General features: G+C 34.1%; 8 protein-coding genes and 1 non-coding gene across 12 annotated transcripts in view; 1 reads left to right on the top strand and 8 right to left on the bottom strand.

Annotated features, from left to right (window-relative positions):
* LOC109171388 (nudix hydrolase 15, mitochondrial-like) overlaps positions 1 to 770 on the bottom strand; it is a 2,683-nt gene extending 1,913 nt beyond the window's left edge. Inside the window, exon 1 of the mRNA XM_019320472.1 lies at positions 324 to 770. Coding sequence (XP_019176017.1) covers positions 324 to 747 — 424 coding nt within the window. The 5' untranslated portion in view covers positions 748 to 770. The remainder of the gene's footprint in view (positions 1 to 323) is intronic.
* A 6,600-nt stretch (positions 771 to 7,370) lies between these two features.
* LOC109166656 lies at positions 7,371 to 7,799 on the bottom strand. Its single transcript, XM_019315549.1, has one exon. The coding sequence runs from the start codon at positions 7,797 to 7,799 to the stop codon at positions 7,371 to 7,373; it is 429 nt and encodes a 142-aa protein (XP_019171094.1).
* A 41-nt stretch (positions 7,800 to 7,840) lies between these two features.
* LOC109166647 lies at positions 7,841 to 8,344 on the bottom strand. Its single transcript, XM_019315541.1, has one exon. The coding sequence runs from the start codon at positions 8,342 to 8,344 to the stop codon at positions 7,841 to 7,843; it is 504 nt and encodes a 167-aa protein (XP_019171086.1).
* A 12,936-nt stretch (positions 8,345 to 21,280) lies between these two features.
* Positions 21,281 to 22,126, top strand: LOC109166640 (transcription factor TCP10-like). The gene has a single exon (XM_019315534.1). It carries the CDS (start codon positions 21,281 to 21,283, stop codon positions 22,124 to 22,126), a length of 846 nt encoding a protein of 281 aa, XP_019171079.1.
* Positions 22,127 to 31,559: 9,433 nt separating this feature from the next.
* TRNAI-UAU lies at positions 31,560 to 31,633 on the bottom strand. Its single transcript has one exon. It is a non-coding gene; the product is annotated as a tRNA-Ile (tRNA).
* A 13,299-nt stretch (positions 31,634 to 44,932) lies between these two features.
* Positions 44,933 to 49,255, bottom strand: LOC109171183. Its single transcript, XM_019320311.1, has 9 exons — positions 48,815 to 49,255; positions 48,521 to 48,730; positions 48,239 to 48,420; positions 47,962 to 48,107; positions 47,135 to 47,393; positions 46,447 to 46,598; positions 46,042 to 46,306; positions 45,541 to 45,846; positions 44,933 to 45,380 (listed from the first exon to the last, which is right to left on the bottom strand). Exons 1-9 carry the CDS (start codon positions 49,194 to 49,196, stop codon positions 45,132 to 45,134), a joined length of 2,151 nt encoding a protein of 716 aa, XP_019175856.1. The 5' UTR covers positions 49,197 to 49,255; the 3' UTR covers positions 44,933 to 45,131.
* Positions 49,256 to 50,567: 1,312 nt separating this feature from the next.
* On the bottom strand, positions 50,568 to 61,753 carry LOC109171195 (probable pre-mRNA-splicing factor ATP-dependent RNA helicase DEAH9). 3 transcript variants are annotated; one of them, XM_019320316.1, is made up of 24 exons: positions 61,573 to 61,753; positions 61,315 to 61,459; positions 61,047 to 61,121; positions 60,463 to 60,552; positions 60,154 to 60,233; positions 59,897 to 59,966; positions 59,690 to 59,775; positions 58,870 to 58,936; positions 58,629 to 58,724; positions 57,985 to 58,084; positions 56,164 to 56,210; positions 55,959 to 56,042; positions 55,817 to 55,870; positions 54,991 to 55,091; positions 54,573 to 54,663; positions 54,028 to 54,192; positions 53,783 to 53,872; positions 53,572 to 53,643; positions 53,089 to 53,187; positions 52,800 to 52,886; positions 52,312 to 52,365; positions 52,120 to 52,199; positions 51,144 to 51,351; positions 50,568 to 51,023 (listed from the first exon to the last, which is right to left on the bottom strand). In XM_019320316.1, the coding sequence occupies exons 1-23, from the start codon at positions 61,671 to 61,673 to the stop codon at positions 51,204 to 51,206; spliced, it is 2,082 nt and encodes a 693-aa protein (XP_019175861.1). In that variant the 5' UTR covers positions 61,674 to 61,753; the 3' UTR covers positions 50,568 to 51,023; positions 51,144 to 51,203. The 3 variants fall into 3 exon arrangements, with proteins under 3 accessions (XP_019175861.1, XP_019175862.1, XP_019175863.1); XM_019320317.1 differs by having other exon boundaries at positions 50,568 to 50,995; positions 61,573 to 61,673; XM_019320318.1 differs by having other exon boundaries at positions 50,568 to 50,968; positions 61,573 to 61,673.
* A 2,013-nt stretch (positions 61,754 to 63,766) lies between these two features.
* LOC109171268 lies at positions 63,767 to 64,820 on the bottom strand. The gene is made up of 2 exons (XM_019320336.1): positions 63,941 to 64,820; positions 63,767 to 63,902 (listed from the first exon to the last, which is right to left on the bottom strand). Exons 1-2 carry the CDS (start codon positions 64,786 to 64,788, stop codon positions 63,899 to 63,901), a joined length of 852 nt encoding a protein of 283 aa, XP_019175881.1. The 5' UTR covers positions 64,789 to 64,820; the 3' UTR covers positions 63,767 to 63,898.
* Positions 64,821 to 72,062: 7,242 nt separating this feature from the next.
* Positions 72,063 to 72,089, bottom strand: part of LOC109171232 (apoptosis inhibitor 5-like protein API5) — a 7,414-nt gene continuing 7,387 nt past the window's right edge. The window contains exon 16 of one of the 2 annotated variants that reach the window (XM_019320320.1): positions 72,063 to 72,089. This exon is cut by the window's right edge and continues 669 nt beyond it. The gene's annotated coding sequence lies outside the window, so the exon portion shown is untranslated. The other variant, XM_019320319.1, reaches the window with a different exon arrangement.

The following is a 72,089-nucleotide window of genomic DNA, read 5'->3' as shown; positions in this document are numbered from 1 at the left end:
ATCTGCTTGGCTAATAAAGGCAATGTCAAAGGCTATAATCATCACTCACAATATTCGAACCCATGACCATGGGTCTGGCTCTTATACCAAATTGAAGCATGTGCTTCCATCTCAACTAAGGTTATATGTTCAACAACCACAAATCACCAAACTAACTAGCAACAATTACACATTACCCATCACTGTAACTTGTACAAATCAGACAAAGCCTCCAAGAATTCTTGCAATTATCATCAAAGTTTTCAAATTTCTTAAATTGATCAAACCCCTTCAAGGAAAAACATAATCCCACACTGTTATCCAACCAAGATTGACTGACTGACCAGAGTGGGAGGAGAGATTGGAAGCCCTCTTGGTGAGAATTACACGGAACTCCCCAGCATCCCCTTCAAAGAGGCAGATCAAGACCGCAGCTCTCTTGGGTTTGAACCTCTCTGGCTGGGTGCTAATTGGGGTCACAGATTCTTGAAAGCCCAATAGGGAAACCACCTTCCCTGAGCTCTCCTCCGCATCGCTATCTTCCCCCGCCGGCGGAGCTTTGTACAGCCGCAACTGCCGGGCCAAGGCCAGAAGCCTCTGTGAAGTCCCAAGGATGTTCTTGGAAGCGGATGATGAGGAATCCATGAGGGGCTTCGGGAGTGGAACCGACATAGAAAATGAGGTTGAAACCCTTCGCAGGACTGAAAGCATCTCACGATTAGGATCGGAATCAAGTACTGGTTGGGAAGGGATTTTGCATAATTGCATTGGGCATTGATCGTACACCGTACTATGCTCTTTTCACACCAAGAACTAAACAATTTCTTTTCTTCTTTCCAATCCATTGGATGTATACGTGTATATTGCTGGGTCATTTTTATTATTTTTATTTGGCTAAAGTGTCATCCCGCACCATGAACCATAAGCGATTATTCATACCGCACCCTGAACTTTGATAAGTGCTAATTCAAATCATGAACCATTAAATTTTGTTCGCCTAGACTATTTTACAGGTTTTCCGATTTCCTTGATGACATGGCACCGATAATGCGTTGATGTGGACTTATTTTTAAAATTCAACACCCATTTCAAGGACCATGTGCTGATGTGGACTGAAGGCCATCGGCACACTGATCTTCAACGCCATCTATTTCATCCTGCGACCGTCGCCGGGAAGTTTCGCGACCATCTTCATATCAACGTCCGTTGTTTCCTTTGGGTTTACAGCCAAGGGATATTTCCCCTTTCCAATGACACGATTCTTTAAAAACAGCTACGATTTACCTCCGTCTCCGAACGAAACATTCATTCTTTAGTGGATCTTCATTATCCGATTCACACCATTGGTCATCCAAAAGTGTATGCTTCTTCACTATACTCCTCATTTCTCATTTCCTCATTCTGTGTTTCTCTGCAATTGCATACGCAATTCGTTAATTATACTGCCTGCCTAACTCTATCTCTCTCTCTCTCTCTCTCTCTCTATATATATATATATATATATATATATATATATATATAGAGAGAGAGAGAGAGAGAGAGAAAGAAAGAGTGCATGAGAGAGATGAAGAACAATAGCTGTGCTAGAAAAGGAGGCAAAATGAAGGATTTTCAAGCTATTCACAAGCCTCCTGGGTGGTGCACGACAGCAAATTATCATCTACGGTGGAGGGATGACCGGAAATAATGTCGACTGAAGAACACTGTACACAACGGTGCACCTTCTGGGCCAGAACCGCCATCACGTCGCCGCCGCAATGGGTGCACAGAGACAAAAAGATGGAGACCTGGAGCCAATGTCATCAACGTAGTTCTTGTTCCCGGTGATCTTGGTCTTGGTAGGGCCATCGCCAATGAAGACAATGTGGTTCATTTTCTTTGGAACAACCACGTAATCATTGTACACTCCAACTAAAGCTATGCTGACCAACTAAACAGTCACAACTCAGAAATAATATTCATATACATACATATATACTTATGTATATAAGAATATCAAAGAGTTGCGGACAGAACATCAGATGCATGCATGTGTAAAACTCTTATTTTATTTGCATGAATTTAATTCAGCAAGAATTCCGTTGGAGTATATAAGAATATCAAAGAGTATTTTATTCTCTGTGTAAAACCATGAGCGTCGGCGTCCATTCAATTTTGCCGGAGCTGATCGAAACCTTGCAAGAATTCCTCAAGGATCAAGAATTCCACCGCTTTCGGAAGGAAAAAAAATAGGTTGGACGAAGCTTAGCGGTAGGGGTGGTTTCTTCTCCCATGTCTACCGGTGAGTTGTCCTTTCCTCCAACACTCCAGCCTAGCAGGCGTAGAAGAAGTAACAGGTAGGCAATTTGGGTGGACGTCAGCAGCGGCCTTCCTCTTCTTCTAGCAGCGACGGGCAGCAACGTAGCTTGATTGCCGGCGAGGCAGGTGGAGTCGAGCGGCGGCGGGTCGTCATAGTCGGAGCTGACGGCGAAGACGGTGCAAGTCAAAAATGTTGAGAACGTAAAAAAGAAGAAGCTGCCATGTCATATTTTAATATAAAAAAAAAAAAAAAAAAAAAAAAGTCTCCACATCATCATATTTTAACCTGTAACTTGATGTCAACCTGTAAAAAAGTTTAGGTGAACAAAATTTAATGATTCGTGGCTCGAAATAGCACTTATCAAAGATCAGGGTGCGGCATGAACAATCGCTTATGGTTCATGGTGCGGGATGACACTTTAGCCTTTTTATTTTTACTTTGGGGTACTTTTATCTTCTCACAACATGTTGAATCCCTAAAGGCTCTTACATCGGACATAACATTTGGAATGATATAAATCATAGTGACTTAATGACTCAACTGACAATGACAAATATTACCTACGAAAGTTTGAACCAGTGAGTTAAGTTCGTGTGAACTTGATATTTTTATCGAGTATATTGATAGTCAAATTTAGGGGTGTGTAAGTGAATCGTGTTTTCGTTAAACTTCTTCGTGTTTTTATTTGACAAACATTCATTTTTGTTTGTTTATTAAAGTAAACGAATATATAAACAAATTTTAGAGCTCGTTTAATAAACGAATAGAGTTTGAACATTTGTATGCTCATTTGTTAAGAGCTAGTGAACAAGCTTGTTTATTATTCGTTTAATAATATTTATGAACAAACTCGTTTAATTTAGTGTTTGTTTAGTAATGTTTACGAACAATTTCATTTTTTTTATATTGGATGTTACATTTTTTGACTTATTTGTATTATTTTTATAATTGTTATGTTGTTTGTTTGGTTATTATGTGTGAACAAAAAATATTTCTTGTTTACAAATAAATTATAATCATGAACATGGACATGTGTTTGTTTGTTTAGCGTTCGTGAACAAAGTTGCTTGGTTGTTCACGAACATAGTTAATTGACCAAACAAACGAACATAGTTAATTGACCAAATAAATGAACATGTTTTCAAACGTTAACAAACATTAACAAACGATTAACAAATCAACACAAACAAAATTTTTTAAAATATTAACATTGAACACAAACACTTTAAAAATTAAGAAATTTATGGATAATAATAATAACAACAACAACAACAATAATAATAATAATAATAATAATAATAATAATAATAATAATAATAATAATAATAACAACAACAACAACAACAACAACAACAACAACAATAATAATAATAATAATAATAACAATAATAACAATAATAACAATAATAACAATAATAATAATAATAATAATAATAATAATAATAATAATAATAATAATAATAATAATAATAATAATGGCCACTGAACGTAACCTGAAAATGCAATTAGGCCATTGAACGAAAAAAAAAAAAGTACAATTAGACCATTGAACACTACACAATCGTGCAATTTCACGCATCAATTTTAGCAGACTACCTGCTTACGTGGTAGTTGAGTTGGCATTTTTAATAATTTTTAATAATAATTTTAATAACAATAACAATAATAATGGCAAAGGAAAATTTGCTGACAAAAGACAAATAACAATAACAATAATGATGTATTTGTTACAAATATATTATTAATGGACATTATTAGTATTTATTTTTGTAACAGTTGAAACGGTTTTTGGAATTTATTGTATTGATTATCTTGTACCCTATATATAATGTACCATTGTACAGAATGAAAAGTGAATGAAGATGAGATCCCCCTATTCTTTCCTATTCTATTTTTCCTTTTAACACGTTATCAGCCCTTGCTCTAACCAACTAAGGTTTCGGCCGAGACAGGTCAATGCCTTTTCCGGTGGGTTGTAGAGGCCTTTTCCGGTGGGCTGTAGAGGCGTCCGTTTATCTCCATCGACGATCCGTCGGCTACAGGCTGGTGATGAGGGTTCGGGATGCTCCAGTGACGTCTCCAACACCGACCATCTTCACACGGATCAGTTCTCCGATCGCCAATAGTTTGTGATTCCGCCAATCGTGACCCAGGTTTCGTCTCTTGACCCTTTGCCGGCGTTACAGGTGGCCGATGGTCGATGAGATACCGGTGATGGTCTCGGGAAAGGTTCACCGTCGTTCGTCTCTACTCGGATTCGAGATCGGCCCCCGTTGAGCTTTTTCGATATTTTGAGCTGTCAAAGTCGGAGATGATACCTTCAGCTTCGCTCAGCGGTGTCGAGCGATGGTGGTGATGGCCAAGGCTTGATTGCTGCTCCTCGTGTATCTTCTGGCTTGGCTGGTGTACTCCCAAGTCAACAGCCGCCTCACGCCAACCCTTTGCCGGTCGTTTCTGTGATTTTTGGTGTCTCCACGTGAAGTCGGCTTCCCCTTGCGCGCTTCAGGCCACCGGCGTGGTATGGGATTGGATTTGGGAATCCAGATTGGGCAAGAGCTCATTCTGCTGCAACATCTACTGCACCTGGAAGCTGCCTGATCCAGAATCCATGAGGGCATTGAAAGATATCTTGAATAGATTGGGTCAAACAACGTCCTGTGTGAAGAAATTAAAGATGATTCCTAGAGAAGGAGAGAGCCGTGATGATCATGGATGCAATCAGAAATCCTCTCCAATGTTTGCTCTCCGTGTTTTCCAAAGATAGCGAGTTTTCTGGTACACGAAGCATTGCCTTCAATTAAGAAAATTAATCTTGGGGATTGTTTCCTTTAATCTTGTGGTGCCAGTTGGCTTGTTAGCTCCTAACCGGTGTATTGTAAGCAATTTAGTATATGAACTAAAGCAGGAAATGTAAAAGAGTAGAGAGAATGTGATAGTAAGAATGATTAGAAAGAGAAGGAATCAGTGTGTCTTTTCATTCAAGCATTGTACAGTATATATACACAAGAATGGATAGCTGTTACAAATCTACTCATTAAGATTGGCTGTTACAAATTAGGCCATTAAGCACTATAATAATGTCCATTAATCATATTTTATAACACTCCCCCTTGGACATTATTTTGTCATAATCATGCCTCGTTAAAAACTTCACTAGGAAAACCACGTGGGAAAAACCTAGTTGAAGAAAAGAGTACATGATATATAAAAAGCATATATTGTTTGGTTGCCTCATTAAAAACCTTAACTTAAGAAAACCCTGTGGGAAAAAAACTTAGTTAAGGGAAAAAGAATACAACTATAAGCCTTCAAGACATAATCTTCCGGATTTTGGGGTTTGTCTACTTAAACATTTATTTTATAACTTTTATCATTGGCATCATACCCATGCCTCGTTAAAAACAACACTAGAAAACTTAATGAGAAAAACCTAGTGAGGAAAGGAGTACATGGTATGTATATGTTGCAAAAAGTACAATTGTTAGTCTTTTAAGACCCAATCTATGGAATTAATTTGAGTTGAATGTACTTTCAGTCTCCCCCAGAAGATAATAATCTTCAAAGTTTATATATTCTAAATAAAACATTTGTTTTGATAGGGGATATGGTACAACCTTCGAGATTATTACTAGAACTAACATTATGTATAATGATCTAGTGACTCTTCTGGAGCTCACGTGGATTGAATATTGATGCTATATATTTTGTTTAATATTCTTAAATATACCCATTCAGTATTTATATAACACAAGCTTTAGGTAATTAATGTGGGTAAAACAAAACATAACCAGTTTAGGATTTGTCATCAAGAATATCAAATAAAATAACCAATATCCAAGTAGTCAAAAAAACATACTTGGTTACTCATATATAAACAAACTTTGTATCTCAAAGATATATGTTGCGGTTTTCATTTTTCTCATTTTTGAGAACTTTTAATTCTGCATATCCTATTTTATCATTCTGTCAGTTATGTAGCGGAACTTTTAATGACGTTCATTTCGGGAGAATATATTCATTTAGCTACGAACTCGCTTTTATATTTACACCACCTCATTATCCTTGTTTCTCTTTTATACACATACCCATTTTGTAACCTACAGGGTTAATGGTGTATATGTTATAAAGAGCATTTATCAGCGAGTTGAGCTATATATACGCCTTTAATTGCTCCTTTTATACATTAGTCAATTAGGGCACTTCTAGTGCCTAACTCTGGATCCAGATATAATATGAGCAATTAAAGGTAATAGTGTTGTCGACAACTTTAATATTTTCATAAGTTTCTCCCACATATAAAAGCTTTTATAGTATTTCTAAGTCAACTAGATTATAGCCATTTCCCAAATATATTTGCATCTAGTTGTTCCGAATCTCAGTATTGTGATTATTTTGGTGCACCTATAAACTTACTGAGTTTTCTCGTCTTTTGGACATACATAACTTCTTAAGATTTTTCGAGAATGACAAAAATTCTTTACTAGATCTAGTTCTTTTGGATTCTTATTTTTTTCACTCTTTGGCAGATAGTTGCAATTATTTTATGAACTTCTAGTTCAATCTTAACTAGTACGTGATTTTGAAAGATGAAGATCATTCCATTCTGTGAAATTTCTCGGCATTCTGACTCATATCTCCCCCTAATGCCGCGAACCGATCTTCATAAAGTATGAAGTCAGTATATTCATCGATCCTGTTTTAAAGGCTCTAGATTTTTAGACAATTGACAGAGGCATACAACCAATGTGTATTTGATAGCCTCTAGAGATACGCCATGGTGGTGTCACGGTAAAATAAACTGCATACTGCAGAGTTTGGGAAATGTACGATTTTGAAACCACGTATATCAAGTATAAGGGAGAATAAGGATATGCAGTGTGCCGGAGGTTTAGAATTAAAGTAGTAGCATGAAATATTTTTATTTCCCCAACAAGTATCCGGCAAACTGGAATTTTGAAAATAATGGACTAGCATGCATTTTCGAAATGCATAGATAAAGAATTATTCAAAAACAATAGAGTATCTTATTTTTGAAAGATATATGCTCGCATGCATAAAAGAACGAAAATGATGTATGAAAAGAATGAGACACTCATTCTTGGTCTCCATAATCCTTAAGCTCCTCACCCAATAAGTCATCACTCAAATTGAGTAAGGCGTTTGCTTCAGGCAATGCAGCTTGAGAGGATTCATTTGTCTTCCGCTCATTATTTTGTTGTATCATCATCTGGTAGGCTTCGACCAAATGTTTTGAAGTGCGACACGTGCGGGACCAGTGTCCTTTGCATCCACACTTATAGCACGTATTTTGATGTCCTTGACGAGTTTGATCTTCGGGTTGCTTATTCTGGGTCCGAGAATCACCGTTATTAGCTCCGCTCCTGCCACCTCGTTTCTGGCCCCTACCGCGGCCTCTTCCTCGCCCTCGACCCCATCCCCTCTGATTGTTGCTTGATTGGGCAACATGGTGCACTTCAGGTGCAGGTGTAGCGCCGGTTGGGCGTGCATTGTGGTTACGCATCAACAATTGGTTGTGTTTTTCAGCGACCAGTAACGCAGAAATCAGCTCTGAATACTTAGAAAGTTTTTGGCCCTATACTGCTGCTGGAGTACAAGATCATTAGCTTGAAATGTGGACAAGGTTTTTTCTATCAAGTCTGTATCTGAGAGTTCCTGCTCACAGAGCTTGAGCTTAGATATGACCTTGTGTAAAGCTGAGTTATATTCGGTTACTGATTTAAAATCCTGGAATCGGAGGTTTAACCAATCGAATTGTGCTTGTGGCAAGATCAGTGATGTCTGCTGGTCAAAACGATCTTTAAGGGATTTCCAAAGGGCATGTGGGTCTTTTTCAGTGAGGTACTCATTCTTGAGATCATGGTTGAGGTGGTGGCGGAGGAAAATTAGGGCCTTAGCTTTCTGAGCGTCATCGCTCGGGGAATTTTCAATGATTGTGTCTTGTAGTTCTGTTGATGTGAGATAAATCTCAACATGAAGGGCCCATGTCAAATAATTGCTTCCATCCAGGAAAAGCTCGGTGAATTCACGTTTTGCGATGGCAGCCATAATCTATAATTTTTAAGAAAAATATTTACTAAAGTGTATGAGCATGCATAGATTTAAGGCTAGTCCAAAAACCTTAAATAAATAAATGTAGGACCAAATAACAGATGATGGAAGATGATTTTAAGAAATTGGGTTAATTCAAAATTGAGAAACTTAAGCCCAAAATTTAAATTAAATGGGTCCAGAATTTAAGCAAGGCCAAGAACTTAACGTTAAACAAACCAAAGAATTTTTAAAGAATTATCTCGACTTGAAGATCGAGTTTTTATTTAAAGAATTTTTATACGCCAGTAAGTCAATATATAATGGGCTATTTGGGTATTGGCTATTATTTTTGTATCCCCATAATGCCAAGTTTCAAAACTGGTTGTACTATATTTACCATATTGTCCTATAAAGGAACAATAAAGATTGTATTGCACAAATGATAACAGGATATATAATGAGATCCCTTTGACTAGAAATTACGATGTCAATATTATACCTACGTGAGCTCCAGAAGAGTCACAAGATTATTATAGAGTATATTCATTATATTCTATTGACAGTTGTACATATTTATTTACTAAATTTCTCTATATATTTTGGAAATTTAGTGTATGGACTTAAAGATTGTTATCTTGAGGGGAAGTATCATTTTACATGAATCAATCCTGAAGATTAGGTCTTGACGACTAATGATTGTACTTTTTTCCTTAGCTAAGCTTTTTCCTTACTGGGTTTCCTTAGCTTAAGGTTTTTAATGAGGCAATCAGTACAATATATTTTCTTACGTATATCATGTACTCGTTTCTTCAACTAGGTTTTTCCCACGTGGTTTTCCTTAGTGAAGTTTTTAATGAGGCATGAATGTATTTAAATATACTATCGATATACCTTGTACTCTTTTCTTGTTTAGATTTTTCCCACAGGGTTTTCCTGGCAAGTTTTTAACGAGGCAAGGTTGTGGACAAATAATGTCCAAGGGGGAGTGTTACAAATATATTATTAATGGACATTATTAGTATTTATTCTTGTAACAGTTGAAACGATTTTTGGAATTTATTGTATTGATTATCTTGTACCCTATATATAATGTACCATTGTACAGAATGAAAAGTGAATGAAGATGAGATCCCCCTATTCTTTCCTATTCTATATTCTATTATAATAACAATAATTATTTATTCTGAAGAACCTTAGTATTAGGCTAATCTCTATTTGCTAAATCTAAAGAATAATTATGTGTTTCAAATATTTATTACTGTATATTTCTATTCTTCAACCTAACCAAACGATGCTAACATATTTTCAAATTTCAAATTAACCAAATAACAATTCTAAATTTTAAAAAGTTAATAATAAAATAAATATTAAACATGATTTGGATAGGGGCTGCGCGAACGCAAGCCCCCACTACCACAAATTATGACGTAGGCTCCACCTATTAGGTAGACCTTAGCCTAATGCCCCTCCAAAGTGCAATGGAGGTCACTAGCCTAAGCCGTGAGCCTTGATGATCGCCCATTGACTCCGTCCAGGTAAGTATGTTCTTTGTTGTTCCTGGGCCACTTTTTATTAGGCGCTGCTGAACTCTTGCTTCCATTCAGTTTCAATGTGGGATATAGGGAACGAGAATAGCTTCTTCTTTGCTCTCCTTTCTTCTCATTTTTGGTCCCTTTTTCTATAGTTCTTTTTCGTTTTCTTGCTTAGGCTTACAACGGGAAAATGAATTAGCACATTGCTATACATATGAAAATCTCAAAAGCTTAGTTTAATCTTCCTTAAGTGCTTGTTGAACTATAGAAAAAGTAAAATAATTTTCTGGGAATGTCAACTAAATATCAGAAACTGAGCTATTATAAGGTAGAGACATGCATTCATCTTAGCTATTTCTTCAACCAAGTATTTGGATTCAGCTGCAAACTCGACAGGTGATCATAGACAAGTATTTGATTTTGCAGCAGGTTGGAATTGAAGCAAACCATCTGCAATGGGGTCGATCTTCCAATCCCTTAATTACTTGTTTGACTAACAAAAACCTGATCCAACAAATCCCATGGCATATTTGAAATAAAAGAGTTTGTCAAACCCAAGTGCAGTTCGAAAAAGTGATCATCGCCATCTTGTTTGAAGTTCTTTAGTATCCAAAGTAAGATAAAGAATTGCAAATGCAATGAACTTTAAGTGGCACCATATCATCATAACATACAAATGCAACTATGAAATCAGAAATAGCCCCCAGAATGTTGCCCACTAAGTATTGCACATATGGATATTGAATAGCAAAGTCAATAAAGTTAGGTCCTAAGAGAATAAGAGCATGTACATCAGTACATATTAGTTGGTTTAGGGAACAATGCATAGTGAGGAGAGAGAATGAAGGCAAAAGAGAAAAAAAAAATGGGCTGGGGTTGCCCTGCAAGGGAGGGGTTTTTGGCAGAAATATGAGATCCACTGAAGAAATTCTTCAGCCACGCCACGCCGCGTGGCTGTCACAAGTGTGCTCAGCGGGCACGTGCCCTGCACGTATGGATGTCAATTTAGCCCAATAATTCATAGTTCAGGATTAGGCCAATCCAACCCAAAAACTAAACAAAACAAGACCATTTAGCCCAAACCTTTAAGCTCAACAACCCTACAGGGTTAGCCTAAAACCTAGTGGGCTAGCCCAAATGACATCCCTAACTGCAAGTACTCGTTGGGCGCGTCAGGCGCTGACAGTTACTTTTTTTTTTTTTTTGTTAAAATTAGTTTTGTTTTATTTTTATTTTTCTCTTTTTTTCTCTTCCCTCTCATATTCTCTTTCCTAATCACACTTAAACTCATCAAAAACCACAAAAAAACTTCACTATTATGGATGCTCTAACGGAAACTAAAAAAATGTTGGTGTAATTGTTTGTTGAAATGAATGGTTCATATTATTTTGATTTTAGTATTTTTATTAATTTTTCTACTTTTACCCTCTATTATATCATTTACTTTTCTTAGATAACTTTGCATTCCGTCAATGTAAACTTTAGTAACGAAATATTCAATTAACTATTTATTATTCTTAACTTACCCATTGATTTTAATAATGAATGTCTTAGGTTCGGACCTCATCCCAATCAAAATTGACATATATAATTGTTAAACATATACTATGAATATGTTAGAGCGTATCAAAAAAAAATACAATATAAATTTTAACATGAATTTTTGTCAATTAATTAGAATCACGCATTGACATTGATGAAACGGTAAACCTAATTTACAATATATATTTAAGTATTTAACACATATGAGAAATTATGTCTATTATCATTGCCTTTTTTAGGGAGGAGGGTTTGATTATGTTTTTGAAGGTGCACTGTGCCAAAGCATTAAAATTGCAGTGAAGCACACGATGTGACTAGATTAAATCAAGAATTCATTTCTGACCGAAATGGCAACAAGAGGAAGCATCGATCACACCAATTAATAGAGTTTTGGATATGTTGCAAAAATTATGCTTGGGTACTATCCAGTGAGAGTGTTTCCCTCTAAAATTATTATTTCACCAGTTAATTTTATGAAAAATTATGACATAAGTCATAGTTATGCATTCTTGAAATATTTGCTTTTATGCATGACAAATTTGATAATCTTGCATTGATATATGTCAGGATACCAAATTATACTTTGATAAATTCTGAAACACTAGTTTTTTAAAATACAAATTAAACATTTAACTATTCGTGCGATGCGCGTGATAACTATTAATAATAATACATTTGAAAATAAAGTTCATTAGCATATTGGATGTTTGGATACGGCGCAAAATCATTTTGGGCTAAAAAAAAACATACTATGGCATTCGAGGTCCATTGGCTAAGAAAGTCCAAATTATTATAAGTGGTAAGATATATAAACGACAATTATGCCATAGACTCAGATTGAAATACACAATTTATATACGGATTGTTTACAATGATTTTAGATACCTTTACTACTTGAACACTTATGCACACAAGAGGTATTCATCACCACTTATTGGTTAGAGTGTCCCAATCATTTTTTCAAAAGGCTGAACCCCAACGCTAAGGGCCTCTCACATCCCGACCCGACAGCGTATTTTGAAGGATATAAATCATGGTAATTCAACTAAACATGAATCACAGAGTAAAGTGTCCCAATCATGACTCAAGTTGATTGAATGATTCGAATCCTCACTCGATTACTGAAGTAAGACTAAACGTGAATTAATCGAGCATATGAAATACATTGCAGACCTAAATTTTAGTTATTTTTTTAGCACGGGAGATGCGTAACAATAATCTGCAGAAGCTAGTGTCAAATTCACACAGGAAGATGGAGAATAAAACCAAGAAAAAGGAACAGTAGAAGGTGAAGTAGCTCATCAATGCAAGCCAAGCCAAGAGAGTAATTTATTCAATGGATTTGCAGTTTTGCACACGCACAAACACATTCATTATATTCTGAAACTTGACGTGATTTGACTGCAGAAAACATCAAGACATGACTTGTGACAACCTTCTCGGTTTACTGGGCCACCAATTTCCGTGAAAGATTCGTTTGGACTAAATCCATTACAGAGTTAATCAGAAAGAATAACAGTATGTTTGGTTGGGAGGAATGACTTAAGAATAAAAGGAATTATAATTTGGTAGGAAAGGAATAAGGTGAAATAATGTAAGAATTCAAATTATATTATTTAGTAGATAAAAATATAATTATTGAGAATGAGAAGGAAATTTGTAAAGACTAAAATATCATGTAATAATAACTAAAGGTATTGTTGTAATTTTTTTACTTTCTTACCAGCATCCTCCAACCAAACAACGTAATTTAGGGTTTCAACGGATTTCAATTCTTTTTTTTGTTTTTTTTTTTTTTGAAAGTTACTGGCTCTATTACATTGTAGTATCTGTTCATATACTTTCTCAACCTACTGAAACACAAAGTACCAATAACGCCTCCACTGAGGCTTGAACTCATAATCTTCCAAATGGAAGTCCAACCCGGATACCATTAGACCACATAGTCCTGGTCAACGGATTTCAATTCAATTGCAAGGAAATTACATTCAACCAAACAGCTTGTAAATTTTGTATAACCGCATCTTACGGATAAACTCTGCCTTGTAATCTTAGTTGATATAGATTGGCTCAAATCTAGAAAGCCAATAGAGCACACGTTCCCATTGAGAATCACTTGTAATCTTGTGGTTACCAACTCAATAATCTGACCAACTTGATTGATGTTACTCTCAACATAAAATATTTTTAATATTATATTTATATAGAAGTCTAATAATATATACATGATGATGGTCTATCATCTTGTATGGTTGACTACAATATATATATATCACGAGAAATCAAATTTGAAACCTTGTGGTTACCAAACTAATTTACTTAGAATTACCCATTCAATTTATATTATTAACATAAATGTAGGATGCAAAATTGGAGAACAAACTTAAGATTAACATAAAAGAATCATAACTAATCCCTAAGACCCTCTATTTATACTTAAAAGTTAAGGGGTTTCGACCGATACAAATGATAGTAATAAATAATATATATGAATTTTACTATTGAGACTTCTCTATTCTATTCCCAAGATTCTACTCTCTGATGTGGCTATCATTGATGAGTAATTTTCATCAAGTGGATTCTAGATCAGAAAACTAATGTATATATATAATTTGGGTGATGAAGTAAAGAGTTAGGAGTAGTAAGCTTGGGAGTTTGTATAATATTTTCCATAATATACAAGTATACAACATTAATTTCTAGTTAAATTAAGTCAACTTTTGTTACTAGATAGGATTAGTGAGGGTGGAATTGAAGATGGAGAGAGAATTGAAGCACAAGTGTAATAAAGGCTAGTAAGAAAATTAAAGGTGATAAAAATAAAAAAAATAAAAAAATAAAAGAAATTTAAAAAAAGGGTAAAATAACCATAAATAATAAAGGAATCACGTGTAAAGATAGATGAGAGGAGCAAAAGTTCATAGCGCATGCACGCAAGACGAGCTACAAATCCATATAAGTTAAACCCCAATTAATTGCCCAACTACTACTCTTGTAGTCTTGTCTATGTGTGTCTGCCCTCACGCTTTTGTTTACATTCTATTAAGGAATAAGGTTCAAATTGGCCACTGAATGTAACCTGAAAATGCAATTAGGCCACTGAACGAAAAAAAAAAAGTGTAATTAGGCCATTAAACACTCAAAAAATGTGCAATTAGGTCACTGAACTCTCCAAACGTATGCAATTTTACCGGATAACAGGTTACCATCAATTTTAGCAGGTTACCTGCTTACGTGGCAGTTTAGTTGACATTTTTAATAATTTTTAAATAATTTTTAGTAATTAATTTTAATAATAAATTTTATAAAAAATTAAATAAAAAATAAAATAAAGTCGTTTTTATTTTTTTAAAAAAAAATTAATAAAAAGTTATTATTAAAATTTATTAAAAATTAATTAAAATTTATTAAAAATGCCAACTCAGCTGCCACGTAAGCAGATAACCTGCTAAAATTGAGGGTAACCTGCTATCAGGTGAAATTGCACATTTTTGGAGTGTTCAGTGGCCTCATTGCACTTTTTTTTTCGTTCAGTGGCCTAATTGCATTTTCAGGTTACGTTCAGTGGCCAATTTGAACCTTATTCCTTCTATTAATGGTATAAATTCAATGTTATAATAATTTAGTTAATATATTTAAATTTAAATTTAAATAGTATAAAATGGCTATATGTAATATTTAGTTTTTTTTTTTTTAAAGTCAACACAATGAAAGAATATATTAATCGTGAAGAATACACGAAAGAGGATCCGAATCTTAAACTAAAGTGCCACTATTACCATCCTTGTGGCAAGTTCATGACTCAAATAGTTGGCTAGCTGACCAATTAATAAAATGGACAGGACAAGATTCAATGAACTCTAAGATGTTAAGACAATCATGCACAAACACTACAAGAAAAAATTATAAATCTACCAATGGAAAATTCGTTGATAAATTACTAAAATTCGTAAGTATTTAATTTACCAACATAAATCTATTAGCAAAACATTGGAATATGTAGATACTTAAACTGTAGCTATTTAATCCATTGCTAAATTTATTGGTATTTTGTTGTTTTCTTGTAGTGTAATATTTTATTGTAAAATGTTAATTAATATAATATTTTTATTAAAAATATATAAGTTGAGCCCAATCAAGCCAAGCTTGAATGGATCGAGTTTGAGTCGAATCAAACACGAGCTTGTTGAGCATCTAATATATATAAACATAAATGTGTAACCCAATTATCAGCTTAAGTTTTTAGTTGAGACGATAGAACACATTCTTCAATTTGCTTGCAGCCTATTGAGAGTAAACATAAATGTGTAGTACAAGCTTAAGCTTTGATCAATTTTTTAACCCAAGCCAAACTTAAAGCTTTGACTACTTAGACTTGGTTCACGGTTTGATTACATCCCTAGATTATAGTGACTAAAAACATTTCTTTTTTGGGAAAATGGCACTTTTTCCCCCTATGTTATATGCTTATAGCACTTTTTCTCCCTGAGTTATTCATGCATCCACATTTGCCCCCTCAATTATTATAAAAGTGGCAATTTCCCCCCCTAATAATATTAAATGGACATTTCTACCCTTAAAATAAATATTTTATTTATTTATCTTCTTCAACAAATTATTGCTTATACGTAGGGATGACCACGGTTCGGTTCGAACTGAACCGAACACTATAACAATCATATAAAAAAATTTCGGTTATAATTCATAACATAACCCAATATTTGGAGTTCCGTTTATTAAAATCATGAAGTGAAAAAAAATGGATCCTGAACCGTGAATCAGAGGTTCAAATCAGAACAACTACTAGCAATAGCTTAAAATTAGAATTATAATATTTGCAAATAGTGTATGTTTTTTTTCGCATTTATATTGACTCTCACATATAAGTATATATAATCGCAATTTGATTTTTATTTTGAATCGTCGGTTCACGATTTCGGATCCAATTTGAATTGTTGGTTCAAACTTTATTTAAAAATTTTAATTTTTTTATAATTAAAGTATTCAAAAAATTCAACAATTAATGTATTTTATTTTTTCAAATCGTGGTTATAATTTGTTGGAGAAGAAAAATAAATGAAATATTTATTTTAAGGGTAAATATGTCCATTTAATATATCAGGGGGAAAAATGGCCACTTAAATAATTTAGGGGGAAAAAGTGCTATAAGTATATAACACAGGGGGAAAAAGTGCCATTTTCCCTTCTTTTTTTAACAAATAAAGTGGTTGTGCATGCTCAATTTCATCACACAACGAGTTCAATCAAAAAGATGTTCATAAGAATCGAACTCATGACATTTTGATATTAGAATCATACTTCACCACTCAACTACCCATGAGAGAGAAGTCTTGCTTTTCTTTCTTCCAAAATGCTGAACTCCAACCCTAAGGGCCCCCCACACCCCGACCCGACAGAGCATTTGGGAGGATGTAAATCATGGTAACTCAACTGAACATGAACCACAGAAGCTAGACTTGTGCTCACTGCGGAAGTCTTGCTTTTCTTCTTCTCCCAAAAGGTTGAATCCCTTCCCCCAAGGGGCCCCACATCCCGGCCCGACAGAGCATTTAAGAGGATGTAAATCAGGGTGACTCAATGACAACAGGGCTAAATTCTGTCCACTTTGGCATAATTCCCACACTGCTGCCGCCAAAGTTCGAACATTGATCTCTTCTCCCAAATACTACCTACTGAAATCATTAAGCTAAGTCTGTACGGGCAAATCTCGCATGCTTTTCCTAATTGAATTAATTGTTGATATGTTTATTTACATTTTTCGACTTTTAGGATGAGCTTAGAGAGTACGAGACCACAATCGAAGGTATAGTATTGGGGGGGGGGGGGGGGGGTGTATAATGCATTAATTCAAGTAGGTGGTGGTTTTTGCTCTAATATACGCCATTAAGACTGCCATCAAGTGCACCGGCAATTTGGGTTTGAGCGCAGCATTGCTAATTTTCTTTAGTGAAATTTTACTTAGTAGAATTTGAATATTATCTAAAAATAGAGCCATCGAGTTCAACTCATGTCAACACCGTACCGTTTTGATCGATTGAGTCCGTCTTACGAGATTTTTTTAATGCAATTTATCTCGATCTCTCGTGTGGTTTGTAAGTTATTACACAAGAGCGCAGTTTATTCAGTGTATATCATTAACTCATTAAGTATTGGTTGTGGATTTTCTTTGTCACCCAAAAAATAGAGTATTATATAATATTTTGATGTTAAATTTTTTTTTATGTATGTTAAAAAAAATTGTTCCTTTCAAAGTAGAAAATATAATTTTCCTTCAAATTTCATTAGTAAATAAAATGGCATAATAATGTGTGCAAATAGAAAAGTCCAAAATGTCTAAAGCTTGATATGTCCTCAAGAAGCAAATAAATTTCTATGATGATTGGATGACTTCAAAGATTGGCGATGTGTTACTAGAATTGCATGTGTTTGAGGACTTGATAAAATAAAGTCACTTCGGCAATTGATTGTATAGGTGTAACTTAACCACTCTTTTGTCATATAAAAATGTTGAAATGTTATATTTAAATAATCCAACAATACTAAATAATAACCCTGAATTTAGTGTAGTGGTTTATCACCTGACTTGATGTCACGATTGTAGGTGGAAGTGTTGAGTTCAAATCCCATTGAAAACATGATATAAGTCACGGTGACTCAATGCTGGCTGTGCAAGCGTGATTATGTTCTGTGAAAATTTTTGTTGTTACGAGGTTCCACAGTAGGCAAATTATGCATGGTGCATTCGTATGCACCATGCATGGTGCATACGGATGCAAAAACGACGTCGTTTTAATAAAACGCGCGTTTCCCCTTAAAAAAAAAAATCAGGTTCGATTCCCAGCAACAACATATGAACTAAAATTCCATAATCGATGAACTATAATTCCATAATCTAATCTATGAACTAAAAATTCCAGAATGAATGAACTAAAATTTCATAATCTATAAACTAAAATTTCAGAATCGATGAACTACAATTCCATAATCGATGAACTATAATTCCATAATCAATGAACTATAATTCCATAATCTATGAACTAAAATTCCAGAATGAATGAACAATATAATGTTGTTGCTGGGAATCGAACCTGAATTTTTTTTAAAGGGGAGACACGCGTTTTTTAATAAAACGACGTCGTTTTGACATCCGTATACACCATGCATGGTGCATACGGATGCACAGCATAACTATCCTCCACAGTATAACTATTGATGTTCTGATCGGTGGGCTGATTGCACTAACTAGAGGACTCTAGAATATATAATATCCATGCAAAGAGTGATTTATTTGTGTCTTTTAAAAATGCGGTCAAAATGGTGGAAAAGGATGGAGGCCCATGCACATGCCCGCATGCAACTTCCCTTGTTCCTCGAGCGTAGGAGGGACCCAACCACAGGGATATTTTTATCTCATATTGCAGCATATTCTTTATCCACACCTCAATCTTATGGGTCATGGAATCTTGGTTCGCCGGAATATATAATAAATTTCTTAGGGTTTCCATTCTTTAAATTAGAAAAAAAATAAATTAAAGGTTTTCTAAGATATTTTGAATTATATATAGAAAAAAAATAGATACATTGGACAATTTAAGGAGCGTCTAAGTCTTTATTCTAATTATTTCAATATGAAATTTGTCTTTGTTCATTTTCATGTAGGCGTATATAGGTAACAATCAATTTCGATCCATTTTCAGTTAATAATCAAAATAACTGAAAAATTTTAACATAATCATAACTGACTGAAAAATTAAAATAACTTATATTTTTTTCAAACTTCATTAGATCACTACATACCCATATAGTTAAATACACATTGAAGTCTCAACCATTAAAATAGGCATAACTATAAGGATTAGACTAGGATTCTACTTTTGTACTTGTATTTATATTCCGTACTGTTCTTTATTATTAATCAATCCAGACTTTCTGTTCTCATCTCAGTAGTTTTAGGTTTTTTCTTAATGACAACTGGATCTCCGGAATTACAAGACAGCTCTGTTGGAGTCTTTTTCGAACGGATTGTTTCTAAAACCGTTGCTTATGTTCCTGCCGTGACAAACCTAATTAAATAACCAAAAATAAAATAATAATATCGAAAACTGGCCAAAAAACTAAAAATTTCAATGGATTAGATTATCGATTCTCGGTTATATAGTTGGTTATTTTTACTCACCCCTATTTTCATGAAATCTAAATTTTAGTCCTCAAATAATATTCTTTTCCGCTAACTAAATGCACTGTCGGTAAATCGCAAAATGCATCTCACCAACCTATAAATTTTCTCGGGTAGAAAATACAATCTTACAATTACCAACTAATTAAACAAAACTCTTGACTCTCTTTAAATTAATCAACCTATTTGACTATATCCTTTGAAAGCATATCTTTACCCAGGCAAACCATCATACACCTCACCTTCATCCTCACCACCCCATGCCAGGCCAGTCTTTAATTTGCAGCATTTACTATTACTTATATATCCCACATCTAAACTGGGATTCTGTATCAAACTTTTGTCCAAATCCTGGGCTTTCTTACACCAATCTTTAAAGAAGCTGAAAAAGCAATAATGGTGGGCAGTACTTAATTGAGGATAAAAAAAAAAAAAAAAAAAAAAAAAAAAAAAAAAAAAAAAACCCTAATTTAAAAACAGATGTCACATAAAGTGAAATTGTGAATCCCAAAGTGTAGTGAAATGAGTTTTTTTTTTCCTGTTCTTGCTGGTACCCCAACAGCAAAAGGGAGAATGAATGCTTTTGAACATCCCTCCCTGCCTAGCTTAATTACTTGGACCAGATCCATGTGGAATCTGCAACTCTTTGATTTTCGTAAAATTTAAGTCCGTAATTACTATGCGAATGTAAACTTTAGATAAAGCTCACATTGTAAATTAATTGGTAAAGGGTCATAATAACTTAAACCAGCCTATATTTTGAGTCCATAGCTATTTTGTTGTCATGCTCAATTAATTAAATAAAAATTTATTATTTATAAATATTATCATTTTACTTCTAACTTAGTCACTAGTAGATAGTATATATCTATACCCATAGGTTAAAAGGAATGCACTCATTTTGCAATTAAGTAGCTAGAAGTTTCTTTCTTTATGTACTTTTAAGTGTATAAGATCGATAGATGTGACATTCTAGAAAATTTCATATTATTTTAAAATGAGACTCCCAAAAACGTGTCTAAAATAATCGAACTAGGTACCATTCTTCTGGAGTCTAACATTGTTTGAAAAGACCTGACTCACATTCTCTCAACCAAATAAAGATATATAGGGTTGCAATACTTACATACAGTATCGGGGGGAGTTATGTTGTGCGATATATATAACATGAACTAAACCCTCCCTTAAATTTCCGTGTTAATACTCATATGATCAAATTAACATTCAGATATTTTGTTTTGTACAACAGATCTGAATCTAGTCAATCTTTCATCACACATTGTAAAAGGAGAAATTACTAATGAAAATCAACTGATATGTTCTGTTCTAACTAAAAATCTAAATTGATAGTTGAACCATATATGTTTTGTTTGAATAGATAAAATTTCATTGCCCTTATTGGTTCATTTTCAAGATTGGTTCCATCACCATGTCTTGTGGCTTCACTATATATACACACACACACACCAATAAGCTATAAGAGAGACATGAATATAAATATAACATATAGTAGTTGTAGTGTACAAATGCAACTAAACTAGGATACCATAATAAAAGCTAGCTGCACTTCATTCTACTTTCATAGGTAGCCTGCAAAAAGTTTCCTCAGCAATGCTTTTGGCTTTGGAGCTGTGAAAAAGTTAGAGAGAGAGAGAGAGAGAGAGAGAGAGAGCAGAAGATATGGATCCTGTGCTTCATCACTTGTGTGAAGGGGAAGATGATTCAGAAGAAGATGAAGAGAGCTATGGCGGCGGGGTTCAACAATGCAGGCGGAGGAGAAAAGGGGCGATAATGGAGGATGGGTTCGAGCAAGAAACGCAGAGAGTGAAGGGGAAGAAGAGAGGGAAAGGAGGGGAAGTGATGGTTGTGAATGGCGGCGGCGGCGGCGGCGGCCGGATTGTCCGCGCCACCGGCCGGAAAGACCGTCACAGCAAAGTCTGCACCGCTCGGGGAACTCGGGACCGCCGTGTGCGGCTGTCGCCGAACACCGCAATCCAGTTTTACGACGTTCAGGACCGGCTCGGATACGACCGACCCAGTAAAGCCATTGATTGGTTGATGAAGGAGGCCAAAGCTGAGATTGAAGCCCTCAACGCTGCAACTTCCATGAAAGAAGAAGAAGAAGAAAGGATAATTCTTCAGAACTGCTCAAATAATAATCCCAGTTTCTCAGTTTTCCCAATGGGAAATAATGTATCTGATTTGGACCCAAATTGTCTCTCGTCTTTCCCAGACGCCTCTTCCTCGTCATCATCCATCTTTTTCTTTGATGATCAGAGGCTAATCAGTTGGAATCTCGGCCCAGAAGAGGGCTCTTTCAATCCACCTGTTATAGCCCAGAACCAAGTGTTTTCTCAGAGGGAACCCCTTCAGTCCAGCTTTTTTCCTCACACTTTCTCTTACGCCGCCGCCATGGGAGGATTTGCCAACAATAATGAGCTCTCAGGGCTGTCGTCTACGGCGGAGGACCACCACCAGCACCTCTCTTCCGGCAAACCAACCTCCCTTCTGGATTATCATCACTAGAACCAATATTATATATTATAATAACTATAATATTAATGTTTCATTTCAATTGTCAAAGTTTTCCAATCTAGCTCCGATCAAGAATCAAGAAAAGGAATATATATATATATATATATATATATATATATAATATAATATAATATTTCAATTCCCTTGATTATAAGAGTGTTTTCTTAGCTTGCAAGTTCCAACACTGTACTGTGTTCTTCAATTTTCTGCTTTAATTTATCAGTCCAATCCGGCCTCTGATCTTGATTCTTGACAAAGTTCAAGTTTATTTACCATATTATCATTTATGAAAAAGCTGGAAAAAAGTGAGTCCCGGCCCGGTAAATCCAATTCAAGTGCCCAGATATGTTTGTGCCCACATGCATTTGTTCCTGCTGAGCTATCGAGTCACCGTGATTTGCATATGCTTTGTCCAGAGTCGGGGGCGAGAGACCCTTGGAATTAGGGATTCAATAATTACACAATAGTGTGTACTATCCATCCCTCTTTTAGTAAGTAGGCAACTATCACATTTGAGGTAGTAAAGGAAACCCAAATTTGAAATGAAATTTGAGGTAGTAGTGTTAGTTGGAAAAGTCTGAGAATTGAAAAAATGAAGAAGATTTTGCATGCCTTTCTAGCTAGCTAGCTAGCTAGGCCATATGTGAGATCTAGGGTTAGGTGTGCAGAAAGTGTCATTGCAAATTAGGTTGCTGTCAAGCTAGCTAGCAATCAATTTTAAAGGGCATGAAATTAAAGAACATCAACATTATATTGAATGTTTTGGCTATTTTGGGACCTTGCAAGATATTGATATGAGCCATTACAGTGATAGTTTCTTTAGGGCACTACTACAACACTTCTCTCTCTCTCTATATATATATATATATATATATATTATATAATATATGCAGCACTTATTAGTGCATGGTTACTTGTCAGCTCTAATAAATTGATGAGTGAAGCAATTCAATATATAGCATTCAAAGCTACAACTGCCCTATCTGATATGTGAATTCTTATATTAGGCATGTACTGTACTACTATTCTTTTAATTCAACCACAAAATTAAACAACGGGCCGGGAAAATTGACTGAAACGGGAAGATTATGTGTGGGTGCGTGTGTCCCGAACAAAAATAAGAAGATTTTGATATCTAGACCAAATTAGTTTGGGAAATACGTTTGAGTGAAAGTATTACCTCAATCTTCTTCATTGCCAACCTGCTGTCACCCTCCCATGGTACCTAAGAAATGAGTGACATTAATGTGCTTAATTGGTTTGTAGCTTTTAGTTGTAAACTTGGTTTGGAAAAAAAAAAAGATTATTTGTTTAATTTGTGTTTTAACGGATTACAAGTTCTTTAACTTGTATATTGGTGAATTAAATTTTTCACTTTGCGATTATTGATGTAGAATTTTTTAAACTGGTTAATTAATCAGTTAAGTTATGACAGATCTGTCGTTAGAATGAAGTATAGTATAATCCTAATTATTCCGGGCAGCTCAGTTGTCATAGGTGTGAAGTTTGGAAAGAATAATCAGGAATCGAGTCTCACTAGCAGATAGTGTGGAAGCAACATCTCAAAGTGAGGGGGACTCCTTGTGCACAATAAGCAAAGGTATAGCTTCTGTAGTTTACAGCCTCTCAAATGCTCTGTCGGGTCGGGGTGTGGGGGCCCTTGGGGTCAGGGATTCAACCTTTGGGAAGAATAGTATAATCCTAACTACTTTTTCTTCCCAAACTTCACCCCTATGACCCAGTCTTTATATCGTGTACCGCGGTCAAAACGACGCCGTTCCTTAAGTAAAGAAACGGCGCGCCATTAATTTTAACAAAGCGTGCATTTTTTTGCATGTTAATTACCAACTGACACTACAGTATATCTAAACCGACACTGCCTTACGTATTATTTTTATATTATCAAATGAAACTGCAGTTATATCAAAATGATACTGTAGTTGTGGTGAAATAAAATTACTGTGTATATAAAATGAAACTGAATAACATTTCACATATTTGAATGTATATTGTACAATGAAACTGTAATTATATCAAAATGATCATGTAGTTGTGTTTTAATAAAACTATAGTGTATATAAAATAAAATTAAATAACATTTTCACATATTTGAGTCTATAAATATCGAATGAAACTGTAGTTATATCGAAATGAAACTATAGTTGTGTTGAACCAAAACCGCAGTGTATACAAAATTAAACTGAATAACAGAGTTACTTTTTGCGGAAGGGTGCGGAACGACGAGAAATGGATGCCGTTTCTTTTCATTAAACAAAACGACATCATTTTGATGCGGGGTACATAATCGATTATGCACCGCGATATACGATATAATTTGCCTCTATGACCAGTTGAGCTGTTCATGCGGGCATTCTATCTACTTTTTAGTTGGGGTGGTGGGGGTGTGATATAGAGTGATAAGGGGGGATGGGAGTTGGGATTGTCTATTATGTCTAGAATTCTAGCTAAATGGATGGCTCCATATATACATGCAGCAATGATGGTGATTGAAAAGCCACTTTAGATTCATGTGTAGTTAATTTATTGATTATTAAAGGAGGGTTTCCAACATGGGAAAATCATAACTGCACCTGTCAATCTTACTTTCATGTTTCAACCTACAAAGAGCTGGCATTATCAGTAAGACCCCATCTCATTGGTTGGCAAGTTGGCAACTAAGTAAGGTACCATTTGGAATATTGATACATAGATTGCCAATTCTTTCTTGGGATTCCTTAATCCTTTTAATTTTTTTTTTTTTTTTTTTGACAAGAACACTAGGTAAATCATGTTATGTAATAGTTCATAAATTACATAGAAAAGATTTGATAAATCGCACTAGAAAAATCCTTTGTGATGAGCTTGACAAGAAGAGTATTAGTTGACAAGAATTAAATTCTCCTACATTTTAAATACAAGAATCATGTTCTATCCAGTCGGTCATCCGTTTGTTTAGAGAGATTATGTCATGTTTGTGACCATTCTTAGTCAACCTCTGCATCTCACCATTCACCCCAATCACCCCTAGCTAAGCTATAACCTACTCCAATAATGCAATGCCAATCCCTTCCTTAATATAATAATCTTTTATCTCTAATAGATATTAGAGTGTTTGTTTGGTTAGTTACATCTTGGCTAGGTTTCCATCCCCATCTTCTTAAACCCTAAATCTAAATCAAACAACCTTTATTTACCTTTCCGGTCTAGATAGGTTACATGCTATTTACACTATTTTTCTTTATTAAATTAATTTTATACTATATCATATGACCTGTAACAAATGACACAATCCGTTCCTTTATATTTGAACTTGCAACAATTGATAAGTAATATGCTAATGGAAGTGCAAGGTTGGAGGATGGACTCTTAAATTGACCAATTTTATCATAAATAAAGGCACTGTTTGGTAAATGACTGTTAGTTGTTAGCTGATTGGGTTAATTAGAGGGTATAACTAGTTGATAACATTAGTTGATTGTAGAAAGGTGTTTGGTACACCTCGTGGTTTACACTTAAAAAATGAAGATTGAAGATTATTTATATTGTATTTTGATGTTGGATTGTTGACATTTTGTAATTGTCTGTTCTTAGTTGTTTGAAAACCATTTGCATTTTATATTTGTTATGTCTCTTGTCATTAAGGATTCGATGAAGATTCGGTATTTAAGATTATAATAAACTTAATATTTAGATTTTATTTACTTGAACATTTAGAATTGTACTTATTGTGATAATTTTGTGATAATCGTGCTTGTACGATGGTCGGTAGCGGACCCTCCTCTATCCGAGCTAGACCCGGTTCGACCCGCATCGACCTCGTCCTCACACTCCCCTGACCATTATCTCTTGTCGAGTTACGTTAAGGGAAGCGTATGTACACATGCGCCTTTATGGTATTTGCGCCCTAGATCTATTCAGGTAGGGACCGACCTACCGACCTACCGACCTAATTACAACAGTAGAATGTAGTACCTTCAGGAATATCAGGGCACATGGTCAAGCCCTATTGGGCCCCGGCCTGAGCCCGTAAATGGATTTCACGTGTCGTACACACCGTGAAACCGAAACTTGTCCCCTCCTCTTCCCTATATAACTACCGCAATTATTGCTGAGATGGGGACTTTTGGTTATTTCTACACGCTAGCTATTAGCTCGGAAATCTCTGACCCACTGTCAAGTACTATTCTGAGCTCTAGAACTTAAACCAACAGACTAGGCGAATGATCCGTAACCGAAACCAACCCTAGAATCGTACCTTGTAGTTAATACTGCCCGTATATACTACATCAGAACTAGTTTGACTAGATAATTGAACAAGGACAGAGATGGAGAAGGATTTCATTTCCCCAGTAGGGTACAGTTCCGAAAACAGAGACAAAGAGTATACTCCCTACCCAGTTGTCAGTTCTAGTCAGCTAGTATTACTATTAAAAAAATTTATTTTAAATATTTCAATTGAACAAAAATTATTTGAAATATTTCTATTGAACAAAGTATCAAAATATGTAACATCATGAATAATTTGTGTGAAGTATTATTACTGATTAGCAGCCATGTGAGATATTGAGTGTGGAAACAATAATATTAATATAATAGTGTTTAAACTAGTGGAATTATTTTTTTCATTACCTAGAGGTGTGCATTGGATAAATTTCATTTCTATATAGTAACTTGCAAATCACACATGAAAGATTAATTGACTAAGGTGACCCATTAGGTCCGACTCGACTAAAAAAAATTAAAAAAAAATTAAACTTGTAACATTTTAAGTATGAAATTTATGTTTTACCTATTTGGTCGACATAAATTAGTAGAATTATTGATTCCATTAAAGGTAGGCAATGTCAGAGCAAGAGGATGCATAGTACTAATGGTATTCAACATACTGGTAAAGTGCAGTTGCTACGCTTCTAAACTTGTCAGTATCTCTCAGACCTCAGTGGTCTGTTGTACAAATGCTTCATCATTTCTTTTTTTCATATTTTCCCCCCTTTACCCCTATGCAAAATTCATTCCATTTTCCCTTATGTGAGAGCATCCACATCAATGCATTTTGGAGTGGTTTTTGAAGAAACAATGCATATGTGGAGCTGGTGGAGGAGGGAGGGTAAGGAGAGAGAATAATTGAAGTTCTTAGAGCATCCACACTTGTGCATATTATGGGGAGATTTCAGAATGAATTCTTCTCAATGAGGATAATAACAAATGTGGGGTGGAGTTATTTGTGGAAATAATTATCTTGCAAATACAAAGATAATGGCAGAAAAAGAAGAAAAAAGAAAGAAAAGAAAAAGGGGCTTCTGTGCGCGTTTCGCGCATAGCAACCCGCCCACACGGGTGCGCCTGACAGTTTTTTTATTTTATTTTTTTTTTCGTTTGTTTTTTTATTTTGGTTTTTTTTTTTTTTTTCTTCCCTTCCCAACATTCTCTCTCCTAATCACTCTTACATTATCTCCATATTCTTCCCAACTAATGTGGATGCTTATAGGAAGATCAAGGTTTTTGTCCCTTTGAGTGGCCACATAAAAAAAAAAAAAAAAAAAATCACTGCCAATTTTGCGTGAAGTGAATAAATGCATCCAGCCGGGCGCGTTAACAACTGTTTTTTTTTTCTTTTTTTTGGAAAACTCTTTTTTTTTTTTTTTTTTTTTTTTTTTTTTTGCCTCTCTTCTTCCCTCCTAGTTGTCACTTAAAAATTTGTACTAAAAACCTAACAAATGAGAATGCTCTAAAGCCTCTCAATCTCAACCAAAATTATAGCCTTATTTGATAAATGATGGTTTGAAAAAAAACTTAACAGTTTTAACCGCTTTAACATATTGGTTAAGTTAACACGTCAACAATAATGTTTGGTAATCAACATATATATCTACTTGATATTTCAAATCATAAGTGGTGCTATAAGTAATTGGTGTTTTGGAGGAAAAATTATCTAAATTCATAAATTAAATTAGGTTTAATTTTAGTCTCATTCATCAAAAGATTATATTATTAGCTTTTTAAAAATTTATATCATCTATTAAAAATTTTGTTAACTAGTTATAAAGGATTGACAATCATGTTTTCAAAGAGCTTTTCTTTTATGTTCTTCCATAAATTAAATTCCATACTACATGAGCTTGTAATACTTAATTTAGACACTTTAGACCGTGCAAGATTTAATATAAAAATTTTGTGAAAGTAATATGTTTTTTTAGTCACCAACATATAAATCTTAACTCCTGCTTACTAATGTAACAATAGATAAAGATCATGCCACAAGTATTTATTGGAAATAATGAACCAAATCGATTTAATATCTCAAAATAATATTTATATATACACACGAAAATATATAAAATATTATTGGATATATATCCGAAATATATATATACAAACCAATATATATAAAACGGAACCAAAGGTTATATATACGTATATATCTACGAAAAAGATATATCAATATATATCAACCAAAATTGGAACTAATAATCCTCAGATTATAAATCCAATCCAACGACAAAACAAATAGAGAGGATTTTTGCTTAGAAGCATAATCCAAACCGAAAGAAGAAGAAGAAGATTGGCTCGTGTTTGGGTATAGGGTTTTTAGCGCGAGTCAAGAGATCAATCACTCTTTCCTTAAAACCTTATTTGTCACCTCCAAAAAGTGTTAGGAGTGGTGTGGCCTAGGTTTCCCAGGATAAAACGTGCTACGGTTCGACGTTTGAGCACCCAAACGAACGAACCCGGCAAACTAGAGCAAAGCCTTGAACACCGTTAGGCAAAGAAAGGAGTAGAAGCAGAGGATTTGGAGCTGGAAAAATCGTGCAAGTGTGTATCTTTCTTGTTGTGTTCTTGTTCTCTTCTGTAAAAAAATCTACTGTCCTACTCCCTTCTTATATAGGAGGTGGAGTACTCAATAGCATTCATGATGGCATTCAAGACTTGTCATGTAACTCCTGTAACAGCAGCCATAAGTTGAGTTTTAATTCACAATTTTAAAAATGGAATTAATTCATTATTAATTCCGTAACAATTGAGTTAAAACCCAACGGTCGCAATAGGATACGAGAGGAGCCAAGCCAATTTTCGGACGACATCACGAGCTCAGGCTTGAACCAATTGACTATTAAGATTTTATCACTTTGGTTCTCGACTTTCAAATTTGCTCAATTTCATTCTCTCAACTATGCAATTGTTAACTAAAATGGTCCTAATCAAGACTATTTTGGTTTGAACAAATGACTATTTTAGATAAAAATTACATAATTGGAGATGAAATTGAACAAAGTTTAGAAGTCGAGGATTAAAGGGGTGAGATCTTAATAGTCGAGGAATCAAATCGGGTATTAACTCTTATTTTATTTTTTTTATTATTCCCAACCTATAATCTAAACCCCTTCTTAATAACATAACAATGGATAAAGACCAATGTTAGATTGTTAGATACACATACACATATTTACAGACGCTAATGTAACACTATATAAAAATTTGTAAAGTCACATAAGTGCTACTTCCATAGAAATTTTGTATAAAGAAATATCATTTATACATAAATGAATAAGATAGAACTGTTAACCCTCTCTAGTTTTTTTTTTTTTTTTTTTTTTTCCAGCAAATTAAAGTAATGAAATCTTTCCAAGAGGTTTGACTGAAAGTACATAACAGTACATAAATATATTAATTAAGCACCTAATTAAGAAGTCAGCCATAAGTGACGTGCAAATTCAGTGTACTTTGCCAGTTAGAGATGGTGCATGTAGACCATACCATCTATGATCTATCCCTGTTAGCAGATCCACATTTAAATTCTGATCAAAAATTTAGGCAAAAGATTTTATGCACACTGAAAATCACCACTTAGTACGGATAGCTTGATGTATTGGTTATTAGGTAATAAATTATGGGTAACAACTTAAGATCGATCAAGCCCGAACAACTGTCTGAACCATTAACAGGGTGTTTGGTTGGGAGTAAGGAATTAGGGTGGAAAGGAATTGCAATTCGGTGGGAAAAGAATAAGGTGGGAATAAAGTAGGAATTCAAATTACATTGTTTGGTAGGGATGAATAGAATTATTGGGTAGGGAATGAAAGAAGTGATATAAAGACTAAAATGTTCTTGTGTAATAATAATAGTAGTAATAATTAAGGGTACTTTTGTCATTTCATCCCTTCTTCATTTTTCCACAACCACTGAATTGCAATTCATATGGGGGTGCCCATGAATTGCAATTCAGCAAAAGGAGGGAATTGCAATTCCCTCCAACCAAACGACGTAATTGTGGCTTCCACTGAATTGCAATTCAACTACAGCCAAATTACGCACAACCAAACAGGCAATGGGCGTTTGGTTCACTGTAATTTAGTTGTAGTTGAATTGAAATTCAGTGAATGCCTCAATTACATTGTTTGGTTAGAAGGAATTGCAATTCCACAGAATTACAATTCCCTCCTTTTGTTGAATTGCAATTCATGGGGTACTCTCATGAATTGCAATTCAATGAATTTGAGAAAGGAAAAACATATGAAATGACATTATTACCCTTGGTTGTTATTACTATTATTATTACACAAGGGTATTTTAGTCTTTATACCACCTATTTCCTTCTCAATTCCAATAATTCTATTTCTCCCTACCAAACAACGTAATTTGAATTCTTACTTTATTCCCACCTTATTCTTTTCCCACTGAATTACAATTCTTTTCCCCCCTAATTCCTTCCTTCCAACCAAACGCCCAAGTAATTGTGATTTATGATTTCGCCTTTTGTGGGTATGTAAAAAAATCTGGCACTCCTTCGCCTTCAACTTCCAGGAGTAACAATCAGATCGGAATGGAGACAGTTGACTCCTGAAAGAAAAATATCTTCCAAAGAATTTTTTTAGCTATTTACATCAATGATAGGCGGGTCATGATACGCTACGTAGTAGAATTCTAATGAACAAGTTGGAGTGATTAGTATAAATATTACTTAATCTGCTAGTAAATTATTAGTAATGTAGATATAAATCATACAATTATCCAAGGTTTATTACAACTGAGTTCTGGAGGCTTTAGTTTGGTCATATGAGTAAAATGAAGTTGAAATCCTCTCACAAGCGTCAATGGATCCTCCTATTTATATACGGAGTATATATTAGTGAGATGGCCAGGTATTATTAGGACTATAGATCGTTGTCCTTTAACCCCATCTACAATACCTATAAATTATTAAGACTGTAAATCGTTGTCCTATAACCTCATCACGGAATAATTGTGCCCTTAGCTTGAATAATGTACAAAGGCTCATTTATTCCGTCCTTAACTTGAATAATGTACAAAGGCTCATAAAAGAAAACAATGCCAAATTCCCCATCACTCTAGGGCCAGGCCAGTTAATGCATATATTGGTGTCCATGGCCTGCAGGCTTCTTCTTGATGAAGGTGTGCGCAAAAATGGTCCCGGCGGGGCTCGAACCCGCGACCTTCGGCTCATAAGACCAACGCTCTAACCAACTGAGCTACGGGACCTATGTTGTTAAAGTCAGATAAAATCCTATAAACCTGTATAATTTTATTCCACTTCGTGTCAAATTACCTAACAGTGTACCTATCTTGCATACAACAAAGTAAATAACATAACCAACTTCTAAGTCTTCAACCAATCAACCCTACCTAAAATCTAATTTAAAATTATAATAAGTCTCAATCCAAGTTATTTTTTTGATTTATGTTTATTTTTATCTAATAAAGGTGTACATTTTACTTTAAATGTTGTACACTCTAATTTTATTGGACAAAATTATCCATACTACATTCTTGTTAGACAAAACTACACTTACAGTGTTATAACTCCGTTTCTATTTAATTCTAACATTGATGACTCTATCATTATTACCATACACTTATATCTATCATATCTTTTTCCTATTATTTAATTATCATTTTATTAAAATTGATAAGGACTATTCTCCGAGTATACATCATTCTACGTACCGTACACCTGTTCGGTATCTGGTCAGGCCACTGAGAGGAACCATTCCTGACCTTCTCCGACTACAGACATGATATTCCCGACCTAAAAGTGACAACCGAACTAACTAAAGATTACAGTACTGACTGGCTGCTCAGAGACCGAGACTGACCAGTTCAGATCGGGACGATCATCTCGAGCAGGGCATGCACCTTGAGGATTTGAGCCTAGATTCCTGGCCTTAACCCAACCCCATCCCAATGGGCAATCTGAAATATGGGCACACGTGGCTATCAGCGCTGTTTCCGAGCCTGTCGATTCATGTGTGACATGTGGCAGGTATGCAGGGTGCCTGGCATGTGTCCCCTTTCTCCACTATAAATACCGCAATAAATGCAAGGAGGAGGGATTTTTGGCCTTTGGACTTACCATGTTATAGGGACCTCACATCAGGGCCAACCCTGGCCAAAGCGACCGCACAGGGCTCCAAATTTTTGGGGGCCCAATTTCTTTAAATATGTTTTTAGAATCCATATATTAATCTTAGCTTAATTGTAATTGAAAATAAAATTTTAGAAAGAATTGACAATGAAATTTTGATAAATAATTTTCTATTTAAATATGCACTAAAAATATCATTTTTAAATAAAATTTTATATTGTATTTTTTCTTTGTCGAATTTTTATGCATTATATTTGGACAAAATTTTTTATTATATTTTTATTTTTGTTATAGAATACAATAATATAAAGTTCAAATAGATTTGGACACAATTACTTCAGTTATAGAGATCTTCTATTGTTATTTTCCAAATGTGTTTTGGGATTATGTTTCTTGTCTCTATAAATAGACAGTGCCCCTATTTTTAATGGAACAGCCCTGCCTCACAACTTTACCTGAGCTCAATACTTAAACCAACAAGAAGGTTATACGGGAACCTAAATACGGCCCAACCTACTGGATTGTACGATTTGGGACTTTCACAACCACTACTAGAAAACTACCCTTATAGCGACGGACAAACATTGCGACGGACAAATACGTCGCAATAGATGACTTTTTGAGACTGAAATAGCGACAATCTTGCGACAAACATATTGCTCTTGTAAAATATTAAATTTAGAGCTATTGCGACGATATTGCGACAAACGTACGACGCGATTGAGATGTTGGCAAAAAGTAGAATAAAATGTCTTAGTGGGAAATCTATTTTTGGCGGGAATACTCGCGACGTACAATATTTCGTCGTAGTTACTTTGGCGGGAAATTATTTTTCATTGATAGCTTTGTGACGTACTAGTTCCGTCGCAATTGTTCGTCGCAAGATTTATTTAGTTTAGTACATTGTATAGATGAGTAATTACGACAAACATTTCGACGAACTTGCGACGTACATAAATAATAATTTTAATATATTTTAAATTTCTATTATTATTAACTAAATGAAAATGTATAAATGTATAAAGAAAGAAAATAATATATATATACATATATACATACATACATATATATATATATATATATATATATACATATATATATATATACATATATATATATATATATATATATATATATATATATATATATATTGGTGTATCAAGCTAATAAAAAATGGATTTAGAGCTATTGCGATGACATTTACGATGATATTGCGACAAACATACGACATAATTGAGATGTTGAAAAGTACAACAAAAATGTTTTAGCGGGAAATTTTTTTTGGGTGGAAAAACTTGCGACGTACAATATTCCGTCGCAATTCCTTTGGCGGGAAATTATTTTTTTCATTGGTAGCTTTGCGACATACTAGTTTTGTAGCAATTATTTCGACGCAAGAACTATTTTATTTACTAAATTGTGTAGATGAGTAGTTACGATAAACATTTCAATGAACCCGTGACATACATAAATAATATTTTTAATATATTTAAAATTTGAGTTATTATTAGTTATTTCACAATATATAAATATATAAAGAAAAGGATATATATATATATATATATATATATATATATATATATATATATATATATATATATATAATGATTCTTACTTATTATTTTTCATTGGCGCAAAATGTGGCTGATATATATAATCATTCTTAATTTTTATTTCTCATTGTTGCAAAATATCTGGCGGTCTTTCTCTTCGCAGTCCACAGCCCTAGCTCTGTATGTCTTCTTCAAACTCTGTCTGAAAGTCTCACTATACCCATCTGCTCTCTTCAAACTCTTGTTGTCTTTCTCTTCCACACGCCACAACCCTACCTTCTGCTTCAGCTCGGAGAGAGGATATACCTAGCGCCTCACCCTCTGTATTCCAACTGCTCAACAGGTGAAACAATGAACTACATCTCTTTCTTAGTTTACTTGTGTTTACTGTATGTATATCTTGTGTTTTTTTAAGCATCTCATAGTAGTTTTCTACTGTTCTCAAATTTGTAAATATAAAATATAAAGCCAAGAAATGAGAAGATACTCCATCTCCATAACTATCCCCTTTATATTTTGAGAATGAGTTGGGATAATTTTTTCGAATTGTAGCCTAAAATCACTAAGTTGAGTACAACCCTTATTTTATTACAAGCTTTGGGACTGGATTTTTAAAAGATGGGAAGGTGAGTACAAATGTAAGGCTTTCTTGTTGAATATGGTTGAACTCAGAACATATACTCACTTGCCTACTGATCTTTTTCAGATGCACATCTCATGCCTGTTGAGTTGCCAGAGATGTAATCCTTGACTAGCAGGTATATTTAACACTGCTTTACAATGTCTTTGGATGTCTTTAATTTCTGCCTTTTATCTAGATATCCTCTCTAAGCTATTTTAGCAAGTTGGATAGGTGTCACCATTTTGTTATTTGTGTAATTCTGTCTTGACTAAGGCATTATTCTTGGTCCAATCGATTCATAGAATCTAAGAATTCTTTTAAAATATCAATGATTTGTGTATTTATTTAATATTTGTATGAAGGAATGTTCATGAATAATATTGCTATTTAGTTTCAAGAAAAGAAAATGGTTAATTCTAGATTTCATCTTGTGATTTCAATACTTTAAGGTTTGAATTACTTCATTTTAAGTTTTGGTTTATTAGAGAGTTCTATTAGAATTTAATGTGGTGCAATAAAGTTAATTCTTGCTTTGCTTACTTTTTTACTGTTAGCTTTGCTTTCCTTTGTAGCATTTCTCTTTGCCTCTCTAAGAGCTTGCATCTTCTCTTCCCTGCACAAAGTTTAACAGTTGTATGGCATATCGAACAAGAATGTAACTGCAATTCCTTTCTCTTCCCTGCACAAAGTTTAACATTTTTTTTGTATTTATTTTACATCCCCATTAGAACAGTAATTTACATGTGCATGCATTTTCTTTTCCTATCAACCAATTCATCCACCTCTTTCCTAGGCATACAAATGTAAACAAAAACAGGAAAATGTAAAGGTTATTAATTTCAAGAAATATTAAACTCATTTTTATTGTATTTAGAATAATATGCATTTTTTTCTTGCTTGTTGCTTGTGTGTGGTGTGATGATTAATTATTTCTTTATTCTATCTAGGTGGTTTTTTTTTTTTTTTTTTTTGTTTGTTTAACATGATTGTATTGTTAGTAGCTTTATGAAGTAGAGAATTCACTGAGAAAGTTTTATCTTTGTTAAGAAATAGTAATACATTTTTTTATATAATATTTACTTTTCAATATTGATACAAAAATACAAGAAGTCTTTCAAAGCATCACAGACAAAAAAAAAAAAAAAAAAAAAAAAAAAAGTAGAGAATTGTTCCCTTGAAGTAAAGCATGACAAATCAAAAACAATGAAGTGAAGTACCAATTGGAGCAATTTTAAGGTAAATAAGATTTTTGGACAAACACACAATAAATATATATATATATATATATATATATATATATATATATATATATATATATATATATATATATATATATATATATATATATATAGAATAATTTATTTAATGTAATTGATTTTTTTTTCTACTTGTTTATATATGTTAGATCTTGCAAATGTCAAACTTTCGTTCTTGGATGTATAATCGGCTAGACGCATCAGGATATGTTAGTAGTGAATTTAAAACGGGAGTAGAAGATTTTTTGGATTTTGCATTCAATCATTCGAAATATATTTTTGATGACACTATCCGATGTCCTTGCGTCTTATGTGCTAATAGGGAATTCCATAATAGAGATATTGTAGTATACCATCTATATTCTAAATGTTTCATTGAAGGTTATTAGAATTGGTCATCACATGATGAAACATTTAATCAGTACAGTGATAGAGATGAGGTGCATAGAAATAGAGATGATAATGTAAATGCATACCAAAGCATGGTAATTGATGGCGTCTTTCCAAATTTTGGTTTAAATGATTTTGGTTTAAATGAAAATGAAAGGGATAATGATACTTATGTTGGGAAGTTGCCTAATCCTAGTGCAAGAGAATTTTTTTCTTTGTTAAATGATGCCGATGAGGCATTATGGGATGGTTGCAAGAAGCACTCAAAACTTTCAGCCGTGTCACAGTTGTTAAATTGTAAGTCAGAGTGTAACATGAGCGATTCATCTTATGATCGGCTTATTTCAATAGTAAAAGACATGTTGCCTGGAGGTGATAAGCTTCCAAAAAATTTCTATAAGACTAAAAACATGATGAGAAAATTGGGACTTGGTTATAAAAAAATTCATGCATGTCAAAACAATTGTATGTTGTTTTATAAAGAAGCAGAGACATTAACAGAGTGTTCTTTGTGTGGTCATCCTCGGTATAAACCTGTGAAATCAACTAGTACAAAAAAGGGGTACCTTTTAAGACTTTGAGGTATTTGCCACTTATACCAAGGTTACAAAGACTTTATATGTCTAAGAAAACAGCAAAACATATGACATGGCATGAATTTAACCGAAGTCCAGAAGGAGAATTAAGGCATCCTGTTGATGGTGAAGCATGGCAACATTTCAATCGTACTCATCAAGAATTTGCACTTGAAACAAGAAATGTAAGACTTGGTTTATGTGCAGATGGGTTTTGTCCATTTGGACCTAGTGCAAAACCATACTCATGTTGGCCGGTTATTATTACAGTGTATAACTTACCACCATAGATGTGCATGAAGCAGCCATATTTATTTTTGAATATGATCATTCTAGGCCCCAATAGTCCCGGAAAGCATATTGATATATTTTTAAGACCTTTAGTGGATGAGTTGATAGATTTATGGACTACGGGGGTAGAAACTTTTGATGCACATAGGAAACAGAATTTTCAAATGCGTGCTGCTTTGTTATGGACAATTAATGATTTTCCAGCTTATGACATGCTATCTGGATGGAGTACCCATGGACGATTGTCTTGTCCATATTGTATGGAGAAAACCAAGGCTTTCCACTTGAAGCATGGTGGAAAACCATCATTTTTTGATTGTCATAGGCAATTTTTGCCTTTAAACCATGCTTATAGAAAGCAACGAGATAAGTTCATGAGACCTGTTGAGAAAGATGTTTTAATGGAGAGATTATCTGGGGAACAAATGTTTGCTCAAGTTTGTGTTTTGCCTGATATCATATTTGGTACTCAATGTGGTAAACAAACTATCCCAGGTTTTGAAAAAAATCATAATTGGGTGAAAAAAAGTATTTTTTGGGAGTTGCCTTATTGGTATACTTTGCTTATTCGTCATAACTTGGATGTGATGCATATAGAGCGAAATGTCTTTGAAAATGTATTTAATACAGTGATGAATGTAAAAGACAAGACAAAAGATAATATAAAAGCTAGGATGGATTTGAAAGTATATTGTAAGCGACCCGAATTGGAGTTAGTTGAACAGAATGCAAGATTTTATATGCCAAAGGCTTCTTATACACTAAGTAAGGATCAAATTAAAGTTTGTGAATGGATCAAGCAATTAAAATTTCCTGATGGTTATGCTTCAAATATTGCTAGTTGTGTAAATGTGGAGAATTGCAAGATTGGAGGGTTTAAAAGTCATGACTACCATGTTTTTATGCAGCAGTTGTACCGATTGCTTTATGTGATTTTTTACCAAGACCGATATGGGATGCCATTACAGAGCTTAGTCACTTTTTTAGAGATATTTTCTCAAGTGAATTACGAATCCAACATTTGAAAATATTGGAGAAAAACATTATTGAAATCCTTTGTAAGTTGGAAAAAAAAAATTCCGCCTAGGTTCTTTGATTCCATGGTGCATTTACCCATTCATTTAGTTTATGAGGCTAAAGTTGGCGGACCTGTTCATTATAGATGGATGTATCCATTTGAAAGGTATAACTTTCTAGGACATATTTCCCACTATCATTGTAACAATCTTACAAAAAAAATGATTTTCACTTCTCTTCTGTAGGTTTTTGCATCAATTAAAAAAAAAAAAAAAAGTGTGGAACAGAAACTATGTTGAAGGATCAATATGTGAAGCATATTTGATTGAAGAAATATCTACATTTTGCTCACATTATTTTGAAGATCATGTTCAAACACGATTGAACCGTGTTCCTCGTAATGATGATGGTGGAGATGTAGATGCAAACAATCGTTTGTCAATTTTTACTCATCCGGGTCGACCGTTAGGGCAAGGTATTCGTAGATACCTAAGTGATGATGAGTATAATGCTGCTGAAATTTATGTTTTAATGAACTGTGAAGATGTTGTACCATATATTGTGTAAGTATGTCAAACTTAATCTCTATAACATATATAGATAAAAAAAAATTAAAAATAATTCACCTCGAACTATTAAACTAATGTTAGGAAATTTGATGATGAGATACAACAAGCAAGACCAACAATAGGTGAAGATGAATTACAGAATATTCGTGAAAAGAAATTTGCTTCATGGTTTAGACAATATGTAAGTTTTACTATTTACAAATTAGTATAAGTGATCTATATTTTATTACTTCAAACTTACTAATGATATATTTATTAATTTATATATTTAGGTTTGCTCAATTAACAAGGATGTGGATAGTCGTATATACGAGCTATCTAGAGGTCCATCCCAAATTGTCACCATTTATAAAGGATATTTTGTAAATGGATTTAAGTTTCATACACAAAAATATGGGCAGCACAAAAAAACAATGAATAGTGGAATTTGGGTGAAAGGAAGTTGTTATAATGAATATGAACGTGACTACTATGGTGTTTTGCTTGATATCTATGTTTTGGAGTATTTTGGAGTTGGTAATAACATAGTTCTTTTCAAGTGTCATTGGTTTGATACTGAGAGAGGTATTAGGGTGCATCCTTATAATGGTTTGGTTGAGGTTAATCACAAGTCAAGACTTGCATCTAATGAACCTTTTGTGTTAGCCCAGCAAGCTCAACAAGTCTATTATAGTTGTTATCCATGCACTCGACAAAATAGGCGTAACTGGTGGGCTGTTTATAAAGTTAAGGCTAGAAATAGATATGATGGAATTTCAAACATTGATTATGAAAATGAGGATGGCAATGAATCTGTTTACCAAGAAGATGAAATGATTCCAACAACTATTGCTCCATCAGATGGACTAGATGTTGAGTGTACTCTTGATGGAGGTTATATGGAAGAAGTGGATATGGTTCAAGAGCAAACACATATCCAAATTGAGGAAGAAGAATTGCTTGAAGTTGAAGAAGAAGATGAAGAGGTTGATGATGAAGATGAGAATGAGGAAGATGAAATAGCATTCATGTCATCTGATTCTTATGATGATTAACAGTTAAAATCATCAAATTCTATACATTTTTTTTCTCCTTTTAATTAGTTATACTTAGTACTTGTAATTAGTTTTTTTTTTTAATTCTGCTATTTCATTTCTATAATTAATTCATTTTTATAACTATACTTTTTTTCCTTCTTATAGGTAAAATGGTGACTAGAGGCAGGAGTAGAAAGAATAAAACTCAAGTAAGCGGAAGTTCTAGTCGTTTTGCACAAGGTGTTGTTGATGATCTTACTTCTAATCCATCACATTTTGTCAATGGTCATGTACTGCAATCCACACCTCTTATTGCACCTTTAATTGATGGATTGCAATCCAATGCACCACCTCATGGATCACAATCCAATGCTCCACCTAATCATGTTGCATCTATATCTGATGGAATCCAATCTGATGCACCTTTGTTAAATACACCACTTGATGATCATGTTTAAAAAGCTGTAGAAGTTACTGTTCAATCACTTCATGAATCTACCACTACTTTAACTAAACAAACAAAAAGGAGGGGGCCTAATAGAGGTAGAGCTCTACCATCTGATCCTTCCAAGAGGATCAAATTGAATGTTATAAGTGGGAGGTAGTGTTTTATTAACTTTTTATTTCATTATTTTTGGGTATAATTATGTTTTTCTTAATTGAGAAATTATTTATTAGTAGCTTGCATGGCATGTATTTAACTATTTTATTATTTGAAGTATAGTGATTTTCTAGAAGATGGAGTTGCTGCTGACATTTCTGCTATGCTGAAATCAAATTTTAATGATCCTTGGCCAACTTGGGCTCAATTTTCAGATGATACAAAAGCTGCTTTATATATGGGCAAAATTTCAGGTAATAGTGTTGATTTATTTAACAAACATTTGATGCATTTCATTACATTTTCAGCAACAATATTCTCTTTTTATTTAGCATAAGATATATAATCGTATTTTTCTATATGTTAGGAAAAATATCATTGGGATGAAGATAAAAATGAAAATGTGTATAAAATATGGTATGCCAAAGCTAATAAGGGGTTTAGGGATGCTATTAGTAGAGGAAGAAAAAATGCATGCACTAAGGCTGGAATTAACCCCTATGATCCAAATGCTAACTGGGAAAAAGTAAAAGAGCATAGAGAAAGTTGGATCCCGCAACCAGTTTGGAATCATTTTGTGGACAATATTTGGTCCAAAGAGGAATGGATGAAGAAATCTGCAAAAAATCGCAACACACTAAAAGGAAGAAAGTGTCACCAAACATACTGCTGGTTCATGTTCTTTTGTTAAACATAAGCATAAGATGGTATGCTGTTTTTTCACTATTTTACAATACTTGTCATTTTAACTAAATTTTTTTATGCTAATAATAAATTGTTTTAATAATTGCTAGGCTAAATCACTAGGACGAGAACCATCCCAACTAGAAATCTTCAATGCAACTCATACTCGTAAGAAAGATGGTGGCCAATTTGTGGATGGAAAATCAAAATCTGTCAGTGTAAGAAGTATTATTCTTCTTATTAGTTACTTAAGTTTTTTTTTTTATAGTTATATGATGCTTATATTAGTTTCTGATTTTATAAATAAAAAAATATGGTGTAGGAGAAATATGACACAGCTTTAAAAGAGAAACATGGTTGTGATTCTTCTCAAGTGATATTTGATGCTGATGCATGAAAATATGCAATTGGTGATATCAATCGTTCCCATTTGTATAGTTTTGGAGCTCTTGAGAACCGAAAGTCTGTTCTAGGTGAAAATTCAACCCAAAGATCCACAACTACTAATATACCTAATGTAGCAAATGAGGCATTACAAGAGCTTTTCAAGAAATGGTTGTCAGAACAACTCCCTGGTATGTTATCTTCTTTAGGCTATCATCCAATGGATAGTGCATTTGGAGACAATGTTCCACCATCATCAAGTGGTGATAATCCAAATACTTCACAAAATGACAGTCAAAGAAACCAAAAGTAATAGGGGTGGTGATTGACATGATGATAGGAATGGGGATGGACATGATGAATTGGAAGCACCATATATGATAATTTAGTATGTTGCTAATCTGGTGCAGCACATAGTATTTTGTGATTATGCATGTACAAAGCTAACATCAACTTCTTTTTTTGGTTACAACTTTGACAAGCTAAACTATCCCAACATATTTTTTGGATTAGCTTGTCCATTGGGATTTATGTTTTGTATATTAGTATGATGTTAGCTAACAGCTCTTAACTCCATTTTAGAGGAGGATATTAGTTAGCAACCCCATAATATTAGTGGTTTTTTTGTTGTTTTTGGGCGATGGAGTCTATTTGTATTAAACTAATTATATCTATGATGAATTTAATTTACTATTTTATATTGGGTGATACTTATTTTGTATATATGCACAAGATTTGTGACAGGAAAATTATAAATTATACTAGTTTGAATGATGTGATTTATGACAAACATTGCGACGAACACTACAACGTAAAATATAATTATTATAATATATTATAATATTAACTACGACACAATTGACATATAATTGCGACAAACAAAATTATATTGGGAAAATGGCACTTTTTACCCCTGAGTTATATACTTATAGCACTTTTTCCCCCTCAATTATTTAGGTAAGCACATTAGCCCCCTCAATTATTCTAAAAGTGGTGTTTTTTCCCCGTAATATATTAAATTGACATTTATATCCTTAGAGTAAACATTTTATTTATTTTACTACTCCAACAAATTATTGCGTATACGTAGGGATGACCACGGTTCGGTTTGAATTGAACCGGATACTAAAGCAATCGAATTAATAGTTTCCGGTTATAATTCAGATCTAGAACCCAATATTTAAATGTCAATTTATTAAAATTATGTATCAAAAAAAATGAATCTTGAATCGTGAACCGGCGGTTCCGAATCCGATTCGCGATTTTGAACCGTCTTTATTTTAAAATTTTATTTTTTATTTTAAAATAGTCTAAATTCAACAATAAATGTATTTTATTTTTTCAGTTCAGAACATGAACCGTCCGTTCCGGTTCACGATTTTAATAAACTCTAAATATCGAATTTCGATTCTAAATTGTAATTGGAATATTTCAGTTTGGTTGCTATAGTGTTTGTTTGGTTTGAACCAAATTATGGTCATAATTTGTTGGAGAAAAAAAATAAATTAAATATTTAGTTTAAGGGTAAATATGTCCATTTAACATTTCAGGGGGAAAAACAGCCACTTCAATAATTTAGGGGGAAAATATGCTATAGGTATATAACTCAGGGGGAAAACAACAACAAACGACATTCGTTGCATCATATTACAACGACAAACATATAACAACAATTGCGACATTTGATTTGACGAATGACATTTAAAATTAATAAAATTGCGACATACATTTCGACAAAAATTTGGAAACAACGACGAATATGAGCAAGTATTTGCAACGATTGTAAAATCAATTGCGGCAAAAATTTGATACAAACGACAGACTAATAAGCATAATTGCGACGAACAAAATTATCATTTGCGACACCTCGCGACAAACTAATGCGATTGATTTCGGTTACAAATTACGACAAAATTAAATATATCGCGACAGAAATATGATTGTCGGTGATAATAATTAATTGCAACAAACAGTCGCAACTGAGCAATTGCGATTCAACCTGATGCAACGATCACGTTTTGTCGCAAAGTATGTCGTAATTTCTCTTTTGCGTCGAAATTGTGACTAATTGCGACGGAACCCGTCCGTCACTATAGCCATATTTTTTAGTAGTGAACGTATTTACACTATCAAAAACCATTATATAATTAATTTAATTTTTTATTATATTTTAATTCAATTTCTATGAATGGTAGAGCATGTGTGTATATAATACATATATTATTTGTGTATATATATCTTGAACTATAATGTTTAATTATTTATATTTATTAATATTTTAATATTGGACATGATGTGTGTGCGTGCGCGTGTGTGTGTACATACTAGTATTTTCTATGTGCAATGTGCAAAAATAGATGCACAATGTTAGTACTTTATATAAAATCTTATATTATTTATTTAAATTTTAGATAATAATAATAATAATAATAATAATAATAATAATAATAATAATAATATAAAGTACAAATATGCCACTGAACTATTTGGGAAACAGTAATTAAGCCATCGAACTCAAATAACTCCCAAATAAGCCATTGAACCTGGAAAAAAAAAACAATTAACATTTTTAACAGGTTAACGCTATGTTTTTGCTAACTAGATTGCCAAATGTTTATTTTATTTACGATTTTTATTATTATTATAATCCACCTACATAGTAATATATTTTAAAGTAATTATAATCAAAATAATTTTATCTTGCCTAGATCTTATTTATTTATTATTATTTTTTAAACAGAAGATCCAGTGAAAAAATAATAATAAATAAATCAAATCTCGATAAGATAAAACTATTTTTATTATAATTATTTTAATATATAATGCTATCCAAGTGGATAATAATAATAATAATAATAATAATAATAATAATAATAATAATAATAATAATAAAAACATTTGACAATAACAGCAAAAATTTGGAATTAACTTGTTAAAAATGTTAATTGCTTTTTTTTTTTTTTGGGTTCAATGGCTTAGTTGTTGTTTTTTTTTTTCGGGGTCCAATAGCCTTTTGGGGTTGTTTGAGTTCGATGGCTTAATTTATGTTTTTCAAATAATTCAGTGCCTTATTTGTACTTTATCCCTAATAATAATAATAATGTAAATCATTTTTATAAATTTGATTTTTATATTTGATATTATATATTAGTACGTACTCCAATATAATATATATATATATATATATATATATATATATATATATATATAATATTATCATAGAAAAAGATAATAAAATATATAGTACGGTGAATGCATTAATAGTAACAATATATAGTTGGAAAAGATACCGGTAAGTTATAACAGTAGTAGAAAATTTTTTACCAAAATATTATATTGTACAATTCTTATATCATAACGTATAAAAAACATAACGGAAAAAACATACATAAATAAAATGTATAATGTACATTCATTCACTCTTAAATAAGTCTTATTAGCTTTTAGATTAGATATATGAAACAGTGAACTACATACAGTTCACCAGGCATGACAATCCAGCTTCTTCTTTACATCAACACTTGTTCAAGCTAAGGAAGCATTAAAACTAGCTAACAATTAAGTCTAGCTTATTGCATGCTGGGATACACATACACTCAGTACAGTACTTACCTAAACATTATTATATTACTGCAAAATTTCATTCATTCATTCATCCTAATCCCAGCCTAACACATACTCAAGAACATAGAAGAGCAGCACAGAAAACGGGTAGAGGAAGAACGCGAGCAAGCAAGTCCATAGCGGGTAAGTTGTTCGAAACAATGCCAGAAAACCAACAATGCCACACACCACAAGCACTGTCAGCACCTCAGCCGAGTAGTCCCACCTCAGGTCCTTCGCGATTACTATTGCCAATAGCGTCGTCATCCCCATCAGGTTATTCATCACCACCCCACCGTATATCTGCACTACCATTGATCAATTCGTTATTAGGATCAATTGATTGCGAAGACGCAACTTTATTTCTGTTGAGCATATAACCATTAATTTGCAATCCAACTATCAGCTTAGACTTTTAGTTGAGATGGAGCACATGCTTCAATTAAGACTACTGAGTACTAACCTCAGAAAATGTCAAAGAAGCTGTCTTGGAACTCTTCTGACTGATGGGGAAGATGGCTGAGACCGCCATTCTCGTGTTGAGGGCGAGGGGGACTACCACGAAGGGGATGAGGAACGAAGGAATCCCCATGGCGTCGGAGAGCTGCTGGATACTTATCCCCAATGGCTTTGCACACATGGTCAAGATAGCCACCCCAAACACAACTTGAAGCAATGATTTGTTGAATGCCCATGTCAGTATCTTGTTGTGTATCTTCTCATTTGGCTCCACTTCATACACCAATTTGTCAATTTCTCCCCACTTTATCTGCAAATCCAACAACATATCATATTTTCAGGATAAGCGTTTACCAGGCCAGTATTCGAATCCATGACCTTTGGCATGACTCTGATACCAAATTGAAGCATGTGCTCCATTTCAACTAAAAGTCTAAGCTGATAATTCTAAATGAGGTTGTTCGATTGAGAACTAGAGCTTGACAACACACCGTATATATAGTACCTTATCAAACTCATCGATGGCCTTTCTCTTGTCACTGCATTTGGAGACACGAATCGCCTCATCAAGCCATCGGGTCATCCCATGAACGAACTCGTGCTGATCAATCATGTCGTTTCCATCTCTGTCGAACTCTCTCATCACTTTCTTCACCGAGTACTCACAGTCCAGCTGCACTGCTTCTCCGAATTTTACTGTCATGATTAGCTTCTGCAGCTCAGCTCGGGTGATGTAGCTGTTCCCATCACAGTCATATTCGCGGAAGAGTCTGTATGTAAGTCCAGATTACCAGATAGGTAACAAACAACAAAACAGACAGGTAGATCAGATGATTATTGCAAACATCATAGAATATAATGTTGGATGGTGAAAAAACATCATAGATTGGGACTTGAAGAAACTATATACTGTTGAATGCGTTCGATGTTGGGGCTCCCATCATCTCTGAGCAGATGTTCAGCTTCAAGAGCATGGCCTTGAACATGTTTCAAGATTCTTGCCATGAGATGCTCAATTTGTGCAATTTCCTCTCTTTGCCTCTTTGTTACTTGTTCAACCACCTGCACCCACAATGTTCAAAATGAATAGCAACATAAAGATTTCTGAGAAAATGGTCAAATAGGCCTCTAGATTCCTGAACTTTTAAAAGTTACAAGTAACTCCATGATTTTCGTGCATTGAAACCCAAAAATCAGTTATTCACCTGTAATAACGGGCCACTAAGATTCCAGTGAGACTCGCTTCGACAACTAATAAACGGTCACCGGTTACCTTTGAAGAAGGCAACTAGCAAGTCGCTTTCTTTGGCTGGAAAAGGTGACCATTGCTTGCCTTCTTCATTGGAGAAGGCAACCAACTGGTCGCTTTTTCCAAAGGCAACCGGCGACTGTTCGTCCGTCACCAGGTTTAATTGATGGAGCATTCGAGTTAGTCGGAGTCTCGCCGAAACCCTTGTGACCTACTATTACAGGTCATTAACTGATTTTTGAATTTAGATGCAAACATGTTGTAAAATTCAAGAGCCTAATTAACTAGTTTTGGGGCATTTTCCCAAAAGATTTATACATGTTTCATAAGGAAATTAATGTTGGATTGCCTGGCTCAAATGCCTTGCGGTGGTTGTGTCATTCTTCACTGCTAACTGCTTGGCTTCCTCTATCCAGTTCACACAGCCTTGAATGAACTCTGCCTCGTCGATTTCTTCATCCTTGTTTTGATCAAATGATGCCAATATTTTAGAAAGAGCATAGCTTCTGTCCACCTCAACCACTCCACACTGCATATTATGCACCAAATTCTCCAGTTCAGTAAGCGTAAGCGACTTGCTCGCATCTTTATCTGTTTCAGAGAACAATCTGTCAAGAAATCCAAAGTCAATTATATTACAACACTGAATCAACTCAAATGCACTTTCTACAGCTACAATCACTGTTAAGTCCAGCAATTGGTGAGAGTACGTGTAGGGCGGAGGTCGGTGAATAGACAAGTCTAACACCGTGCCTCTAAAAATGTGATGGTATATAAGGAAATAAGTTTTTTCCGTTGTGAGCTACAGTTTTTGGGCACTTGAACTGTGTAGTTAAGACTAGCTGGGAAGGGAATTGTTGGGCGCAAAGACCGCAATTGGTGACTAGGTGGGTTGTAGGACGGAGGCCGGTGAAGGGTCAAGTCCAACACAGTGCCTCTAAAAAATGTGACTGTATATAAGGTAGGTAAATACAGTTGTTTTTTCGTTGTGAGTTATAGCTTTTGAGCACTTTAAGACTGGCCGGTGCTGGGAGGAGAATTGTTAGACGGAAGGCCTGTGAAGGACCAAGTCCAACACCCTCCTAAAAAATGTGACTATATATAAGGGAATAAAGTTACGTCTTCGCTACGAGCTATAGTTTTTAACTAGTAATAAACGTTTATCCTAACAATCACCTTTTGATGAGATGAATGTCGGGTTGGCCTTCCTCATTGATCAGCTTCCCTCCTGCATGCCTCTGCACATGATTCAGGAACCCAGCCAACAAGTTTTCATACTTTGAATACTCCAAACTTCTCTCCTGAATCCATGGATTCATAGCCTTCAAAGAATCAACAAAAACAGAAAAAAGGCAATAAGCTCACAATTAAGCAACCAAGCTGAATTGAAGTGAAACTTCTTTTGCATATTCAGTCTGCCAATGACGACAATAAGATTGAAAATTCAGCTAACCTGATACACGAAGTACGACAGCAACAAAACGATTGATATGACGAGTGCAATGGAGACCATGATTCGCCTTTCGAACATCGAGCTGAAGCTACTTACTAGCTGCACCAGAATAAATGGAATAGTAGACAGAAGCATGATTCCAGCAGTGTAGGTAGTCTTCTTGTCTATCGTAATACCAGTATCTGCAAAACAGACAGACATAAACATATATATTGCTCTGATACCAAACTGAAGCATATGTTCCATCTCAACTAAAAGTTTAAGCTGATAGTCGAACTGCACCCCTTAAGATGTGCAGACATTTGAGAGATGAAGGCTCTGCATTTTGTGAAGAAGACGAAGATGGTTTAGACGACGACACAGTTGTCTTGCCAAGAATTACACATATTCCCCACATCAATGTGAGATTGAAAACCGTGGCTCCAACGCTAGTGCTAAGCCCAGACGAGACCTGCTCCTGGGCTTTCGTTTTGCTGGTGAACACCCCAGATGCTGCAACAAATACAAAAAGTATGAATTAATGAAGTTGAAATTAATGTTTGAAAGATGATGTAATAAGAAGACATGCAATAATACCAATGACCATGACAATTCTGGGCAAGGTTTTGAGGATGTTGAAAACAGTAGCACCAAAAAAGCCAGTGCCAAGGATGTTGAACATTGTATTGCTTCCCTCTGTCACCAGCTTCTCTCCTAAAACCAGAAGCAACTGGTACACAGCTATCAAGAAAATGTAGCCTCCAATGTTTTCTGCACATGGAAAGAAGCCATAGACGTGAACACATTTGGGTGAAGGTGTCAGACTGAGAGACTGGCTGTTCTTCACATTATCAACTCCATCTGATAATAATATCAAATCATGATCTATATCATCGGATTCGGATGAAATTAGCCTTAGAACTCGAGCTTCAACCTGCAGGCCAAGTATGAGGATGAAGATGATCAAGCGTAATGCCATAATTGATCCAGGAAAAAGCACTATATATATATATATATATGCTGCTGCTACTAGTAAGTAGACTAGACTCACAATCAAGCTTAGCTTGCTTTTTATAGCATGCATAGGGAAATATTCTGCTTTACCTATGAGTTAAATTGTCTTGGGTGAGTGCGTTAGAGAGAACGATAATATTAGAGCAATTGGGACAGTTCAGTGATTAATCCCATCGCTGAATTGTAGACACATCTTTTGAGTGGGAGAGCTAGTATGGAGATTTAAGACTGCTCCAACCCAGATGATTTGATGGACTAGTCCAACCGCTACCACTCTAATTTTAAATTGTGTCATACAATCCAATGCACAAGAAAATTTGAGTTGAAATCTTTGGAGCAAGAAATAGAATACATTTTTACCAAGTATAATAAATCACACAATCGAATGTTTTTTTTAATAATGAAATTTAATTTTGTTGTACTGACAGGTGAGCTTACTTGGAAAAGACTTTGAGAGAATAGAAAATCAAAGTCTTTGTACTAATTGGAATCTTATTCTGGTTCTTGTGTTAGGAGTGGCATGCATTTTTTTTTTATGGAAGAAGAATACAATTCTTTGAGGGATGCCAAAAGAACGGGAGAGATCTAAATCTTTCTTGTACAAGATTCTTAAAGAAACAGTGTTTTTCCTTTGAAAGTACTGTCATTATGCATTTCATTTCATTTCATGTCTCATGTGTGGAGAGTTTTTATTCTATTTGGATGAAATTAGCATATTATCAATGCTTCAACGTTAATCATGCTTTGCCACTATTCAATAACACTGCATTAGCAAGATGTTTAGGGTCTTAAAATTATGAAATTAATTAAAATACAATTATTCAATTAAATGCAAGGAACAATATAATATTACTCCGACATCATAGAAGTTCATAATAATACCCAAAAAAAAAAAAAAAAAAAAACCGTACTTTGTGCTTTAAGCGCAACCCCATCTATAGTTTTTTCTTGATTTTTTGTGGGGTCCAACATGAAATGGAGGATAGAGAAAAAGGATAGAAAATGCATTTTGTTTACCTATAAGTTATTGATTTTTTGTGAGCCCGAAGAGAGAAAAATCGAAAGAAATACGCAAATGTGCACGTTTCGCGTACATACAATGTCCAGCTACGCACGCGCCAGCTGGTGCATTAAGCGCTTTCTTTTCTTTTTTTTTTTTCCTCTGTTTTCTTCTTCTCTCTCCCTCCTTTATCTCTTACTTGGCTTCTTAAATGTTGTGCAAATGTAGATGCTCAAAGACAATAAAAGTTGCCAATAATGCGAAAAAACGTATTTTATGCTTCGCAGCAGTGTATCCTCGTGTGTACTTTAAGCAAAGCAAGAAATATAACTTTATCAAATACAGATATCAATAATTTATAAGTACATGATTTTGTACCAAAAAAAGAAACCTACAAAATGGACCCAAAACTTCTACCAAGTACCAAGAACTAAAAGGTGAAAATTATAGGGGACAACCCTGACCAAGTTGATTAAGTTGTTGACTTAATAATCACAAGGTTACAAGTTTAACTCTCAACAAGAGTGGTCTATTAGCATTCTTGGTTTGAGCAGATCGCGGCTATAGACAACCTAAGCTGATTTACCTCATTGTGATCCTTTGTCAACTAAGGTCACAATGTGAGTTTACTCGGTGTACATCCTCAAATAGTGGCTGCGGGTTCTCCTCATCACTCAAAGTGAATACTATATCTACTTCAAGGCTCAGGCAGAGACATTCCAATGACCATCCATGAACTGTAGCCAGAAAAGTGGAAAGAGTGTGACAACAGACCAAAGGGAGAAGTGAATGCCGATAACATTAGAAATTCAGAACGACAATTTAAGGTACTAATAAGGTCTAAAAATGAAGTGAAATGTGTAGTTGAGACTATATATTGCAATTCTAAGTAATGTATGTATAAATAAATACCTCAGCTAATGCATATACAATATCAGGCTAACTTTCTGGGAGTAAGAAAGAGGAGACGAATCAACGAGGGATAGAATTGGGGTGTTGAGGTTGGTAGAAGTGCGGAGCTGCCTCTCGCAACCAAGAAGGATCTATGGAAATGACATTGCGCATGTACTGACGATCAGTTGAAACAAGAGATTGGTATATCACCCACTTCGGGTTGACCCTGCAAATTCCAATGAGACATGTTTCACAGTTATTACAATGAAAATATAACCCCATTTCACAGTTACTATAATGAAAATATAACGGACCACCAATTTTTTTTTTCTTAATGTTTCAATTCATTGTCCTCTCTCAAGCCCCCGTCTGCCCTCTCCTAGTCCTAGTGGTAAAAGGCTAATATCACTAGCGTCTAAAAATGGTGTGCTCAGGTAAAAGGGCCGGCCATGAGACGTAGTTTAGAGATGTTCCAATTATAGAACGAACAAATAGATTAAAGAGAATCCTCCTCCTGCTTTAAAATCAAAGTGCATTGTCTGCACCAGGAGGATCGCACATACAGAGTATTTCATTAGATGAAAATTCCTATGACAGATAACAAAGGAAGTATTGAAGCAAGGAAAAGGTAGAAGAGTGAACAATGTTAGAGCAGACTAGTGTTTCGAAGACTAATGCATCAAATACATTTGAAACTAGCTAAAGATACAAAGTAGATTATTATGTGTATCACTCAACTACTGTTTCTCTGCAGAATATTACTCCCTCTGTCCCATTTTATCTATCCTACTTATTTTTAAATTTGATTTTTTTGTGTTTAATATTACTTTTAGCGTAGTTTCTAAATATATAAATTTTGTATACTAATACTAAACTTAATATTATGAAAAAGTGAACTAAAAATAACTTCAGTCAAGCTTTAAACACGAAGCTTTAATTTTCTCTCCCACCCAAGTGTTGTCAGGAGCAATAAGATAGACATATATTTACTTACCTGAATAAAATAGATGAAGGATGAATATAAACTTCTTGAGAACCTCTGACAGTCTTGTACATGCCATTGTGGCTGAATGCCTGAAGAAACATCATGAAAGATTACCAATGTATCATATCATATAGAGATAAAAGAATCGTAGGGGAAGGGGGACAACTGAGAAGGTAACCCAGACAGACAGACAATACTCACTTCTAAACGACAAGCATTAGCAAAAAATCCCATTGTAATTGCTTTCCTTACTGCCTGCAAAATAATTTAAGATAGTCGCATTATGAAGTCTTGTATTGATAAAAAAAAATGAATAGTGCTAGACATGGCTAGTTATTAGATAGGAAATAGGTTACACTTGGATTTTGGAAAGCACAAACAAAACCCCCCACCAGAGAAAAAGCTCTCTTCTCGAGTCTCAAAACGGTGGCAAGCACTGTCAAATTGTGCATAATTAAGATGAAAGCCAAATTTGCTATTTCAGATTTTCTTTACAACGTCTTTCTTAGATGCAACTTTCACTTCCATTACTTGACTAGAACACACAACAAATAAATAAATAAAATAAAAACTGATGCAGCAATTAGTTTCAAAAAGAAAAGGCAAAACAATGTTTCAAATTCAGAATGATTAATCGGCAGAATGCTACCAATGGAAGACAATTGAGAGGAACAAGCCACATAAATTACCTGCATGTCCCCTTCACAAGATTTCAGACTTAAGCCCAAGCGCAGCACAATCCTTCTTAGTTGTTCCCTAACTTCCATAACCTTTTTCTGCATAAAATATAGCACATTTTAAGAAAATGGTGAAAAAAGGAAAAGCAAACCTTTTATGAATTATGATTAATTGCCAATAGGAAATGATATAGTATACATAGAGACTAGAAAAGTAGAAAAAATCTTCATGAAAACAGCAGCTGCAGAATAACCAAAGATAACTGAAAAATGATGCGCAACTGCAGAACTAGGTACTTACCATGGCATGATAGTTAATAAAATTCTTCTGACACCACTTTGAAGATTTATTTGACTGAATGAATCCTTTGTACACATTTAAGAAAGTGACATGATCACCCTGAATGGCATCAATTGTATATACATTAGGGCATGAGGCAAAGAAACAATACTGAAGATTTTACTACATACAATCAAAGTGGAAAACTCTTGATATACCAATTAGAGACTTCAACTTTACATGCATGTATTCTTTGGCATATGAATAGAAAGGAAATTGGATTTGGAATCACAAATATCAGAGTAATTGTGTGTCATAAATAAGATGATAACTTATTTATATTTTATTCACAGCACTTAGTACTGCTTCACTCTTAAGTTCTGTAATACTGAATTGCAATTACTTAGTATAAAAGCATCAATCAAATTAATGTCATTTGAGGTTTTATTAATTTTTGCTGAGTTAACATTTACATGAGTAGATCAAAACTCAAAAGAATAGAACCTCAGCTGCAGCAAATCTCAACTTCGCTTCATCCATTTCCTTTTGTACTCCCCTCAGGGAAATCCAGATGGACTGCAAAACAAGAAAAAAAACAAATTACATCAAGTTAAAAAAGACATCAAGAAATACAGAGTTAGAGTACAAGGTGAAAACTCATACAGAATGCATGACAATATTTTCATTTTATTTCAATTAAAATGGAAATAGTTACCTGTATTGAGAGAACCGCAGCAATGGTAATAATTTCCTCAGAACATCCAGATTCACTTGAAGCCAAGATCATCTTCGAGATCATTGGGTCCTATAAAAATTATGACATTGAGACAATTGACAACTTTCTAGGCTAATAATTAAATAGGGAAGATAGGATACTGGAAATGAAGTGTAAATCTATCCCAGACTAAGGAAATCAACCATATAGAAATATCAGACTAAACCATAATTCTTTCAACATACTAATGGAATCTCAGCAACTTGAAATCCAGCAGGTGAAGTGAGTTTAGCATCATCATCAAGTACTCCAAGTGAGTACAATATCTCAAGTGCTCTAATCATTGCTTCAGGTGATGGAGATGCAGGCCAATCAAACCCTAATATATTGTCAATGCCCAAGGCCTTTAACTGTGAAATGGAAAAGGACAGTAACACAGAAAAACTGTTTAATACATTGCCTTCACAAACTAGCAGAATAAGATTTTGAATTTGCAAGAGATATTTGGCCAAAAAAGAGAATCTTATTATGAGGGATTTGACACACCTATCATCACATGCATAAAAATAAGAATGTCATTCAAAGTCATTTATTTTCATGATATAAAGAGAAGCCCTTAGATGATGTTGACAAAATTTTTGTTTAGTTCCTAATCTTGAACAGAGACCCTGTTGTTCTAAGGAACCCCTGCAGAGCAGGTTAATACCATTCTAAAACCTCAGAACTCAAAATAGAAGTGTATTATCATGAAAGAGGTATGACTCCAGTATCAATTGGTTTAAATGCATACCTGAATAACACATGAAACAAGGCTTGATCTCTGTATCTCAGGAATTCCCTGGGTAGACATCTCATTTAAGAAATATTCTTCAGTATAGAGCCTGGTTATGGAGAAGAACAAGAGCCAACAAATAAATTTTACATTGAAATGTAAGTGCGGATGTCACCCAGAAAGAAAGTAGCATGTAAAACTGAATAAAATAAAGGGCATCTACAACTTAAAATTAAAGTAACAACTACTATTGACCATACACAAACTTTCCCAGTATATGTAGTACCTAGTAAACAAATTCGATTGCATACAAGCAAAAATAACACTAATATTAAAAAATAGAGTGTCATCTAACACCTACAACCACTTTTATGTTCATGTGGCTATCTCAGGGGATGGGGGTGGCAAGTTGCATATGATGTCAAATTGTCAATACCTGAAACATTTTCCAGGTCGAACTCTTCCAGCTCTACCAGCCCTTTGTCGAGCTGAAGCCTTGGATATGGGGGCCACTATTAAATTCTCAATGTCTGAAATCTTAAGTAAAGTAGAACAAATATCAGAATGTAAAACCATTTGCAATATCTGAAAATCACATACTTGGTGCATTTCTCACAAGAAACAGAAACAAAACAAAACAAAACAAAACAAAAAAAGCAAAAAACAATAACAATAACAAAAAAACAAAAACAAAACAAAAACAAAAAACAAAAAACAAAAAAAACACCCAAAAAAAACAAAAAACAAAAACAAAACAAAAAAAACAAAAACAAAAACAAAAATCAAAAACAATAAATAAATAAATAAATAAAATAGCAATAAACCTGCCAGCAAAACTTAATGTTACTGTTGAGTCCCTCCTTAAGGCAGCAACAAATCTAAGATAGAGAATGTTATTCTTCATAATCTTATAAGCTTAAAACACCTTCCAGTTTATGTTCACTAAGCTTGTCATAGCAAGTTGATGACCCATTTGAAAATCAGCTAGGAGTAAATACTTCTGTTACAGGCAGAAAATGTTTTTGAAATACATCCATAATTCACAGCACTTGTTAACTACAATATTTAGTACTTGTAGTAAGGAACTTAGCAACCTTGTTTGGCATGACTTGTCAATTTGTGAGTACTCAAAACAGCATATACACATCATAATAATTGCAATACAAGCCTCTGATACCAAAAGCTGGATTGGTTGCACAAAGAAAGAAAGGAAAGTGAAAATAAAAATAAATAAATAAATTTTAAAGGGTTGAGTGTTATACCGGATTGTAGAACCGTTGTTTTGAGAATCCACTATCAACCACATAGACAATACCCTGGAGGAAAGACAGTTACAGAACAGAACTATTGCTCAATAAACTTAATCTACATTTCCCATTTATCCCAAAATCAAAGACTCACTACCTCTAAAGTTAATGATGTTTCAGCAATATTTGTTGATATTATCACTTTCCTCTTTCCTCTGGGAGTTGGAGTAAACACAATATCCTGCCCAGAAAACAAAACAAAAATAAAATAAAATAAAATAAAGAAATATTGAATGCAAAAGGCGGGTTGGTCACAAAATGTAAGAATATCAAATATTAACACAGTGCTATAAATTGCCGACCTGATCCGCTCGTGGGAGTCCTGAGTAGAGTGGTACAAAAATCAACCCTGCCAATGAGTCATGGTAAAGCAGGCCAAGCTGTCAGAGATCACTAGAGGAAATATGGTGGAATAAATAATATTTCCTTTGATCATTCTTATGACACCAAACTAGACATGGCATAATAAATATCTGCGTATACCATCCACACATATATGTAAAAGCTATGAATGTATATACATACAGAAAATTATAATGAAAGACTATCAACAAAGGAAACAAACAGGAGAGCTGAGATCCTGAAATGTTTTCATCTAGCAATGTGAAATAATTGCAACCAAATGCAACTAAAAACATATAGTTTGCACCCTTTTTGCAACAATATACAACTAAAATGTATAGGTGCACCCCTTTTCTATGTTCTTTATGAGAAATAAAATATCCATTCACTAACATCAAAACTTCAGTAAACAGTTCAACACTTCAACTAAACTCAACTGGGCTCTATTCCCAATCTAGTTGGGAAAAGTTCAATTAAAGATTGAAACATAAGAGTTCGACATGATTACTTCCTCAAAATTCCATTAAAACAATCACATATAGTATAAGGGGGGAAGGGGGGGGGGGGGTGGGGTCATTTTGGAGCATAGGACTGTTCTTGGAAACACAATTTGTATCGATAGTTTTGACTAATTTGCAGACTGGCTGCCCTTTGTGATGAACAGTGTTGTTTTAATGAAAATATGAAGGAAACTAATTTGGGAGAGGGTGTAGCACGAGACCATCCTTAATGTCATTAATGTAACTTCCAGAAGTCATTTGCAAGCTAAAATGTTTCCATTATGTAAATGTAATGAAAATTACTCACTATATTTCATAAGAGCATCCCCAATAGGGGTTCATACATGGTTTTTCAAACAGTAAAATCTTGAAGGTTGAGTTTTTAACTAATGTGGAAGTGAGGTGTTTGGTGTATGGCTCCTCCTGCAAAAATGAGGATTTTGTCAGCATCGTACGACTGTTTCACTGACATGAGTCTTTCTTTTAACTTTTGTTATCCAAATTTATTCTTTGTTTTATTCTTCTCACAAAGAACTAGCCGTTCAGTTCTTGTTTTTTTTATTTTTTATTTTTATAATTTAATTTTTTTTGTTGTTAAATTGATTTTTATTTTTATTTATTAAATTTGTAATTATTAATTAAATTAAAATTTTATATTTATCAATAATATTATTATTAAATTTATAATTATCAATAATATTAAATTAATTTTATAATTATAATTATAATTATAATTTTTAGAATGATAATAAATAAATAATTAATTAAAATATAGGATAGTCAAATTGTGGGTCCATAAAAAACTGAGAAAAAACTTCAAACTAATGTGGAGAAGGGTTTTTTTGTGATTGAGTGAGATAGTGGATGATGAGGTGGATGTTGGGGCCCACAAAAAAATGGAAAAAAATCCTCAACTATTGAGGATGCCCTAAGAGTGGAGAGGTAACATTTGTTTTAAATGGCTATGCAATCCTTGAAATACAACTACGAGCAGGACGAAATTTCAAGTGGACATTTCTACAAACCAACCATGACCAGCAACAAAATGTGAAAACATTGAAAAGAAGATCATGCAAATTTAGTCTTCAAAAGTTGAAATTAGGGACTATGAAACAATTGCATTAAACTTAGCACAAAAGAAGAAAGCACTATAATTTTAAGCCATGAACACCTTTAGAAAGTTAATTTAATTCAATAAATATAAGTCTAACCTTTTAGAACATAGACAGTCTTATATTCGATAAGATTTCTTCCCATAATTATAACTACTACAGCAACTACCTTTCTTTTGTTTACTATGGACTTCATCTGTAAGCATCTGAACTGCAGTGTCAATATCATCTTGTCCAGTGAGGAACACCAAGATATCTCCCATTGGCTCCTACAGTAGTATTATAATAAAGAAATGAAAAATAAGGAAACAAAGAAAAGACAATGAAACTTCATCTTTATCATAATTCCAGTCAAGCACTCTTATCCTGAAAACAAGATGATATGAAATATGAAAAAAAAATAATTAATTAATTAATTCTCTGAGGATGTCTCGAAATTTCCTTCTCCTTTTTGTTTTCTGGACAATTAATTTTTTTTTTTCGAAAAAAATAATTGTAACTGACTTTAACATCCATGTCCCCCATATGAGTAAATAACTTCTAGGCAAAGTGCAGCACAGGCATATTGTATGCCATGTTCTATCTAATTCTATCTTGGGGCAATGTTTCTCGGTTTCTCAAGGGAAAGACTGATTTTTCTTTTTCTTACTCTTTTTCTTTGTTTTTTTTAAGGACATGAAAAGGCAGAAGTGATTAACCAACATAGAAAATGACCAGGTTCTTGCATATGACAACAAGGCTGACACAAGAATAGCTCTACAAACAGGAGGCATTTAACAGTTCAACAATGCTATTACACATGCTCCAGCTTACATGATCATGGATTGACAACACTGTTGAAACAGCAGATTGGACATAATCAGACACGGGATTGTCAGCATAAAAAACCTCCACATTAAATCCTCTGCCCTGAAGTATAAAAAATATAAAATAAAAAAAAAAAATAAAAAAGTTACTTTTTACATAAAATTCATAATTTCATTAAAACTCAGTCATAAAGCCTTATGTAAGCCAACCAAATTTCAGAAAGAAACACAAGGCGTAGAGCATATACCTCTACTGAGAGAATGGCAGGTTCTCTACTAGGTCCATTCTCCTCCTGCTCTGATAGGCGACGCCTTCTATTTATTTTTTAAAGTATAAATGTTTGATAAGTAATGTGATTGGCACAAACAGAAGATAAAAGGCAGAATGAATTCAGTTCATAGTCCTAGATAAAGTTGGACAACATGAAGGAAATATTGCATTTACATAACAAGCAAATGAATACTTTGCACACACGAGAATAAATGCACCAACAATTATTTTATTTTTGGGTCCAACAAGGCAAAAGATCATAGAAAATGTTTTACAAATCTTTAATGTGGGCTGAGTGAAAACTCTGGATCAGTATCTTCTATGATATCAACTCCAATTCTTACAGCAAAGATTTTTTACTCAGATCTATAAAGAATGGAATTACTCTGGAAAAATGTGTACAAAATTTTAACTCTAGAAGTAAACAATTACCAATTTACCACTACCAGGCACTAATTGTGATATAGTCATACATGAGACAGAAACTACCATTTAGCTATCAAAAGCTTCATATTTTCTATTGGATGATAGCCTCCAGAGTAGTCTTGAGAACAACACTTTTGTCCCCCTACCCCCACAAGTTCTCTTACTAGAATCTTACAATGAAGCTATCTCTCTTTAAAAAAAAATTTAACTGAAGAACAGAAATGCATAAGTTCTGATGACCAGTTCTACCAATCAGATATTTCATACTATTCAACTATTGTCTTCTGGATTTAGAACTAAAACACCTTTGATTTGTTAAATATGGGGTAAAATTAGATAGAACAATGTTAGTAGAACAGTAAAGGAGAAACCTGGTACTAAAAAAATCTGCCATCGATTTTGCTTCTATTGTGGCTGAAGCAATGATTAGACGCAGCTCAGGCCGGCGCCGTTGAATCTGAATTCCCATAGTGAGCTTAGATTGATATACCACATGAGTTCGAGTAAGAAAAAACTAAATTATGCATTTAGGCAATGGCCCATGAGAGGGCTCATTCCTTATTTTATAGTAAACATACCTTTTTCAGAAGTCCCAATAAGATGTCAGTAGAAATAGACCTTTCATGTGCTTCATCTATCATTATCACACTGGTCAAACAAGTAACAGTCATGTTCATGAACCGAAAATAGTATATGAATAAAGTGTGTATTATAGTAAATAGATGAAAGAGTGAAAGGACTAGCGAAGGTACAAGTTTTTCAAAAACAAAAAATATTAACCACCCCTCAATAAGTAGGGAGTAGGGCAGTAGGCTTAAATACCCAAACTGAGTACCTATACTTGCTCAGTAGAGGATCATCCATCATTTCCCTCAGCAATACTCCGTCAGTTAGGAATTTGATTCTAGTTAAGTCCTGTGAAGCCAGAATAGAAAATTCTCATCATTAATGAAGGTCAGACTTAGTCACACAAGAACACATACAAAGTTTGTTCTTCTCCAGCATATGATGCTACAGAGATCTAGTGACTAACAGTGCAAAACAGACAGCTAACAACTTTTCCTGTGATGGATCTATGACTTGTAAGGTGTTATTTTCAAAGAATTCAGAATTCATAATCTTAAAATATACAGAAGATTCGCACCGTATTTGTAATGTCTTCAAATCGAATTGTATATCCTACTTCTTCACCAAGTTTTACTCCCATCTCTTCAGCAACCCTAGATGCAACTGCCTGCAGAAAGAAAATTCAGAACCTTCTAATAGATATTTCAAGTGTCATGTAACTAACATCTATGATCTATCAATATTCACAATAAAATAAGAACAAGAAATAGGCTGCAAAAGTCACGATTAACGATGCAATAAAGTTTTTCAGTTTAACTGACAGACATTAGAAAGTTTACTCATAGGCAGCTAATTAAACATTACAATTGACAGACTAATAGGCAATGCACTAGAAATAAACAGTGGCATAAATTCAATTAAGCAAATCAGTGTCAAATTGAAACAACCAATGGAGTTAGAAAAATCAAGATGTAGTTAACAAGCCCTTTAAATGCCCTAGAAACCAACATACTCACAAATCTACTCATCCCAGTATCAATTGTCAATAAAGTCCCTGTTTCTTTCCTAGTTCAAGAACAGTCAATATACTTAAAACAACTTAAAGTCAAGTGAAGAGCCAAATACAGGAACTTGATATAGCTAAAGTCCAAAAAGCAATACCTGCACAGCCAATCTCCTCGGTTGAGTACAAGCAATCATGCGCCCTCCCTCTGCCCAACCACCTTCTTTCAAATACTGCATTCACATAAAGTACTAAACAACAATGTTTTCCAAAAAAAAAAAAAAAAATCCTCCAAAAGTCCAAAGTTGGAATCAAAATTCCTATTCAACGCATTCACATGTACAAACAGTCCAATAACGAAATAAAAATGATCACACTTTATAATGTAGGGAAAAAACGAAGAGTTAGACAAATCTGAGAAAATACCTGAGGAATCTGAGTTGTTTTCCCACTGCCGGTTTCGCCGACGATGATAGTGGTGGCATGAGTCTCCACCAGATAGAGAATGGCAGTTCTGTACTTGTGCACCGGTAGCCTCTGCCTCTGTTTCTCTATATTTCCGTATCCAAATCTGTTAAAGACAATATTACAAGAAAAAAAAAAAAGCATAAATTAACTAAGTGAGGGTGAAAACAAAAGCTCAGTCGCATATATACATATATGAAGGGGAAGAGAGGATGATACCCGGAGGAGGAAGAAGGAGTGGAAGAGTAGAGGAGAACGCCGCCGTCTTCGTCGTCGACGAGGCGGGGCCGCTCAGTTCCCGGCTTCCAGAATTGTGCCATTTTTGTTTAGTGAGTGCTCTCTCTAACCGCTGAGCAGAGTATCAGCGTCTGCTGTCCGATAGAGAAGAATAGAGCGAGAGTATTATTTGGAGTTAATACCTAATTTAGGAGTGTATTCTTTTTTTTTTTTTGAAAATAATTTAGGAGTGTATTCAATCCTAAACAATCTTGGTAATTTAATGTAATCCTAGGGTGTGTTTGATTGGTTGGTTTTGCCCATGGGAATGTGTATAAAAGTGATTGTTGTTGTTTGGTTAATAGGTTTTAGAACACTATTATGGGTTTCGAATACCCCATCAATTGAAAAACTCATACCCAAGTACAATAAGGGTTTCATTACGTTATTCATTCTTAATCACTACTATTAGTAACCATTCTCATTCCACCCTACTACCAAACATGTTAAATACTTTCACCAAAACTCATTACCATTACCAAGTATTTGATACCCATTCCGATTCCGATTCCTATGTGCGAACCAAACACATCCCTAGAGTTTTGTATTTTTACTTAATTAAGTCGTTCGTTTATTATTCTGTTTATTTGGTTTTAAATAGAGCGACAATTCAATAATTTAAATATTAATATCTCTTTATTTTTATATCTGCGAAGTGTAAAATTTATCTTTTTTATATAAATTACTCTCAAACTTGTGAGGTTGTAATTCTTGTAAATATAAAATTTGATTCGCATGTTTTGTGAACATTTAATGGGTGTTTTTATTTGAATGTGTGTGTGTGTGTGTGTATATATATATATATATATATATATATATATATATATATATATATATATATATATATACACACACACACACACGCACGAACAGGTCTTCCTGTAAAAGTGAACACTGATTTCGGCTACTCATAAGGGTTCAATAATGGCGGAAGATTTTAGTAAAAAAAATGTGAAGTTAATTTTATAATTATCGAAAAAATACGGTGTTCATTTATAATTATTATAAATTTATTAAAACTTTCAAAGATCTGTCTCCGACTGGCTTTGTTCCTAACCATGGAAACGAAGGGGTGAAGGTCCCTTCGTCTCCGGCCGTTCTTGTCTTCTTCTTTTTTTTAATTTTAATTAATTATTTTATTTCACATTATTTTAAAAAATAATTTTTAAAATTGGTAACCGCCACTTCAGGTAAACAAGTAATTTTGGATTGAATTACACGAATTTGTGTTGTTTATGAATCTAAATGCATTGTTTTTAAGTTCATGGCCTAATTGTAATTTGGTGTGCAGTTGAGTGACCATTTTGACCCTTATTCCATTATAAAATTCATACCACATTTACGGATGGCAACGGGACGGGGCGGGAGCGGGGAGTATACTCCCCGTCCCTGTCCCCGCGACTCCGTCCCCATCCCTGTCCCCTGCCAAGAATTAGACGGGGTCGGGGATTCCCTATTCCCCGTCAACTCCTACTCAAAATGTTAAATAATTTTAATTTTTAATAATAAAATATTAAAATTTAAATACTAGTTTCAAAAATTAAAATACATACTAACTAACTAACTAACTAATTAATGTTGATAGATATCATATTATTCATTATTCATTATAATAATAATTGTTTTCATCTAATATGATAGGACATTGAATTAGTAATTGGTTCCAAATTTGACTTTTGTTGAGAGGTGTCTATTAACTTTCTGAGTAGGTCAATTATAGGTAATTTAATTTACCTTCATGTATTCTGTACTACTTATCATTTCAATAATTATGAAAAACTTTTTCAAAAAATAATAAAAATAATAATGAATCGTTTTATTCAAAGATTTAATACACATGACTATTTTATAAAACTGTCTTGCATGGATTCTATATGTGCTTACTTATGTATTAAAATAGTTAAAGCGCTTATACAATGATAGTGAATTTACTTAATTAATAAACACGTAGAGAAATTAATTTCTATGCAAATTGGATTGTGAATTACCATGAATTTTCTTAAATTTTTATGATTATTCTTTGAAGAGTTTAAATTGATTGATCTTTATTAATATTGTAGAGTTGATAGATTGTGAGACAAGCTAAGAATGACTGCTGGTAGTGTAAAAAGAAAAAAAGAAAAAATAATACACCATGTAAAATCATAAATTTAAGTATATTGATTAGAACAAACATTAATTAATACATATAGAAATAGTAGTTTTAATTTCCCTATTAATAATTTAATTTGCCCTCACGTAATTAATTAAGTACGTAATTATGTTCTTATTATATATTATTATTCTTCCAAATATTATTATTATTATTATTTCATATAGGCAAGAAGACGAATCCTTCCAAGCTTCCATTTTGTAATGCTTAAGGAGCGTAGCCACCACCGTGACCACCGCCTGCGCCGCCACCATATCCACCTGCGTGCTCACCTCCGCCGCCGTACGCACTTCCTCCACCAGCTCCACCGCCGCTGCCGCCGCCACCAGGGTATCCTCCTCCGTATGCCCCTCCTGCTCCCCCACCCTCTCCTCCTCCACTACCATATCCACCACCGGATGCTCCGCCGGCTCCTCCTGCGTAACCTCCACCGCCACCGCCACCGTGTCCTCCTCCGCCGCCACCTGAAGTTCCTCCGGCTCCCCCTGCATAACCTCCTCCAGCACCGCCTCCCTGTCCGCAGCCACCCCCGGATGCTCCTCCGGCGTAACCTCCTCCAGCACCGCCTCCGTGTCCTCCGCCACCACCGCCGGATGCTTCTCCGGCTCCTCCGGCGCCACCCCCTTGTCCTCCACCTTTTTGTCCTCCTGCACCGTATCCACCCCCTGCCCCTTCACCTCCTCCTCCTCCAGCACCATATCCGGCGCCATAACCGCCTCCACCACCAGTTCCACCGCCACCTCCACCACCATACCCAATGCCATGTTCTCCACCACCCCCATACCCTCCCGCACCTCCTCCTTCACCACCCCCACTCCCATACCCACCACCATGCTCTCCACCGGCGGCATAACCTCCTCCACCACCTTTCCCACCTCCACCCCCACGGCCTCCATAGCCTCCCGCGCCGCCTCCTTCACCACCCCCACTCCCATACCCACCACCATGCTCTCCACCGGCACCATAACCATCTCCACCGCCACTTCCCCCTCCGCCCCCTCCACCATACCCTACACCATGCTCTCCACCGCCTCCATACCCAGACCCGCCACCACCTCCACTCCCATAACCTACACCACCATACCCGCCTCCTTCCCCTCCACCTCCACCACCACCACCACCAGAGCCGGCGCCATACCCAGCATCATAATTCAATAGAATTCTGGCTGCTGAGCAAATTCCAAGCCCCAGTAGCAGCACAAAGAAGAGTATATGCTTCGCCATTGGAAGATCAGACAAGAAAGCTCATCTGATTAATGCATGGAATTGGTGGGTATTTATAGGAATCCGAAAGGACAGACAAACGCGTTAAAGAAGCTAGAAAAAACTACATTTGATCTAAAGAAAACCCCTTTAATTTCGTCCCCACAATGTGGCTTCGCTTCTCATTTCTAATAATAATAATTTCATTCCCTCGATCACTCAAGTATATATGTATATATCAAGATCAGACGACGACCCATATATGCCATTATATATTTAGTGTGCTTTGTGCTGTCTCCCACCTTATTCCATCTCCTCCTTCAGCTATACTAAACACTGCACTCTTAAAGACCAAACAGCTTAGTTTTCAGGTGTTAGGGCAACTGCTGCTACTTTTGACTTGATAACATAACCTATTCTATGAACCAAACGCCACCTTAATTTATTCCACTCTGAGGAGGCGTTTGGTTCACAGAATGTTAGATTACTAGGAATGTTAGAATCCAGTATTTGGTAAAATCTGGGATATATGTAATATAAACTTGTTTGGTTGATGATTTGTTGTTTATGTTATAATGGTTATTTTACCTTAATACCCTCATATTACAAATCACCTTGCAAACATGAAAATGTGTCAAACTGCTATAATATAATATTCTTTCTTTTTCAAATTTATGTTTTCCCTTATCTAGTCCTTTTTCATAAAAATAAAATAAATAAAATAAAGTTCAAAATCAAGCTTTCACTTTGATGTTAAGGGCAAAGAAGATAAAATGGCAAGAGAATTTAACATTACCTAAGATGAACAAGGGAATCACATTCCCTCAAAAACAAGGAAAAATCTTATGTGGAGGCAATATTGGATTCCAAGGGAATGTTATATAACTCCAACCAAACATAGGAATGTTAGATAACAAACACAATATAATCCTAGTTATTATATATAACCCGAACCAAACGCTCACTGAAGGTTTACATTGCGAACTTGGTTAATTAATGTAGAATTTTACACCCTCACTTTTATTCTCTGACGTGGCAAATAAGAATAGATTATTTTTATCATATAGGTTTTTAGCAAGGACGGATCCAGAAAATCAACTGAGTGAGAGCGAAGTTTAAATGACGTTTGAAATGCCAATGACAAAATATCAAACAATCATAATAAGATTAAAAAACAAAATACATTATAAATTACAATATAATGTTTTTTTTGTTTTTTTGTTTTTTTTATAGATTACATGATACTTAGGGTCAGAGCCAAAAATATACTTGGGTGTGGTAAAAATATGAAAATATTTATGACAAAATATGAAACATAATCAATTAGATAAAATAATTTGAATAACACTATATTCATAAATACTTTTTAATTTAAATTTCTTTTAGTTAGATCAACTTTAAGTTTTTCTTCCAAAACTGAACATGAACCACAGAGGCTAGACCGGTGCTCACTGCGCACAAGGAGCCCCCTTCACTTTGAGAAGTTGCTCCCACACTGTTCTTCCAAAGTTTAACCTCTATGACCAGTTGAGCTACCCATGCGGGCAACTTTAAGTTTTTCTAAATTAATTCGAATACAATGAAGTATAATATAAACTTGTATACTACATTAATGAAAGGGATAAGGGTCAAATAACCTCTCAAACTATACTAAAATGTACAATTAAACACTTGAACTTTAAAAAGCTCCAATTAGCTCATAGAACTCACAAAAATCAAGCAATTAACCCCTTTTTACCCCCAAGTGGAAAACCTTCCTGTGGAGAGCAATTAGTGATATCATCCCCACTACAAATAACTTGCTTATAAAGATGGTAGATGTTCATCCGATTTGTGCAGTGCCATGTGTGGAGTTTGCATGAGGATACTATGCACTTATTAGTCTTGTGTGATTATGCAAGATCCGTTTGGAACCAATCCAACCTTACAATCCTCAACATTGTTACAAATGTTTTTCATGATTGGTTTAGTGCAATCTTGAATATTTTTGATACTGATGGTGTTATGTACACAGCTGCGATTCTTTATTATATCTGGAGATCAAGAAATGGGGCGGTTTGGGAAGCCATTTTGCCGATGCCGAGGAGACTCTTAGCGTCCGCTATGGCCGCCTTACACGCCTGGCGCACTGTGCACTCGCCACCGTCCGCACACCTGCCACCTGCCACTACCGTGGCCTCTGGAACGGCTGCTGCTGTTATACCCTTCGCACCACCACCGGCTACTGCCAACATCACTATACCACTGCCGGACGCTGCCAACACCTCTACCCAGCAGCCGAGAGTATGCCGCATGGATGCTGGATACCACCACGCGTCCAACACAACTACAATAGGGGCGGTTCTCTTAGATGGAGGAGGTGGATATATTTCGACTCACGCTGCAACCCTTTCAAATTGTTCCTCACCGTTAATGGTCGAGACACTGGTGTGCAAAGAAGCCTTATCATGGTTATGGGGTCGTGGTGAACGGTCTGTAAAGCTCTATACAGATTGCCAGACACTTCAGCATTATCTATCTTCTGCCACTACACTGATTCGCTCATATGTTGGTTATGCTATAGATGGATGCAGATCATCTATGTCTCTATTTGATTTTTGTTCGATTAATTTTATTCCTAGATCAAATAATATTATAGCACATACTTTAGCTTCTTCTGCTTTTGATCTATCTACTCCTATATATGTACTGGGAATGTGTCCCTCCGGATTCTATTTCAGCATATCTCTAATATATACCTTGATGGTTCCTTTAAAAAAAAAAAAAAACCCCCTTTTTACCTATTTTTTATAAATTATTTACAAGTTAATGCCATGTCATATTATTATTATTATTATTATTATTATTATTATTATTATTATCTTATTTTTGTTTTTCTTTGTTATTATGAAAATACGCTTTTCTGTTTCAGCCACCATTGTTGCGTTATTGCAACCGCCGACCTGCCGCTGCTCCATTTGCTTGCCGCCGTCATTGCCTTCTTCTTCCAGGTGTGCGGTGAGCCGCTGATAGCGAGCGGTGGGCGGTGATCATTCGCGTGGATGGTGAACAACGAATAAAATTGAGAAGATTTTAATTTTTTTTTTTTAAAAAAAAATTTATGATTACTATTATTAAAAAATTAGATTAAATTTAATATATTATTTTTTAAAATATGTGAAAGCCACATCAGCTTGTCAAATCAAATTTGAAAAATCCAATCATTAAGTAGTTGACCGGTAACCTGAAGGCAACAGGCAAAATAGGGCTAATTGGACTTATATATATATATATATATATATATATATATATATATATATATATATATATATATATATATATATATATATATATATATATATATATATATATATATATATAAGTTTGGGGTTCTGATTGGAGCTTTTTGAAATTGAAGGACCTAATTGCACAAATCAATATAGTTTGAGAGCTTATTTGACCCTTATCTATGTATTAAATGATTCATAAAAAGTAGACTAAAAGAATATTTAATTTATCAATTAAATAATTCATAAAAAATAGTCTAAAAATATTTAATTTATCTTGTGAATGGATGGAAGAGATAAAATAAATGAGAGAAGAAAAGACAAATATAGGTTTTAAATAAACTTTAATGCTATATATATATATATATATATATATATATATATATATATATATATATATATATATATATATATATATATATATATATATATATATATATATATATATATATATATAAAGGGATGGGGTGGTTGGAGGGGGGCAGTTGCCCCCACAGTGACTCCATCCCTGGTTTTCTAGAAAAGTGTACATTTAGAATTTGAAGGTGAAGTAGAAGTTAGGAGTAGAAAATGAGAGTATGCATAATATTTTTCATTAATGTATTGTGCCTAATATTTCGGGCTTGATCGAGAGGGTGCAACGAGCTCAAGAATTATATTTTATTTATTCGGTCACTCTCTTCGAGAGCAAGTAATGTTCCTTTGGGTAAGCTTGGGTTGCACATTTTGTATGCACAATTGCTTGGGGGTTTGGGTTATATAAAAAAAAATGTTTGGTGTATTTTCAAGGGATTAGAGGAGAAAAAAAACTAGAAAAATGTCATGTCACAGTGAATAATTCTTATGTAAGATTTATAATACTTTTAATTAAAATGTATTACTCATCTAACAATTTTACACAAGATTATTCGTCCTAATTTATGTTGCCCCAATAGACATGCAATGACAATGATTAAAAATATATTTTAAAAAGTGAGATTAATATTACTTATTCAAGAATGGTAACAGTAATGTTGCCCCAAGAAGTGTGGGGTGAGTTTGATAGGAAAGTTGGATGGAGCATTGAGCTGAATAACATCAGTGGTGGTCACAACAAATTGGGAGGTCATGAACTCACAAGGTGGGTAAGGGGAATATATATATATATATATATATATATATATATATATATATATATATATATATATATATATATATTATGGAGAGTATGGCTCTGATACCATGTAGTTAATAGCTAAGGAGTTGTAACAACTAATCTAACATAGCTATTCTAAAGGAGTATAACTAGAACAAATACAAAAATAGAAAACGTCAGCCACATATATCCTTAACAAGAAGATACTCCGGAATGGTAGTAGAGTGGGTGAAACATGATTTTCTTACCTACTTCTCAATCAAACTCATCGCACAGAATTTTATTAGTACGATTTATCTCTATCATGTGTCGTATATATGCAAACTATTACGCAAGAGTAAAAAAAATTTATTGCACATTTTCGTATAGTGATTACTGGTTTCCTCGTGACTAAATAATATGGAAGAAGATTTGTTTTACGCTGATGAGGACTATTTGCTAGTGTTGCACTTTGAGTGAAACATATATGCACATGCATAGAATGAATTATTGTTGTATCTTTCCTGTTTTGATAAATCAATTAAGCTCCTCCACTAAAACCTAACAGCACATGCGCAACAACATGAACTGTACTACACTACACTAGTATAATGATGGATCCGATACACACCTTCTTATTAGTGGGAGCAATGAAAAATAGGAAGAAAAAAATTTAGTTTAACATAGTTAATAAGCGAATTGTTAAGTAAATTGATGAAAAATTAACTTTTATGCGTTTATATATATATATATATATATATATATATATATATATATATATATATATATTTGAATGCTGCTAGTATCTGTTCAAATATACTACAACCCCTCCATTGAGAGGCGATCTCATGACCTCTCACATGGGAGATGTCATATGAGCACAAAGTGTTTGGCTTATATTATGTTTATTTAAATATCATGAATCATGTTTTTAGTGGATAAGAGTCAAATTTTGTGACATAAACAATAACTCATTATTTATTGATTAGCGTAGAGAGGAATGGTTTTTGCTCTATATATATACTAGTTTTACACATGTATTGCGCAGATGGACTTATGCCCAATATTTATATTTAAATAAATATTTCAAAATATATCAATGCACGATTATATAGGAGAAGTTAATTGAATGTCAAATTTGTTCATTTAATCAAAGTATATGGATGCAAGCTAAGATAATATAGGAGATTCATTATAATTGTCACTAAAATAAATGTTTGTAACTTTGTAAAATCGATAGTCTAAATATTTAGTCTAAAAATGATAGTATAAATAAATAATACTTTTGGTTAGAATTTTTTTAAGCCTTCTTAATTCTATTTTGAGTAGCATTGTCATTATCGATCTTCATCTTTACTATTTGTGATCCTCTTTTTTTTTTTGTTAGTTACTCTATCAACATTAATTAGTATATATATTTTATACTGTTAGTATAGAATATATATACTGTGTCAATATTAATTATAAAACATATATATATTTCATTACACACATTTATATATAGTATACTGTTAGTGTGTGTGTGTGTGTATATATATATATATATTTGGGGACGGGGACGGGGATGGAGCGGGTATCCCCGTCTCCGTTCCCGTTAATTTTTTCCATCCCCGTCTTTTTCGGGGCGGGGATCGGGGATCCCCGTTGGAGACGGGGCACATTGCCATCCCTAACCACATTTGATCATTCTAATTAATTTTCCATCTAACATTTGCTAAAATCACCTACATAACAATTATGTTTGTTATTTGAAAGAGCATTTCGGGTGTCTAAATGATATCGAAGTCTTTTTTTTAATACTACTGACTCTATTACAACTTAGTATATGTTTATAAAGACAAAGAGTCAATAGTCCACCTCCAATGAAGCTCAAACTCACAACCTCCCACACATAGGGGAGCAACTTAATACCAATAGACCACCACAAGGTCCTTGATTGATATTGGAGTTAATGTTAATAAAAATCAATAAATCATAAAGAATTGACAAAAAACCAATTGAATAAAAAGACCAAATGTGACAAAAAAAAAAATTTACAATAATAATAAAAAATCAAATATAAAAATGATAAAATAGTAAAAAAAAAAAAAAATCCCTAATTTTGAGAACTACTATATAAAAATAAAATTTATCTAGTGCATACCTCATTCCTCGAGTATAAATAGTAATTACAAGTTTTCTTGTCATTCAAAAAAATAAAAACTCAATTAATTTATATGTTCATTTGTATAAAATGACTCATTAGTAAATGCACTCTAAGTATCTTCCTAAGCAGCGTTTGGTTCACGAAATCATGTATGTGCATATGTATTTATTTATTTATATGTATGAATGTATATCAATACTAAAATATTAATAAAAAATAAATATATAAATATATATATTTAATTATTTAAACATATATTTATTTTATATATGTTGTTATTATTATGATTATTATTAGTTAAGGACAAAGTTAAAATAATTCAAGGTAATCACATTACCGTCATATCAGCTTTGATGTAATATAACATTACCAAATAATATCATAACTTGAATCAAACAAGGTAATATAACATTACCAGACTCAGATTACCTGAACCAAACACCCATAAGAATAATCTACAATAACTAATAATACTCGTTGCATAGTAAAGCATAAAATGAGAATATGTATAGTAAAACATCATCTATCTTCCTATGAAAATGGCAAAAGTGATACAAACACGATGTGATGTGTTCATTA

This window comes from Ipomoea nil, unplaced genomic scaffold (genome assembly GCF_001879475.1).
Source record: "Ipomoea nil cultivar Tokyo-kokei standard unplaced genomic scaffold, Asagao_1.1 scaffold0317, whole genome shotgun sequence".
NCBI classification, from domain to species: Eukaryota; Viridiplantae; Streptophyta; class Magnoliopsida; order Solanales; family Convolvulaceae; genus Ipomoea; species Ipomoea nil.
The sequence above is the reverse complement of the archived record's forward strand: the minus strand, read 5'-3'. Positions and strand labels throughout refer to the sequence as shown.

Coding starts and splice junctions, on each gene's coding strand:
- LOC109171268 (XM_019320336.1), bottom strand. CDS start 64,788: ATGGTGGAGGGGGCGGAGGGGGAAGTGGCGGTGGAGATGGTTATGGTG.
- LOC109166640 (XM_019315534.1), top strand. CDS start 21,281: ATGGATCCTGTGCTTCATCACTTGTGTGAAGGGGAAGATGATTCAGAA.
- LOC109166647 (XM_019315541.1), bottom strand. CDS start 8,344: ATGGCTGCCATCGCAAAACGTGAATTCACCGAGCTTTTCCTGGATGGA.
- LOC109171183 (XM_019320311.1), bottom strand. CDS start 49,196: ATGGCATTACGCTTGATCATCTTCATCCTCATACTTGGCCTGCAGGTT. Junction 48,108..48,238: donor TGTCGTACTTCGTGTATCAG/GTTAGCTGAATT, acceptor GATTCTTTGAAG/GCTATGAATCCATGGATTCA. Junction 45,381..45,540: donor CTTCTTTGACATTTTCTGAG/GTTAGTACTCAG, acceptor ATGGTAGTGCAG/ATATACGGTGGGGTGGTGAT.
- LOC109171195 (XM_019320316.1), bottom strand. CDS start 61,673: ATGGCACAATTCTGGAAGCCGGGAACTGAGCGGCCCCGCCTCGTCGAC. Junction 58,725..58,869: donor CTGCCATTCTCTCAGTAGAG/GTATATGCTCTA, acceptor TTTATACTTCAG/GGCAGAGGATTTAATGTGGA. Junction 55,092..55,816: donor AACAACGGTTCTACAATCCG/GTATAACACTCA, acceptor ACTTTACTTAAG/ATTTCAGACATTGAGAATTT.
- LOC109166656 (XM_019315549.1), bottom strand. CDS start 7,799: ATGCGTAACCACAATGCACGCCCAACCGGCGCTACACCTGCACCTGAA.